Here is a 72,089-nt window from a genome sequence, read left to right on the forward strand (position 1 = left end):
ATGGTATCCCATGTATGCTCTAAAGAGAGTAATTTATAAAAAATCAAATTACTATTTTTATATCATTTAAAGAAAATGTTGAATAGTATTTAAATAATTAATCATTGCATAAATAATACACATTAAATTGAATTTCGATCAAATAATTGACTTGGAATAAAGCATCTAAAGTAACTATTAAACGAGTTATAAATAACATCAAAGTAGTCCTTGATTGAAATAGAATAAAGGATGTCTTTCTCATTAAATAGTTCATGAATATGTAAAACGTTTATGTTCATATTGAATATAAAGGATCTACATTTCATTATTTTTAGTAGTTGGCAAATTATGTAAATGATGGATTATTTCTTAGTTTCTATAACGACAATGAAATTTTTTTGTATTTTTGTCAAATTTGGTACTTTTTTTTTCTTCATGAATTACAAAAAAAAAAACATTTATGGAAGACGTGTTTCATTCTAGGATATAATCTGCTTTAACTCCTGATATTGAAGGGTGTATGAGGAAATGCCTTTTCTCCAGGTATGATATTCATAGTACTTTTATCAACGTAGTATTCTCTAATATCGGCATATTTTTCCCTTTGAATTCTCTTACATTGAGAGTTTTATTGTTCCTTAAATGCCAGGGTGGTTCTTTTCCATCAACTGCGTGTTTACCTATCGATTTCGGAAGAAGAACTCCCTTATTTGCTGGAGTGGGTCTATGTGTAGGTGCCTTATCCGGTACTAGGAAAATTACCCAAAGCCCTCTGCGTTTCTAAAAAAAATATTTTTCTTTAATTAAGTATTTGGAATATAAATCAATCATTGGGAGTTCCTTTATCAAATTAAAAAATCGTTTGGTTCAACATGGGAATCCGATGAAAAACCCAAATTTTGGGCAATTTTAAATAAAACTATGTATTATTTAGAAGATTTGAGACACAGGTATATTCAGCCTAGTTTTTTTCAATCTGTTCATTTTTTTAAGAATTCAAAATATTTTGAACTTGTCTCCTTTATGAATTTGTGAATGAAAATAAAGTTGTGTGTGTGTGTTTTTTTTGTTTTTGTTTTTACTTAGTACCTTTGACCTTTTAATGATAAAAGTACATGAAAAAAATATATTTTAAAATAGCTAAACTGTCTTTTTTAGACAAAACTTTGTTGATTTCATGCAATTTCAAAAGTTTCATAAGTTTAGTTATGAGTAACTTCGTATGTTCAAAACTAACTAAAATTTAGGCTTTATGTTAACAATATTCCACCTCGGTCAATTTTCCTTCGAGCAATTTTCTTTAATTATGCTGGAATAATACCATGGTAAGAAATGTATAAATTATATGGTTCACAATCTCTTAAATTAGACGTCATTATCCTATATTATGGATTATAATAAAATCAGCCTGAAATTATTTTAGTTTAGCAGATAAATGGTTAAAGTACCATAAAAAGGTAAGTGAAGATAATAGAATATTGACAAAAATATTGTTATTTTCATGTTAGTGGGATAACGCCTTGACAAGAAAAACTATCAAAAAAAAAAAAAAAAGATTTATAAACAGTTGATATAATCCTAACAAAATCTATTATTTGTTTGAGGAAAGGGTTATAAAGAACACTTAAAATTAAGACTCAAAGATAGTTTCAAAACATTAAAACTCGTGAATAAATAGAACGTGGAAATAAACGTGCATTTCATATATGTATGTTAGTAAGAATAGCTAAATGTTTGTAATTTCAAAGAAATAATTAATTGAATACTACGTATTAACTGAACTTATGTTCAAGATATTATAAGCTTAAGCATAGATTTTTAAAAGATTACATTGAAGCAGGGAGACAGAAACTCCGTAGGGCTTCATTTATGCATCTCATTCCAGTGATCCTTTCATTTCCGGTTCGTATCAAGTTTAATACTAACAATAACTGTTATTGGTTTTTATTAATGACTATTCATCTGTATTATTGTTTGGTACACATACTATAATTTTCTATTTACACATCTAAATCTATCCACGAGATATTTTTGAAATTTTTATTCACTATGCTACTTTTTTCCTTCCTTCGAGTCCTATTTGAGTCAGAAATTGAATTCAATAGTGCTATAGATACAGATTAATAATATGAAATAACTTAAAAACTAATGTTTCTAGATTCTTAACCCATTTTTATAATGTTTTGAGTTGAAATTATTATTATTTTATTTTGTGAGAAAGTTAATGCTTATTATTTACAAACTCAAAGTTCCAACAATTATAAATCAAAAAATAGTAAAAATATCAAATTTGATCATCTTAATTTGAATTAAAAAGCTCTTTCAATAGTTCCCAATATCTTGATGAATTTGGTTTTACTTGAGAATATACAAAATTTGTTTCAAATTATAATTTAAATATGTAAAGTATAATTGTGGGCCTTAAGCGACGAGTATTATTCAAGTCTGAATCTTTTAATTACAAAGTCAAGTCTCAAGCCTTTTCACCTTGAGTCCAAGATGAGTTGCAATTCAGAGATTTAAAATATTTATTTGTAGTATTGGTTATTAATTACTTCCCATTATAGAGGGAGCATTGGAAACACATTTCCTAGATCCGGTACTTAAATGTTGAATTAAGGGTTTTGCATTTTGTCTGTACCTTTGCATTAAAATGTTACTGTAATATTTTAAATATCCTTAATATTCAACTACTATTTGAGATTATGAATTCCCAGGTATAATATATCATTTTTTAAAGGATTCAATTTATTACAGAGGCTTATCCCATTCACGCCTAGTATGATCGTATGATCACAGTACACGTTTTTATGTTTAAATTCATATTAATTCGAATTAACAAGATAATTCTTTAATAAACTTGTATAGATCATGTACTTTAGATATATCTTCATTCTTTTTATTTACAACACTTGACAAAAAAATGACAAATTTATTTTCATATCATTATTGAGGTAGACCCTCAAACAAAAAAACGCGCCATGGATTCTTGTGGTAGGTTCTATTTGCAAATTTAAAAAACATTTTTGCCAAACAAAACAAAAAAAACAACTATATTTTTGATACTCTTGTACTTCTCAATGTCTCACTACCCAACAATGGGATGCCAAGTCTCTAACTCAGCTGGTTTCGTCACAGTTGAGAAACATTGGTTAAATACAGTGTAAATGCTCAGTCAGTGTTACGATGGGCAAGTGTCATGTATGAAGTAGACGGAGGGATGCAGAAAATCGTGCTGGAAGAATTGCTGAGAGAAAGGTGCCATACGTACACTGCTTTAATCATCAGTTGCATAAGGTTGTGGTGCATCCCATGTCTTCTGATATCGCAGTTTCATTGTTTTCCCCTCGCTCCCAAGTGTTTCAAGAAACCTACAGTGGCTGCAGTGTACACAGAAGATAAGTTAAAGAGGTTATTTGAGTAACGGGGGACAAGCTGCCTTGCCACAGTGACGGTGATCCTGAAATCAATTCACAACATTGTCCACTTGTTTTGCGGGATTGAAAGCACCCAGAATTGTGCAGCAGAGATGCAAACGGAGGACACAGAGCTTTTGAAGGCCATTACTCAGCCCAACTTCCTGTTCATTGCCAACATGACGCATCAAATGTTGATCTTGCTTGATCCTCCCAACACTGCACTCCAAGCCAAATCCACAGACCTCTATACTGGTGTCAGACTAATCCAAAGTGCCTTGAAGTATGTTGTGAAGCTGAGATGCGATTTACAGTTTGACACAATTTGGGAGAAATTCTCTCAAGACAGACAGACCACAGAAACTCCAGCAGCACCCTCACAGAAACGAGCAACGACTTTAAGCCACTTGAGTGACCAAATGTGGTGGACACCACATTTGGTCACTGTTAAGAGGAAGCAGAAAAGAAGAATGGGTGTAAAAGACTCTGGATACTATAGTAAGAGAGATTAAAGCAAGATTCAGCGTAAGAAACAACCAACTGGTGAAGGGCTTTTGCACCTTAAACCCAGGGAGTGAAGATATCCTTAACACAAACAAACTGAGACCAATGTTTGACTTAATAGGCATAGAGATGAAGGAAGCTGAGTTTGCTGTAGCACAGCAGTTTTTGCAGTACGAAATGGCAAAATAAAATGAACTACAAAGGATATTTTGATATGATACTGGGAGTCTCTAGCAGCCATGCTTACTGTGCTAAAAACATTCAAGCTGAGTTTACCTTCGGAGCATCAACTGTAATATGTGAAAATTATTTTTCAACCCTCAAAAATGTGCTCAGGGAACACAGAAGAAGCATGTTCCACAAAAGAAAAGACGGTCTCATCCGGATGGCTATGAAGAAGGACATCCACAAGAAGTTAACTATAGAGTGGAAAGAGACACTGCTTAGAAGATTCAGCACAACTTCTTGGAGGCTGCAGCTCTTCTGAGGATAAGAAATATTTTTTTATAATCACATTTCAGATTTTATTGTATCAAGTAGTATGTTTATTTTAAGATGATTATGTATCCTTCATTGCTAAAGTTGTTGGGTAATGTTAGTCATTTTATTCTACTGAGGGGAAAATATCGTTTGTATTAAATAAATTAATGAACAATTTGTTATGAACATAATCTTTTGACTGTCCAACATAGATCCTGTGCCCCCTGGTGCATCAAGTATACCCTGTCTTAGAACGTGGGACAGTTTGAGAAAATGTCTGCTGATAGCCTGATGTCTAAATACTGGTAGTTGCTACAATTTGAATGACATTGTAAATTTATTTTTTCGTATATGTCAATAACAGCACATTTGATTGATATATTTTTAATGTATTATGTTCATAAGAATCCATATTTATTTGTATTATATTTCTTTACTGTTATGTAAACTACGTAAGAATTATACTGATTACTTTTTAGAAAAATTTGAAAGTCTGAAAATATCGTTTCCTTATTCAGCTAAAATCTGTATTATTTTTAAGTGGTAATGTACATACTATTGTTTGTTATATCAAATATCCTGCCCCAGTTTATAAAAAATAAACGTTATTTTTGAATTCCAGTCAAATGTTTTTTTAGTGTAGACTTATGTTCTTTTTTACACCTTAGACATCACACATATCAAAAACTTATCTCATATTTAAAGCTATCTAAGATATCAATAAGCTAATGTTGCAGTTGAAATGTTTTCCACATCACAAGACATGATATGATGCAATCTTTTAATCTCAGTAACTGTTTGTTGTCCCATCATGTCATTAGAACTACACTGAAGTGCTTGTGTGTAAAAAAGCTCAATCTAAGCTGAAGCTGGGTAGCAGGTTTTATTACACCTTATAGTACTGGTACTGGATTTTAAATTGAAAATTAGTCTTTGGAAAGATAACCTTATCGTAACTGTCTATTTTTGGCCAGCATCCTACGGGTAAAGTGAAGAAATGATCCAAACAACAAAATTAATTTATCGAAATTGACTTGACATCGGGAATAAAAGAGTATAACAAGTCAATGGGAGGAAAAAATAAAATGGATCAAAATATTAATTGCAATAGAATTGGAATTAGAGGAAAGAAATGGTGGTGGAGATTATTCCCTTGGATGATAGACACCTCCATTCAATAAAAAAATAAATAATAATAATAAGATCAATGTGAGGCTATAATAAAATTTATGTGTCTTATTACTTTATTGAATAATATATTCTAAGACTGGTTAAGTATGACACGAGTCTCAATCCTCACAACTCCTTCTTATTATTGAGTTAATTATGAAACGAATAATATATTGTGTTTATAAGAATAACATTTCTCTGATGTATGATAACTTTATTAATTAACAAATAAATTAATTTACATCGTTTCCCAATTGGGTCCCTTAGAATATTATCCTTTTGTAAATCAATTGTTATAATTTATGGAGTATCATTAAAAGATCATATTGAGAAAAATAAGCATGTACAAAAGATTTGTATTGTAACGGATAGTTTGGTTTAATCTACAATCATGAAACGGATCAAGTGGCATTATATATATAAAAAAATAATATCGCAACAAATATATTTATAAGTTTTGATTTATTAGTAAGAAAGTGTCTAAAACCCTAGTCTCTATTTCATTTTTTGTTACGATAAAAATAGTTTTATATCTACTTAAGGCCTTGGAACTAAATATTAAAATAATTTATACAAAATTAAAAAGACGTCACATAGTTTGAAAGGTTTCTTGGTCGACTTACCCATTTTTGACAAGAGGAAATTTGGATATTGGGTGAAACGGCATCTAGAATAACAGTCACGCAAGACAATTTGTTTTTAACTTCTCATCATTATGAATCGCTAACTGAAGATATATTTTTGTTTTTACGTCATGCATGATACTTAAATAGGGTACGACCAAACTAAAGAAATTATATTATCTACTAGGTGTTCTGAAATTTTGTATCGTTTTGTTTCAAATAGTTGTCTAAAAAAATGGCGCATGATGAGTAAAAAATTCCCAGCGCAGTCTATGTACCCCTATATTTTATATAAAATAATATTCAGAGAGTTGTATTAATTTGCCACCAGACGGCTTCATTCTATGTCGTTTTAATAACAAACTATAATAACATAGTCGTGGAGAAGAGAGGCTGTAGCCTGCATTTTGATTTAATGTTTGAAATTTATTTCCAACTTAAATAATTTTTTTTGTGTATAACTGTGGGTTTTTAATTTTTTTTTCAAAAAAAATTTTTTTTTTATGAATAGCTGTGAATTTTTGGAATTTTTCTCCAAGAAATTAAATATAAATTATAAGTAATATAAGAGTATAAACTAAAACTTTGAACTGAAGAAGAAAATTATCAAACCTGAAAAAAAATTACATTAAGGTTGTAAATTTTGAAAATGTATCACAGCTTAGACACATCAATGTCAAAGATAGGTATCTATTACAGTACTAATAGGTGGTCATTCCACGAAAGCGAGCAATCACAACTCCTATAAACTTACTGAAGTGTGTCAACTAGTCCCTCTCTCTACTCCTGTTCAACTGCTAAGTTTGTAAGTACTCCTGTGACCATTTTCTTTGTGTAATGGTCCTTACATGAATACGTAATTGAAAACTTGTTTAAAGGAATGACAACTCGACTCATCCTTACACCTTTTTACGACTGCTCATTTAGTTAAAATTATTTCCTTTTTTTAACTCAAAATTTTATCATAGTTCTGTAATATTTCTTGCGTACAGTACACCATTGCATCTTCTTCTTCTTGGCGTACTCTGACATGTTCATCGTTGGTTTGACCTGAAAGGCCTCCATGATATCTTCAGGCTTCACTTTGGTGGGTTTTCCACTATTGGGGTTGTCCCCATTACCCAAACGATTTCTGACCTGACAGACTGTGGCCTTGATTACTTTTAAGGCCTTCATGATGTCTGATGCGGACAATCCCGGTGCGGATTAAATTACCTCTGCTTGCCTCCATTGCGAAAACTACATAATTTTTGTTGACAACATGTACATCAATCAAAGCGTTAGAATCGAAGCTATTCAAAAATAATCGAAACTTTAAGATTTAATCAACAACACCTATTCAAAACGGTACTTTTAGAAAGTCTCATTATTGTTTCTACACCCATTATATATAAGCATGTATGTTCTTCTGAAAAAATTCTATAAACATGATATTTAAAAAAAACTTTTCATATTATCATCCCTTGAAAATTTATTCTCAGGAAGTTCGATATAAAAGTCAAAAGTCCCTTGTCGTTTGCTTAGCTTAGCCACCTCTTTATCTGCAATTTAGTATTTATACTTCATTTTATTGATGGATTTCCAATTTTCTTTGAATCTTTTTATGTAATGAGCTTCAGGAGAAGATTTGTCTCCCAAACATTCTTGAAAAACAATCCCACTATGATATTGTGCCTACATGCCAATGGAAAGAGTTTTTTCCAAATAATTTTTTTAAGCAAGACAAAAGTTCCAGTATTCCTAACAGTGTTTTTACTTGTAGTAACAAAATACAGGACTTAACAAGATTTTAATCAAATAGTGCGTTGCACTTTTTGGTCCTTTGTTTAGATTATCAATCTTATTAATAGTATGTCAATACTATTGTTCTTAAATTAATTCTCCATTCTAAGGGTGGCGCTATTTTAAATTTTTGAATAGTTAGAGTGTTAGATACAAAAATATTGTTTTTGTCTATAAATGTAATTTGCAAATTTTGAACAGTTTTGAAAAAAGATAAGATATCCTAAATTTTTGGAACATTACACTTCCTTACACTCGGCCTTAAATGACCTTGCAGGTCATTTTTAAATAAAATTAGCTCCTATTAAATAGTAATTGCGATATTTTTTGATTTGACGCTTTTTTTTTATTTTTTATCAAACTTGGCTATGTAGACATTTTTCCTAAAAGTAAGAGGTCATAAAAAGGTCATCAAAGTTAAGGTAATCAAAATTGGCACTTTTTCGTTAATCTAAGTGAAAAATGTATTTGCAAATTCTTGTAGATATCAGTAGCCACTCATTGACTATAATTCACTGATGAACAGACAAAACTGTGGCTAAAGTGGCTACATTTTATTTATAACTTTTTTTTTTTGATAGAACTTAACTAATTTTACTAAGAAGCTGTTATGTGTAGTATACAAATGATATTAAGACAAAATACCATGTTTTTTTTCCAAAAATCTGTAAAATTTTAAAACTATAAAAGTTAAAAAAGTTGAGCTACCTCTAAATATTCATAGAAATTGTTGAAACCTTGTTAATCCTATTTTTTGTCAAAAGGAACGTATTTCAGTCTTCAATTTTTTATCTTTTCACAAATAAAAGCGATTTAATTAGCACAGTAATAAAGAGTTTTCCAATAATAAGAAAAGTATTTTAGTTATGAATACTCAAGTAGTTAATCATCATACTTCCTTTATCCTATTATACATACATATATAAGTAGTAGGGTTCTCTCTAGGAATCCTAGGATCCGTTTTCCAGGGATTTGATGGGAGTTTTAAGCCTATGGAAAATGTAGTTGTAAATTATTTCAGCTTATTAGCTAAATTTAGTTATAAAGTTCATTAAATTAAACGATCGTTACATAATAACTGTACAATTAATTGGTTTAAAGTTATAGGGATTCGGCTTTGGAAATTAAATGAAATTTCTGATCTGATAATCAATCCAGCTTTAGGTTTTGTAGCTATTTTTTATGATGCATAGTACAAATTTTTTTTTGATAATCTTTGCTCTTAGAGCTATAGTTTGAAATTTACCAAACCTATAAATGCATAGAATATATAATTTGATGATATTGAGCTATCAAATCAAATTTTGAAAACCAATGTTTTGTTGTAAAAAAAAAAATATGTTCGACACTCACCATTTTTTTGGCTTTAAATATTTAAGCATTATATTTGCTGATTTCGATTTAAAAAAATTATTATGAGATACTATCATTATCTTAATGTAGAAAAATAAATCATGCTTTAGTCAAACCACTGGTTTTTTATAAGAAATCAATAATAACAATGATCAAATATGAGTATGAATTGGTTTTAAAATTACAAGATTTGCTAAACATCATAAGTATTACATTACTACAAACCATTATTTTTAAAGTGCTACTATATTCATTAATTCAACATGGCCTCTTTATATGAAAAAGTCTGAAGTGGTAATCCCATTTTTTTTTCTATTTAAAAAAAATCCTGTCAGTGACTAAAAGACTTGCGGCTTGACTTGAACTTATGTTCAAAAGCTAGCAATTTGACTCGGTCTCGTATAAGGAAAAGGGGACTTGACTCAAGGTTGTCTCTCAAGACTTGTAAAAAATTTCTTACCAATAGTTCTAAATTGAGTAGATAAAGATTACATGGAAAATGTTGTTGAAAATATGTGTAGCTAAAGCTCAGTGCCTTATATTTAAAAATATGACATAACAGGAGTAAATATCTACTAATATTATTAAAGCAAATATTTTCGTCTGTTTGTCGACGCATACTAACTCCGAGCAATGCTGGGTACTCATATTAGTAACCTTACACGCTTGTAAAAACATGATAACTATATAGGTGCTGTAAGTGTACTACGTATAGCTTGCATATTGGCAATTCCAGCGTTATGAACGTGATATTCAGAGAGAAATTTGGAAACTAAGGTTACCATTAACAAGCTATTGGTTTGCATTAGAAAATTAAATATACATATTTTAGTTACACCTGTTCGTATAAACATAAGCCTGCAATATGAAATGTTTTCAACGTTTTGTTTTTAAGAGAAGTGACAAAATATCCAGCGTTACAAATGTTACGGAAATGGACAAGCTTTTTGGACTCACTGAACACACGTGAATTTATCTTTCAAAGACTAATAATACCCAAAAATCATTCTAAGAAAAACTTTTTTTCCTGTTAGAGAAAGAATCACAAAACATTGGCGTTACGGATTTTGGATTTTTGGCTAAAAGATTTCACACATTTGATATAGACAAAAAACAGTATGATAAATAGGTATTTACCCACATATGTTTCACTTCATTGGCCCATTTAAAGGGTCAAACCAGTCTGGAGAGCCGACTCCTGTTTAGTTATATTGCTTTGTTAAGGAATATTGCTTGTCACAGACAGAGAGAACGCAGTCCTATGTTGGAAACTGCAAACTTTAGGATGTACAATTCGTGAAGAAAGTTACAGAGAAAGCTGCTGGTAAGTGATTGTGCACATATATAATGTATGTTATCTTTTCATTCTTTCCTACAGAACCACACAATTCTATCACACACAACACTCAACCAAATACATAATCCACACGCATTATCACACTCTCATTCAGGGATTTATTATTTGTTGATTTTTATTTTTTTGTTTACAAGTTAAAAAGCTAGAGCTTAAAGCACATTAAATTCATATTGAAAACATTTAAGAAATTTATGATGAGAAAATCAAAATTAATGGAATCAACAAATGCTTATTTTTCAAGTAGGAAGTGAATTTCGGTTTCTGTGTTGTCTTTTTGTGATTCTGGTAGCTGAAGAGAGAAAAGTGTGCAAGTATGATGGCTGAGCAGTAGAATACATCCTGTGTTTGATCCGTTCTCATGACACAACCTCGACATGATGCACTCCCATTGCTATGAAGGGCGGGCACCTCTTCAAAAGAAGAAGAAATATAAGTACATTTATTTATTTTTTTCATGCTTGATCTTATATAATTTTAGCTGTGTCGAGAATAAACGTCCGTAATCCTCCGAAAAATAAGAACAGGATGACAATTACTGCTAATATGTCATCTTTATAAAAGTTAGCTTTGCTTTGAAAATGCATGTTTTATGACAACTTTTCCTAAAAAATGTTATGGACGTTTTATGAGTTTTCCCATAAACAGGCATCATAACAGCACGTTTCACCAGCCAATGGAAAGACGCAAAGTACATAACTGATTTACATATTGACAAAACAGTAGAAGACATCAGTAGAAGATTTCTTTTTGTCATACTGGCATGAATAAAGTCATAGAACTTTGTTCAATGAAAATAGATGTTTACAGAATTGAGTCTCATATTTGTAGTGAGAAAAACATGTATTTGCATGAATATATTGATCAAATGTTATTTTTTCATAGTGAGGTTGACATTTTCATAGAATTGCCCATATTTATTATATATTTATATTTAATAAATATGGGTAACTATATAACAGGGATATTTTGGTGTTAGGGAAAAATTAAGAAAAAGACAATGTTTTTATATAAAATTTGAATTCATTTTTGTATAGTGTTGGATCAGTCCGATCTTTTATACTCTTCTACAGTCCTTAGAACTGATACATCGGTCCTTTAGTCCTCCGATCCAAGCTATTTTTTTATTTTCTTCTAGGATTGAAGAATATAAGAACGAATAAAATAAATAATGATGGCTAGAACGTATAAAAATATGCTCTAGTCACACATCTCCTACTTGAAAGAGGTTAGAAATTATGATGTTACTTCAACAACTCAAATGACTATATATTAGTTATTATGTAATTTCAGCTTTTGTAGTTTCTACAAAATACCGATCAGGACTTGTCCTAGGACTATCAAATTGTATTAATTTTTGATTGATGGGACTACAGTTTCTTTAGTCTTTGTTAGATCGAGCCAATACAATTTGTACCTATATTCGTCACCTAATTTTTAAAACTTTTTTTTTTTTTTCCCATTTTTGGGAATGGGCAAATCGATTTCAAATTTAATTTTCCTACAGTTCCGATTAGTACTGTTATCAAAATTATATTTTAAAACAATTGATGATATCTTGCATTAAAACATCTTTTTAATTTAAAAATATTTATTCTAGAAGGGAGGAAGTATATAAGAATACCGGAAAAATTGCATCAAGAAATTATTTTATACCATGAAACAATTTGAAAATTAGCTTGATTTCTTTTTAAATATTAAAGTCTCAATCAAATTATATTTACGAAAATGACACAAAAGTATATTGAAGTTTACTAATGTTGGCCAGCCAATGACAGTAACATGCCGTCAGTTATGATCAATGTAACCATTAATCAATCATGATTAAATGAACGACATTCAATCATTTTATGAGCTATCCAATAAGAAAATCAAAATGCTGCCAGAGGACTTAAGAACTTTCATTAATGACAAAAGGACTCATTCTGAGCAGGAATACATATATATAAAGATCGTACAAACTCGATCAATTCTTCACTTTGGACCACATTTAGTTTAAAATTCTACAGAAGCTTTAGATAGTTAATGTTTGGACTTTCAAAGTCAAAAAGAATATCTGAGCAGTTTTAAGATTAATTTCAGATGGCTCATTCTAAATAACAATTACTCTAATTTCATACAATTCTTCTCATTCTAGGAAGATTAAATGAATAATGTTTGAATCAAAACTTTTCATAGTCTGTGTTTCTGATGCCTAAATTTAAGAAAACTATCCATATATATATATTAAAAATGAACTTGTCGGAATTAAAAGTTTAAAAATAAACTAAACATGGGAAGTTGAATAGAAAATTCCTAATATTTTGACAAGTATTAAAAATCCTTCATTTAATAACCCGTGATATAAATGTGATGCAAGTATAAATAAATTGCAAGAAAGTAGAAATATTAGAACTATTAAGAATTGTAAATAAAATATAAAACTTTCTTGGGCCAATAAAAACTGGGAAATTTTTGGTAAGATATCTATTTTGGTTTGGAACAATATAAGATTGGAAATATAGTAAAATCCGTCAAAATATATACCAAAAGTATCGGAATATGTTACTTTTTAGTCTCTAAACCTTACATTATTAAATCGATAAAATATATTTTTGACATACAAGGGGTTACTACTTATCGCAGTTTTTGGGAACAAGAAAAATCTGCCTTATATGAAATCTGCGATGTACAGGGACTTTTCTAGTACTACAAAAGTTATTGTTTATCTCACTATATAGTTTTTAGTAATTTATTACAATAACATAAAAAACTGCGATAGGAGGGGAATATACCGCACTCTACGGGGTTTCAGAATAATTCCAAACTCCGTGTTACGCAAAATCTGCAGTATTTGAAACCCCCTTCTTCACATAACGGGTCCCTTTGTATAAATAATACATATATATATAAGTTTAAATAAATTGTATATTTGAATTCGATCAGAATTAAATTAATCGGATCGCTGGTCGTTATATCGCTCTATCACAGTGAATTTCTGATGACAATTTTTGATCAGATTGAGAAATCGTGCTGAATATTGATAAGGAAGTTTTTAAACAAAATATTCATGTAGAGTGAAAAACCAATTTACTACTTAAACTGATTGAATGATAATAATAGGTAATATCAATGAGCTCTAACATAGTTTTTTTAATTTAAATCTTGTCATGGAAAATCCCTAAATATCTGAGAGACGTAGGATCTTGAATCATAACATCTGCATTTCTGGATCTGTTGTCTTTCTTCCTCTCTTTATTTAGCAATGAGTTATGATACTATACTATCTCGAGGAGCAAAATCTCCAACGACATAAATGTTGTTAACATATTTAGAATATTTAGAGTGACGAAGTTTTAGTTGATGGCACTGTAGTAGTGGATTATGAGTCAGCCGTTATTGGGGGCAGAGTTATGTCATGAATTCAATCTTTTTCGCTATCAATACTTATCGCTTATTAGTTATCAATAACAACAAAAATGTTTAAATATCGCATAGATGGTGAATGACCTGCTTATCCAATTTTGTCAGATGATAGATGTAACATTTTAGTTGAATAATTTACGTTTCAAAGAAGCGCAAAAAGTACCGCTTCGAGAATGAAAACGATTATTCGAGAATAGAATAATACATAATTAATGATATTTATTTTTATATTTAAAAAAATATGCAGAAAACAAAAAAAAAAATTATAAAAATTAATTAATAGAAGTTGTAGCTCTTACATAAAACTACAGTTTAAAATAAATAAAAATATTTTTACTTAGTCCTAGACAAAAATTTATGATTTGTTTGAATTAAAAAAGATGTTATTATTATGACAATAGAAATAAAGGATAAAATAACGCATAGATCGTTAATACAATTTTAGATGAAATATTTTGGTTTAGTAATTTATGTTTAAAAATAAGATATTTAAAAAAAAAGATTTGAATTATATACTTATTATTTATTTTAACCATGAAAAATACCCCCCTTATTTTAGGAAAAAGCCAAAAGTAGCACAACTATAAGCATTTTGGATCCTAATTTGAATTATTTAATTGAATCACGGATGAATAAAGGGCTTCTTTTATAAAATCTGGGTGATACAAAAATAAATAAGTGAATAGATAATAATAGTAAACATAAATGATAATTACAACCACGACCTCTTCATTCAAAATTATAATACGTTATAACTCATAAGTACTTCAGATCATATGTACATAAGGTTATTGTATTATTATTAAAGTATTTAGTATCAATGAGTTCTACTGGAGTGAACCAATGTTCAATCACTTAACATAATGTAGGGGGATGGGGATTTTTTATGCTTAAAAATCAAATGACAAAACTTAGTTGACTTTGTACAATATTACTCCATTTATATTTCAACAGTATCAGAAAATCTATGTCAAGTCACTTTCTACAATTAAAATATCTTCCACCAAGACAACATTTATTAACTTAAATAGAAATTTCTTTGATTAAAAAAACTTGCGTAGAGTATATTTTTTCAGTCTGGAATTGCTACAAACATTACCTTTAACATTTTTTCCACAAGCCAATTATATAAAAATTACCAAAAGTAAAATTTTAAATCGTACATTTTAACCTTTAAAATTAGCAGTCATTTTTGGGAAAGGATGTGCAATATATGTATATAACGTAAATCTTTATAGAAAATTAAGAAATTTGAGATTAAGATTTTGTAAAAAAAGAACCATATACCGTGTCAGGAAAATGCTTATTACGGCATTCAAAAGCAGCACAAGCAGGCATTTTTACACCAAAAATTATACTAATTAATAATCAATTACTTTCTATTATTTTACACTAGGATTTTATAGATATGTTTAATGAATCAGCAGACGTTTCAGCCGTAGAACGTCCAGAAAATCCTATTGTAAGGCACTGTAGTTATCCAGTGGTAAACTGTAGTATATGGATTGTGTTGATTTTATAGGCACCCGCATTTTCTACATAAATAAGGCTGTGCAGGGTAATAACTAACAGAACAAAGGGTATGTTCTTCTAAACACTTAAGGCGTGTCAAGCAAGTTGACGCTATGACGTAGTTGGATCATACTAATCTGTGGTAGGAGGCAAGGTTTTGTCTAATTTATATTGTAATTTGATACTAAAATGATTAAATGTCTATTTTTATTTGATATAACTTAATATTAAAAATCACCTGGAGAAAAAAGTTTAAGATATGCTAATTTTTTTTTTTAGCCAATCATAAGAAATTTAATATATTTAAGCCTCAAAGATTGCCTTTAATTGTTCTATCTGAATAAAAAATACACTTTCTGGCTTAATTAACCTTCCTCTGGATAAAGCTGGTATCCATGGTGTTAAATCTGAAGTACAAGAAGGAAGATCTTGTGTCTTGCATCCACATTCAGGGCATTTAGCTTCAAACTTTTAGGTCAGGTATCATTTTAAATAACCAAGTCCCTGAATACCAAAGTCCAAGGCAGAAAAGGAACTATCTTTTATTACTTTCTATTCTGAAATAGGATGAAAGGGTGTAGATCTTAAGCATTAAACATTCACTCTCTACTTTTAAAGATATAATTTCATTTATGATGCGCCTTTTAAGGGGATAAAATAAATACTTTTATTATTTTCTTATCCACCCCTTCATATGTAGGTGAGAAGAAGAAGAAGGGAGTTATAATATTCTTGTATCTACATCACTTCCCCACAGTGACGATCGGAGTGAGGAACGAAACTTTCTTGACACTATTCCTTGTTGAGGGTGCCGGGTGAGGAGTTTCATTCAGAGTTTCTAGGGTGTATGCTCCTTTGACCCGATCGATGGAGATGGTATCTTGTTTATCGGTTTATAGTGACAGTTTTTCTAGTTCGGCATAGAACCAGGAAGGGACTTTGGTCTAGTAGCTGCAAGGACTTTCGTATGACATCGACTCGCACGAAGACGTGAGAGCATTCTATTAGGTCTTTATTGGCAAAGATTTTGGGTGATTTTGGTCATAGTTTCTTGAAGAGTGTGTGCGAAACGGAAGGAAAAATCAGATTGGTTTGTTATACATTTGTTGAAAGTTCACCAGGCAAGATAATTGTAGAGCTTAACACAAGTTCCACTGAGGAAAACCCTGTCTTCCTTTACGGATGCGCGTATTCCAAACAGTATGAGAGGTAAAGACATTTCCAACTTGGAATGACATCAGAGTAGGCGTAGAGGGCTGACTTGAGCTGGCAGTGAATTTTTTATACCATGCCATTGTCACAGGGGTGGTAGCTTGTCGTCACATGGTTTGCAATGCCCAACATATTCATAAACTTTCCCTAAAGGGACGATTCCAATTGTGCGCTTCGGTAGCTGATAATGGTACACCAAATTGTAAAATCCAACCACTGATGAATACACTTGCGACTGTTTCGTCCGTTATGTCTTTAATGAGTACGACTGCTGGCCAACGGGTAAAACGATCAACACACGTTAGAATATCTATAACAAGGAAAATCGTGGGAATGTGGCTGAAATGAGCACTCGTTGGTTGGAAAGATTGCGGTGGCGAGACCGTGAGCTGGTTGATTTTCGAGCGTTGACACTTAATGCAGATACTAACCTATTGGTAGACATCTTTATGTTGGGCCAAATAAACCTTGACGACATTTTTTTTTTGTGTTGCACGAATGTCAGGATGAGAAAGATGAGAAATTCAGGATATGGTCAAATACATTCCGACGAAACTCTGGAGGTATATAGGGTTTGGAAGTTGTGGAAAACATTGCAGTAAAAATGGAGATTTCTATACCCAGAATGATTAATTGTTTCATTTTTAATGAAGGATTTGCTTTATTTCCTCATGTTGAGTTGACATTGCTTGAACTTTGGATATAGCAGCGTAGTCAATCGGAGGAGTGTTTGAGAGAGATAGGATGTTTTTGATAACACATCTGCAGGGAAGTTGTCTTTATTCTTCACGTGGTGCAGGTCAATGGTGTATTAGGAAATAAATTCTTAGTGGTGCAGTTGTGTGGGAGAATGCATTGATCTGTTTCTTACGTAAACAGAAGTAAGTGGCTTGTGATCAGTTAAAATATATTAATCACGGTCTTCAGTGAAGTATGGAAAATGTTTAACAGCTTTGTAGATTGCAAGAACTTCTCTGTTGTAGGCACTCTTTCTTTGTTCTGCAGGAGAAATATGTCTTGAAAAGAAGGATCATTACTTCAATGATGTTCCATCATTTTGTTGGAGGACTGCACCATTCCATCAGCTGATGCATCTGTTGCAATGGAGGTTTGTCCATTGTGTAAAGAGAAACTGATGTTTGAAGCTTCATCCAAAGTTGTCTTGGTCACTTCAAATGCGGAGTTGGATTCTTCATTTGATAAGAGTAGAACCAGTTGTCCTCGTTTTGCAGGTTTAAGCATACCATAGAGAGGAACGAGAAAAGTGGAGCAATTTGGAATGAAACAGTTTTAGTAGTTTAGCTTTCCGAGAAATTGTTTCAACTGGCGTTGTGTGGCTATCTTAGGAAATTTATGATGGCTTCGCATTTATTTTTCAGTGAAGTTATCCCAGAGGCCGTAACAGTATGTTCAAGAAAGCTGACAGAAGAAGCATCGAATGCAGACTTTCGATGTTCACCTGTATGTCATAGTCTTTTAGTCACTCAAAAAGCGAGTAGAGTGTATGCTTTTCCCTTTATAAAATGAAATAAATAATCATTGTGGAATATTAAAATAAATGTATTTATCATTAGTTAACCATTTAAATAATAATCAATACACAAAGTAATTATAAGAACTATTAATAATAAAAATAGACTTTGATACAATTATATATAAAAACCAATGTTATTAGAAATACAAGGTTATACCATAACATGTGTACAACTGATGTTTGACTTCCATCACGCTTTTTAATAACGACGTCAGAGAATATAAGTGGTTGCGTGTTTTCTCATAATCTGTTTTTCTTGCCCAGCAGTCGGTACGATACATTAAATTGAAAATTCTAGCAATAATGACGTTATAAACTATGAGTGATTGCATGTTTCGATAAAAAAATATGCCTATCTTGCCCCGCAATCGGTACAATACATCAAATTGAAAATTGTAGCTAGCTTACATGATGGTCTAACCAGTGAGTACATTAGTACTAGAGTTTAGATTATATTTTACGCGCCCTAATATTTAAGAAGTTGTGTCACAATTTTCTAGTAAGACTTCGTCTATTGATTATTTTATTTGTGTGAGAATAATACTTAATTTATTGTTAGTTAATAAAATTTCGGCAGAAAAATTTAAAATAAATAGAATATTACTTTCTACGAGAATCATTTTGACTCAAAGCTGGTAAGAAAAACTCAATTCTTAACATTCTATGCTTGAATATAATAGGCCATATTCACTATGAACATTAACATAAATCTACGGTGTAGAAAAATTAGTATTTGATCTCTTGTCGATTTTTGTAAGTTTGCCCACTTATAAGGATTTTCGATGAGATGGAGGTCTGGAGACTAGGTAGGCAACTCGATGACCTTAATGTGAATTTTTCATCCCCCCTTTGCAGAGAAACACTCCCAAAACATAATGTTTCCACCATGCTTGACGGTGGGGATTTTTCTTTCTCTCAACACTTTTGTTCTGTTCATATAATCAAATATCTTCACTGTTAAAATCAACCTGCAATTAAAATTATAAACCGTCTTTTTCTTTGTTAGTGGGCAAATTTACAAAACTGGCAAGCCATCAAATACGTTTTTTCTCCACCGTAGGTCGTTTTTCAATTATTATCATAATTTATAATTGCTTATTAATTAAAATTCTTAACTGCGACGGATTAACATTAATGCCATAGTATTTAACATTCAGCTGGGTACAGATTATGATTATCTATCTATGCCGTGTTTCTTATAGTATTTACTTGAAAACATTCTGTAATATTTGATAAATATGAATTGTAATCAAGTACATGACATCTGTTGATCTTTTGAGTCTACCTCTATCCATGGCTCCAAAAATGAATTTCAGATATAATATCCCAGTTTCATCGACATAAATAAGATTATTTTCTGATGAATAGATCAATTCAACGTAATATTTTTGCCGTAAACATTTCATAATGCTAAAGGCTCTAAATTCGCTGATGTAATACATTACCTTTCATATTTCGGTAATTTCATCTAAGTTTGTGATATCACAGAATTATTTACAAAAATGTTTTTGAATCATCTTCAATTTTTTGTAAAGAAGAGTTGAATGTGATTTTTTCTTTATTATTATATACAATTACTTTCTAATAACCAAAATAAAAAAAACAATACATAATCGAAATCAATTTAAAACGATAAAAAAATATTAAAGAATGATATAATAAGTAAAACATGACTTGTATGAAATAATTAGTTTTGATTAAGTCTTCATACTCGTCCTCCCTTAATACATTATGAAAAAGAGCGAGAGAGAAAGAAAGGGCAGAATATGAAAATTTATTATTAATTAACTTAAGGACCTTATGTTCATTTTAAGACCTGATTCATTTTTTTTTTCACTCCCTAAAAAAACCACAACTTCAAAAGTAATTACCTCCGCCAAGTTGGCAATACCATCCAAATCTCCTTTCAATGGGGTCATAACTTATTTTTCTGAGTAATATATACTTAACGGGTTTTTATAGGTAGAAGATAAGTCCTAGGCCGATCCTTTAACTGAGTAAATTGCTGTAGAAATGTTTCATTGGATAAACATTTAAATAACTATTCTCCGAATGAAATTACAAAATATATTTGTTTTCTTTTATCATTAAAAATTGATACCTTAATTGATAATTTATCGAAGTATAATTATATGAATATGGATATAATATATCTGCCATATCTAGGGGGGCATTCTCAATAAACCTTTTTTTTTCAACAGATTTTGGGTTACATGATTTGTGAAAATGACATCTGCTAACACGAGCATTTATAGTAGGAACATATGTTTTTTTTATTTTTTATTATATTTAAAAAAAATATTTTTCCTGTGTATGGGCTCTTATCCACTTATCCTTCGGTTCTTCATTCTTTGGGAATATATGTAAACGATGCTTGAGTTCTGTGGTTGTAGAATCCGAATGATGTTCAGATCCTTTCATCTTACAATAGCAACAGCATGTCAACATTTTTATTATACGTTGAATTAGTAGCAAATAAGTACAAAATCACTAAATAGAAATAATTATTAACAGAACTCACATGCACAATACCTTCTTCAACGAGATACACAATAAAAATTAAAAGAAAAATAAAGTACCCTTTATTATGTAGTGGCTACAAAAATCAGTACAATCCATATAACACAGTTTATCCCTGAGTTATCTATAGGTATGTTAATAACATAAAGTGCGCTCCGAATATTTTGTATGCAAAGAGGGGGGAAGTTTTTTTGTTTTTTCTAATTTCAATATTAAAATAGTAATAGGTATAAAATTCTATCATTTTTGAATTACTTGATTTTGGAAATTTTGTAAAAATACTCAAATGTTTCAGTTATCCTTTAACGGAATTTTATGAATCAAATATTAACCATGAATGCAATATAAAGTTCCCAAAAATTATAGTCAGAAATAAGGTAACGTTTAAATTACACAAATACTATAATATTTAGGATAAAATGGTTAATAATATGCTTTTATATATATGTATAATTTTGTAGTTTGAAGTATGTGCTTCAACTTTTGTTAAATAACTTTTCAACTTTTTAGATGTTTTATAGGTATTTCGAGACTTATAAAAATAAATATACATTTCCACCATCGGATAACCGTGTTCATTTTCAAAATCGTACTTCTACCACTATTTTGGAAAATTTGACAAAATATCAATATGTTCTAATTATCTTATCTCAACAAAGTTTAATGTGGATTACATCAACCATTTGCCGCCACACTACAATATGAATTCATGGACATTACCTTAAATACATACATTTAACCGTCCATATCCAAACTCGTAAAATAAATATATTAAAATTGTATTTATAAATTACCTAATAAATTATTATCAAATCCTGATTTTTAAATGGTACATTATTATATTTTACTATATTATTGATATTACTTTATACATACTTAATTATAAAAAATTTTAATATATTATATATTTATTTTTGTATGAAATGACTGAATCATTGGATGAAAATTTCATTAATTAATAAAAATATGCAAATTGTTTAAATTTCCGTTGTTGTAAGTGAATCAAACACATGACTGCAGCCAGGAGATCTATCTTGAAGATAATCGTAATTACAATAAGAATGTAAAGGATTTTTATATAAGATTAATTTGTTTCAGTATAATTTTTATATATATACTTCCCAATGATGCTTGAGGTGAGGGATTGTCTTTTATTCAAGAATAGAGTTACCTTAGAAAGGTCTTACTAAATATTTTTTAATGCCTATAGCATTTATTATATATATATTCGTTCTTCCTTAGCATCCTTGCGGGAAGACGATAGTTGAAGATAATGATATTTACTTATATATGTATAATAAAGTTTTAGTTGATACAACTACATTCTAATGTTGTTGGTTCCAACATTGTATCTTCCGTTGAAGTGTTTATTGTGTGTCGCAGTATAAGGTCTGAAGATGGTAATTTCTTTAGATAACAGTATTCCTTGATTTTATAGGTTTGATTGTAGAAAATGGTAACTGATTTAGAGAGGGATAACTAACTTTTATATTTATTTTTATCATACAAATAAAAATAGGCTAAAACATGATATTTCTGAAGTTGAACGATGATATTATAAGATATGTAAAGGTTTTGTTGTCCATTAATTGCTTTGAAAGAAGACTATTATGTGGTTTTTATATACTCGTTTTTATTTTTTGTTTTATTTTTCATATTACTTATTTATTTTCTATCAATCACTGACGTATTTTTTTATTCATACGGGTCTAAACCCTTTAAATTCTTCGTAAGTACTTCCTTTTCATGATCAGGTATAAATATTTTTAAATATTTTTTTAGACTCGATATAGTTAAATATTGTCTGGCATTTAAGATATTATCTATCACCTAACAAAATTTCATAAAGCTGGCACTAACCATATTTACGTTATTTACCCCTCAGTCGTATATATTTTTACAATCATAACATTATTCCTAACTATAACATTTCTACTCTCACAAATATATATATACATGAAATTCTCGTAGTTGGACTAAGGAATATTCGATGTGCATGGCTTGTTGCTGATAAGCGGCAATGAAATCCACATCTGAAAAAATTCAATACTTTGATTATTGATCAAAGCGGACGTAGGTAGATTATACCCGATTATTATAGTTAATATACTGAATAGTATCTTTTTTTAATTTATAAGTCAATGTAAGTTCAAAAACTTCATCCAAGTTTAAGTTGTTTATTTCTATTTCTAAATTAACATATTTTTATCTTTCTTATCTCTTTTTTCTTCTTTTCCTTTCTTCTCATAACGTGAAAGAATAAAATGAACATAAGACATACTTGGTAGTCAATAGGAAGCAATAATATTAAATTATAGACGTGCAAAAGAGAAAAGCGAATATTTTATCAAAAAAAATAAAATTACTACTTTCTTATCGAATAAAAATTTCAAATACTGGCATCACTGGAATCAGAAGAAAAAGATACATTTAATAAAGTTAATTCTCTCCATCAAATCTAATTTTTTTAGAATTCTATAACATACCTAGTTATCTATGTTTTTCAACATAACAGGTTACCTGATAGTATTAGAACCACCGATCTATGGTCGGTAATTAGAACTCATTGATTAATCTTTGTCCCTCTCAGTGAGGTTGCGTTGAAGATTTATACACAATTAGTTCCGTGCACATATAGACAATGAGGGCTTTTCTTTTCTAATATTAATATATTTTCTTGTCTATACCAAGTCATTACCTGTCTTTTATCACGCAGTCTTTCCTCCGAAAGGAAACAGAAAAAGGCCCGAAATCATATGGTAGTTAGCCAAATAAGTCAATCATACCAACTTCTATTTGTTTCTTATTACTCCACATATAATTTATTTACCATTTTTAAAATTCCGTATGCAAAGGATTTATTAAAAAGCGAGAAGAAGAATAACGATGCCGTTAAAAGAATTTATCTAAGTTCAACGTTTATTTGGGAAACGTTTATAATCTCCTTAACTGAAGAAGATAACGATCGTGTGTCTAATAGTGTAAACATGAAACCTCTTGAATTGTACAATGGTGCTCTTCATTTTTGTTTTAGGGAGGATTAAATAGCCGGTGGTCAATCAAGCTATGGGTTTGGCTACGCATATTTTTATACAAAACTACAACAGAAGTGCAGCCCCGTTTGCAAGCGCTTAAAAAGTCAATGTCACAAAAACTGAAGGTCCCAATTGTCAAATAAAAATAGATATCTGGAAAAAATTTAAAGTTACTGCAGTCAATACCTCTAAGAGGGTTGATGAAAAAACTTTGGAGATTGGATAGGGAGATTTTCTGAAATTATTAATCCTCACACAGAATCTAACCCAGATGATAGTGAGGCTGAAAAAAGGTTCAGAAACAACAAGTCTGTATGGAAATCATCAATATGGGTAAGTTAAAACATGTTGAAATGAATCAGGATGACATTATTTCTAATCTGATGAATGCTGAGAAGTTTTTTAATATGTTTACTTAAAATATGTATGATAAGGCAATTGCATGAAATTTTGTACCAAAAGTTGTACGCGTTACTCCTTTTCAAGCTGATATTTAAACAAAAATTAGTGATACTGAAAGTGATTTTTTTTAATTAAGTAAGAAAAGAAGCCTATCTACAAAAAGACTACACAACTCCAAGAAATTTGTTGGTCCATCAGTTATTGATTTTTCAGCTTTATGGAGGTCCTTGAATCTCTATTAACAAAATAGTTACAAAACAACACTATTATTATCTATTTCCCCCCCCCCAAAAAAAAAAAAATTGACGTCTAAAGACCAATTGTATTATTAAGAATGATGTTTAGCAACGATTTTAGTATCCTTGTTGAAAATGTGTACTCAATTTCCTACACTAAACCCTTTTATTGAATATCTGAAACGAAGAAAAATCAGAAGAAACCTACACAAAGTTATTGAAGCTTTCAGTAGTAAACTTCTGACTTCGGCAGAAAAAGGTTTGCTTAGCGTAAATTAACTGGTACCCTGGAAGTTGGAAGTAAATTTTATAAAGATAGCCGTGAAAAATACCCTTTTTCCTGTTAAATGGAAATTATCAATCATTTCTTGTGGAAATTTCCTCTTTTAAATATATTATATAGAGACATTCTTTCGTTCTTATATAACTCTTTTGGGTGCAATCTCCAGAGTAATCTTTTAGCGTGCCAGACAGTCAAAAAGTTAATTCTGCCCTTACAAAAGCACAGCATATTTTAAACGTCCTAAGGTCAAGGCAAGAAAAAGACACTAGATGGGTTTTAAATATTGTAAAGCTGTACACTGATGTCTCTAATACATAGTATTTTTTCACATGGTTGACATTATTACATAGGGATAATGTATTTGTTTATTATTCCATTTGCATGTTTCATTTTATTTTTGTATCAGTCTTTTTATTTAAAATATAAAACTAAAAATATATGAATGCCGAGTAAAGGCCAAGAGAAAAAAAAAAGAAGTAATACATTTATTATTTGTAAATTCAAAGTTGCATTTGGGATGTAAGAAAGATAAATTAAAAAGTATTCCTTTTTAAATTATTAGCATACTGCAGCACCACCAAGCGGAGAATATATATTTTTAAGTTCGCTCATGTTCAATTAAGTACTTAGCCTGTTAATGTAAAAAAAAAAAATGGTGTCATGAAATTTTTGCTTAATCATTCGTGCATCTTGTCCCGTGTATGAAATTTTTCTCTCTATAGGAACATGACATGAAATTACTGTTTTCTTCTCTACTGTCCAGACCTTACCAATTATAATTATATACACCTTGCATAAAGGTTGCACTACTACTTAAGAGAAACTAAGACAAAATATCAATTATTTATTCATGATAATCTAAGGGTTTTTTATAGACCAAATAAGAAAAAGATGTATGTTAGTTTGAAATATTGGTTTCGAACTCTCATATTAAGAAAGAATGAGTTTACTCTTGCATGCGTAGCTCAAATATAAATTCCTAAAAGAAACCATCAAACACGAAGGTAATAATATATATAATGCCATATCCACCCAATTGCCGCTCCAAAGGGTAAAAACAACTTTGTGAAAAATTGTTTCTTTTATACAATGGTAACTTTTTGCATTAGGAAATAATGAAAATGAAATTTTCTCCTCAATAAGAGGTACTTCAAATTTATATGACACATTATAAAAATTTTAAAAAGTTAGCGATTATTAGTAGATTTATAAAGAAATTTCTTGAATGAAATTATTAAGGCGTGGTGACAGAATGAATTGCGTAGGTAAATTTCTACATAGAGTTTTAAGTTATTCATATAAAAATGGGGAAAAGGGCCACCTTTAGTTTTTATAACAAACCGGTATGTTTTATACGTTTTTAAGACTTCAGTCCAATATATAACTGAGACAAATAACCTTTTATTATTTACAAGCAGGACTTTTTGATTCAAAATCGGAAGAAAAATCGATCGTAATTGAATTTTATTTTATCACTAATCATCTCTCGTATAATAAGGTTATTGGGATGTGTTTAAATTATATAATCTTACTAATTAATTAACTACTGCATGAGGTGAACAAAAAATCAGTGAGTCAAATTTGTGCATAAATGTTCTTTAGTGGCTGGTGGAGCTTTTTAATAGCTCTGTTCGTGGGCATACATAAATACATATGCAACTGGACACACAGATAGAGAGATAAAAGTTTGTTTACAGCCAGATGGGTTGCTTCTTTTGAACTTTGGATCTATATTCTACGATTTATCGTTCACCACTTTCATGAAGTAACCACGTAAAAGTTTTGCATAAGCTACATATCTATTGGGATGGAAAGTAGAACAACCAATCTTCAACTGTGATACATTTATAAATTTACAACCTCTGAGTCATTTATGTTCAATATTTTCTTCTGAAACTCAAGTATTAGCTTAAATTACAAAACTCTTTTTATTTTATGAACATATGTGTGGTTAATTTATGAGTAAAATAATGTTAATTGGTTTAGTATTCAATGAGTGTATCTGGGGAAGTTTGCCATCTTTAATTTGAACACAACAGCTTTTAGTCAAACAATAACTTTACTAATTATTTGATATCCTTGATACTAGACAGGTTCATTTACATTGACGAATGGTTCTTCATAGTTATATTTAAATTTAATGCACACACTATTTACAAAGTTATAGAAGGAAAATCACTGTTCCTATTATATGTATGTAGGTAAATGTATACATATTTTGAACTGTCACAAATTATACTACAATTAAACATTATACAATCCAAAGAAGGGAAGCTATAGTTGTTATATAAATTAAGTAGATTCTATTTGACGAAAAAAACAATTAGGTATTCCTAGAAAAAATATTAAATGAAAACGTGCTTCACCAGAAGAAGAGATCAAAAGCATTTAACCATGCTCTAATTACGGATTAAAGCAGTGCTGTAGTTAAGTTTTCCAGAGCTAGAAGGGAAAGAGAACATAATCCATTGACATACAATAAATGTAGTTTTACTACAAAATCATTAATTAATTTTGTTACTTATGTCGTTAATGTGTATTTGTAAGATGATTTATCAATTTTAGGTTAATCCTATGAGAACAAATAAATTCATATTCCGGATAAACTGTAACATTAAGAGCTAAGTTTTTTAGATAAATAAAACCCCCAGTTGTTTAAGCTTTAAGTGAATAAAAATATAAAATATAGTTACAAAAACCGAAGTCTTATTTATTTTCAAATAAAATCTTTAAAATATGGTAGTTTATAAGCCTTAAACTTGTTTTAAACTTAATTATGTCACGGCGTATTGTCATAGCCGTAACTTCTAACTCGTTCACCATTGATTTAATTGAAGATATTGGATTGATTCCATTCATTCTGTGAGGATTTTGTACAGATCCTCCACTTTATTTGATTTCTCCTGACCCCCCCCTTGTCTTGTGACTATACATATAATGATTATAAATGAATTCCTAGTAGCATTAATCAAGAACAAATAATTAAAATTATTTATTAAATAAAACAATATATTAGACGTAGAAGTTCCAACATGAACAAATTCCAATTTGGGAAAAAATAGACAAGCATGAACATAAGAGAAGGGGCAAGTAGTTTGGTCGTATTTGCTAGATTTAATTTGTGAAAATATTAAATATACACACCAAGAAAACTTTAGTTCTTAAAAAAGCCATACAAAAATAGTAACATGATGAACCTATAATTTACTAAAAATATTATTAAAAAGACTGCCGAAAATTTATTTTATTTTTCTCTAAAAAAAAAGGTCATTAAGAAACCTGCCTTGGCAAGTATAATAGTATATTTGAGAAATATTAGACTTAAAAAACGGTGTCTAAAAATGTATTCATAAAAAACTTAATCACAACTATTCGAGCAAAACCTGAACGACCCTTTAAAAAAGTTTACTACTCTACCCCTATTTCTACAAGCACCATCTTTACATAAAATCAATAAGCTAAATAAGAATTAAATATGACTACAAGTACTATTACTAGACGCGTTTACATAGTTCTTATATTAGTTCTTAGTATATAACTATCTTAGTTTATATTTTATTTTTAAAACGGTTAATAAACAGTTTTAAAAAGTGAATTAGGCTTTACCAGACACCCGGAATAAAATTGTATCAAATATGATTTACCTAAATTACATTGAAATAAATATTCCATCCAATAATCAAGTAATCACAAAAGATACTTATTATGTTGTGGGCTAAATCATCATAACTCAAAAATTGCAAATTTTAATGTTATTGCCTATACTAAAAGTATAATATTTAATATTGATACTTCAAAATTAAGAAATTAAGACTCTCGAAATGATTTTTTTAAATCCATTTTATTGTAAAAATGGAAAACCAACATTATTTATAATGAAAAAATGGAGCTTTCAATCTTAATTATGTAAAATTAATATTTGAGTTACGACAATTAGGCTCTTAACCCTCGAATAACAATATTATTCATACATTGGTCTTAACTAGGTCTCGACATGCACGCTAATTACACTGTCTGATTATTAGTTGTTTGGAATCATCAGTAATCGGTTGTAATTTCCCTTTTATTACTCAAATTCTAAAGGGAAATTCACATAATGACTCCCGCAAGTAAAACTCTACTTTTGAACTTTACTTATTCTTCTAAAAAAAAAGGAGACAAAGTCGTAATGATTTGAAGAAATTTCACAAATACCTTTCTACTATAGGATGATTCAATTTTTTATTTATGTCCTTATTTATAAGCATTCACATAAAAAGTTGATTTTTTCTCATCTCCTTTTCCTAAATACAATAAATATATTATTTCAGAAATATAAAACACATATTTTTATAAAGAATAAACTAAACTATATACATGGAAACTTTTTGATCATTTTGGTGCTTTGGTGTAATGATTGTAATCCATTTTCTTTGGTACAACCAAAACAAAACATAATAAAAACCATTTATACAAGAAAATGGTAATTATGGTATATTAATTATTGTATTTTTACTCATTCAATTGAGATTTTTCTTAGCATTAAATATGTGTTATTTTCATGTAAAATGTACACTTTTTAAACCTGGGTTAAAGAAAATTTAGTATGTCAAATAAACTTTTATTTGGAAACTCAAAAAATAAATTTCAAATCTGTAACTTAATCTGTCTTTGAGTTATGAGCACTTTTTCATGGTGAATTTGATTAAAAATCCTTTTGAAGACCCCTGCGTTTTAAATTGTAGTTTGGAAGCATAAGCTGTTCTTTACGCCTAAAAAGTTTGACAATAAAAAATGGAGTGAATACGGTTGAAGTAATTTTCAATGATGATGAAATTTTCACCGATGGAGGATTTATTACTGAGGAAGAAATTATCAATCATAGAAAGAACATCTCTCAAAATATAAGAAGTCCTCCACCACTCTCTGTCTCGGAAAAATCGATTTTGGAGTTGCACAACATTGTTCCATCATCAATAAAGCTTACAGAATCTACAAATCAATAATTCTTACAACTAACACCGGAATACCATTCCAAATGTTTCCCCCGACCACTTCCTACTCATTTCATGGAAAGTTACAACGAATTTTTAAAGAGGGCTTTCTCAACCAAGGAGGAAGTTGTTCCACAAACCACAGTAAACGTGGAGCTAACTACTGACACCAGGGTAGGCTAGAAAGCCATTAACTTCAACCTTTCGTACAAAAAATAGATTTACTCTAAAAGGAGCTAATCTTAATGGTGGATAAGTTGAACTCCTCAGTTTTTAGAGATTTTATTAGGAAACATTCAGCCTGACAAGTTGAAAGATTTTCCACAAGACCTAGAGATTGTCTCTCCATAAGGCTTTATGACAATTTGTCTGAACTTTGGTTCAATTACCATGTGAAGGAGAAAAAGTTGTAAATTACTCCATCTTATCTACCTCAAAGAGGGTTATTTAATTATTCTTTCCAAACTCACGGGTCTTTAGTCTCATTGTTGGTGAATACCCTCAATAAAGAATCCAAAATATTTTCTCTTTAAATGAAAAACAATTTTTTTTTTTTTTGCAACTAACTTACCGTCTGAGAATATCTTTTTTTTTTCAAATAAAGGAACTGATTAATAGTTCTATCTTAATCCTAAGAGTAATCGAACAAGACTAGAAGTACAATTCATTACGTAAGTGTTCTAAAAAGCATATTAGTTAAGAGGACCAAAAACTAAAAAAAATGAATAAAGAAGTTTGTTCAGTCCTTTAATTAGGGGCACATTCCCTTATTCAGGATCTATCGACTTTACATCTCAATGTATATTGTAGCATTTTTGCTGTAAATGCAATAACAAAAAGAGATGGAGGGTAATTATGCATCTTAAGATGCTAAATTGTTTCATAGTCCATTAAAAAATTAAAATGGAAACATCTCAAACAAATATGTATTTTTTATTACTTGCAGACGACACAGCCACTGCAAACGATGATAAGACCAAGGGACAGGAATTTCCGACCCAATGGGAAGCATCAATTTGGCTTAAAGAAATAAGGGAAATAGCACAAGATTGGATGCAGCTGAGAAAAGTAGCAGTAATAGAGCTGAATCTTGAAGAAATGCAATAAATAGACCTTGGCTGTTTAGTGGCCTAGATAATTTAAAAAACTTCCTGAAGCAGAAATATCTAACGAATACAGTAATTTTATTTATGACAGGAGAAATCTCGGAAAGGATAATCCTCAACTTTAACAAATTGATTATTTACTGTTGAGAACACAAATCCAATTCCTATAACGTTTTAAAAAACCATTCATTAGTTGTTTAACTAACTACCTTAGTGCAATTGAGGGAAAATCATTTCCCTCAATTGTCTAACATAGAACATATATTTTTGAATAGTAGAGTGTTGAAGTGAAGGAATTATTTTAATAATTGTATGATTTATGAAAATCTTAACTTCACATATATTCTAAAAACTGAAATAAGGCTTAATACTTTTTATAGACATATGGTTTTTTGAGTATATAAGGTATAATAGTAATTCCACGTGTACGAGTCCGTAACTAATAATTAATTCGAAGGAATAGATGAGATCCAGGTTATAAAAATATTAATTGATTTATTATCACGAACGAAAAATGTGGTTCTTCTTTGAACGAAAGGAAAAAGGAAGTCTCGATAAAAATAACAAAAAGGAATAAATAGGGGTTGGTCACTGAACGCCACAAGAGTTCCCCCCTAAAATTACGGAGTAATAAGTACAATAATTACAATTAACACATATTATTATATTGAGCAAATTTAACCCTACGACCAGATCTTGTTGTGATCGTTGGAACCTTATTTTGATCTTTGGTATTGGATTCTGTTCTTCTGGGTATCGATGGTTTCGTTCTTTTATACTTTTTAGTAGATGAATTGTTGAATATGGATGGATCTGGAGCATATTTTGCTGGCTTAAGTCTTTCTATGGATACTACGTCTTGTTTTCCAGATAAATATTCAACTCTGAACGTATGACTATTTCTGGATATGACTTTCGCTGGACCGGTGTAAGGGGCTTCTAAGGGACCTTTGACACGATCTACACGAATCCATACATATTCGGTAGTTAGAATATCTTTTGGAACATATGATAACTTTGAGGAATGATTTGTACCACCTGAAAGAATTCCAAAATCCAAATATTAAAATACACTTTTAAATTTGTTATATATTCATGGTCCACAATATTAGGTAAACTTTTTTATCATCAACGAAATTACTAGGTATCATAATTTCCGAACCAGTCAAAGCAGTAAACGGTGGTATTGAATTTGCTGAAGGGATCATCCTGAGACCAAGAATCACAATAGGCAAAGCAAAATACCATTTAGTGTTTTTAGCTTTCAATGCAGACTTTATGACCCTATGCACTCTTTCTATCATTCCATTAGTTTGGGGATGGTACGACGTCGTACGTAGTCTATGAAAACCAACCATAAGTGATAGTTGATGGAACAATTCAGACTCAAACTGTTTACCACGATCAGTAATTACATATAATGGTACTCCAAATCGAGAAATCCATACGTATATAAAAGCATTTGCAATAGCAGAGGCAGTTATATCAGTCAATGGACAAATTTCAATCCATCGAGAAGCTCTGTCAATACATGTTAATATGTACCTATACGGTAAAAGCGAAGATTGTCCCGGAATTTCTACAGGTGGTAGAGGACCCACAATATCCAAATGAATAGTTTGAAATCTACCACCGGCATAAAATGGTTGAATATCAGTCTTTATATGACGACCCACTTTCGACTTTTGACAATTCACACAATCCGCCGCCCATGCTTTTATTTCCTTATCCATAGATGGCCAAAAATAACGCGACTTAATAATCAATGCTGTTGATTTTCCACTTGGATGTGATAAATTGTGAAACCAACCAAAAATATCCTTATGAAGCGAAGCTGGAACATAAGGACGAGGAGAGGGAGTTGATATTTCGCAAATTAATTCCATCCCATCTGAAATTTTTATTTTTTTAAATTGATGTTTAAACTCATCATAATATTTTACAAACTCTTCTTCTTCTGATAAAGCGATGGTTTGAGCATTTGAAATTCTAGGTAAATCAATAGATACAGGAATTTGTTCTACACTTACGATTGGATTTGAATTATAACAAGTAACAAAAAATACTACATCAGAAAAGTTGTGATTTTTTTAATGATGTATTAGGTAAACTTGTATTTCATTGCTTGGATTTACAATATATTACAAATCAAACATTTATGAAAATGGTCAATCCATTAATAGGAAAAATTATAAGTATTGGGGTTTGTAAAGCCCGAGTAATTATTCAAGTAAGGATTGGAAGGGAGGTAACTAACAGAGTGTTAAAATTGTTGTACACCATTTATTATTTGGTGATTAAAAACTTACATAAAGACATGACCTACCAAACATCAATCAAATAAAGGACCTTTGTTCTCTCTACCGGTACTATAGTGGTGCCCGGGTATCGACGCTTTTAAAGCGGTATTATAATAGGTTTACTCATATTGGAACCTCTATATTCAGCGCCATTGTATCAAAAATAGTCTTATCTCCAAAAAATTTAGCTAAATGTACTTTCATAAACAAGGAAAATAATGCATTTCAGGGCAGTCCCCTTCCACTTCTACAAAAAAAATATTATAAATGCCGCAGTAGATAATTGGGAATTTTCTTTTGCATCACTTTTAAATACATAGAAAAAATCGAAAAAGCGTAGAAATACTAATACTAATTTTTGTACCAAAACCTGTAGTAAAATATTTGTATCGTAACAAAAACTACTATAAAGCAATAGATTCCCAGTTTTTGATTTATCACCACAAAATATAGGGGATCTTTCAAAATCTTGGCAAAATGGTAATGAGACAAATTATAGAATGGTCGAAGTTTGTGATTAATATTACTGAACTTTGCAGGCCTAACTTTCTCCCCAAAAATCGGTATTTACCTCAAAAGTAAATATCGATCGAATTATAATTTTAACCGTCAATATGCATATTTTTCCTTCACGCCATGTAGAGTAGATAATTTTTTGTCCCAAGAAAGAAGAGGTATGTTCCTTTTATTTCTTCTTCCTCACTTGCTTTTCATAACAACGCTTGCACATTATATCTATGTTATATACTAGGTGAATATATAGAAGAAGGTGAATCAAGTTATGGATCAAACAATGCCTCCTTTTTCTTCCTTCTCCCCTTTTTCGTTTTCCTTTTAATTCATTACATATACTCAGCGATACACAACAAATAATATAAGAAATCATTCCTGAAGAAACAGCTGCTCCAAATATTATTCTTTATTTATATTTTTGATGGAAAATCATTAATATTTAGAAGTTATTATGATTAATCTATTTTCTTCTCGGTAAATGGATAAAAAATCTATGGGCATTACGACATCATCACCATCATGTTTAGTGGTCAGTTAAAGGATTTTTGCAAATCTCGACACTACAAGAATTGGAATCCTGACTATATTTCTCGATACAACAGTCTTCATGACAGACATCTTCGATCATATTTCCAACATCCCGCTCGGAAGACTCACCTCAATAAAAATAATCAGGTAGGATGAGAATCAGGGACTTAGTACTTTGATAGTGATGCAACATTTTTCTATTCTCGGATTCTATGTATTAAAGTATATTTTTTACACTTCATTATGCTAAATCAATTTTTGGGAAATCTTTGTTATGAAACATAACTAGTATATTTTACATGTTTTTTTGTTTGATGTAGAACATAAATTGACGAAAATTAATTCAGGATATATATAATAAGCAATAATCAATAATTGAATCTCAAATTTAGAGACAGTCTTTTACTTTAATTCAATGATTTTATGTTCTTATAGTTAGCAATTTCTTAACCATAATCATTTATATTTAGGCGTTTATTTAATCTATTGGAGTTCAATAGAAACGGGTAGTTTTTTTCAGAGTTATTTCTATGAACCCCAGTATGTACAAATTATAGGTACATAGATTATACCCATTAGTTTATATTCTGAGTTATAGACACGTAATGCGTACTTACGAAAAAGTATAACTTTTGTCGCGTCTCTCGTAAAGAACCCTCCAAGTAACTTCTAATGTCATGTATTTAAAAAGAAAAAAAACTCTTAGTAAAGTTTTTCTTTAGACCTTGTAAAACCAGAAAAAATAATCTTATAAAAGCTAATCTGACCACTGCACCATTTATTACGAACAAGTAAGTTTTTACAATTTCTACAAACATTGAGCTATTTTTATCGATTTTATATTTCAAACTTTGTCGTTTATTAAATTATTTATATGATTAAATTTTGAGGGGGTTCTCGACAATTTTTTATTACTATATAAAATATACAATATAAAAAATGATTTTTATCTGTGTATACAAATAAAATTGATTGATTTTATAAAAAAAAAAATGGAAGTTGTTTTTTTACTCCTCATAATCGTAGTAAATAGCTCATGCATTAAGAGTTTACTGTATTTTTGAACTACATGACGTCACTGTTCTCATCTTTTCTCGCGCCGTGTGCTATTTTGTCTTCCTGTTATAAAGTGTATATGGTGAATTGAATTAATAAATTGAATCCATCGATGTTGTGGGGTTATTTATACAGTAGTTCAAGGTAGCTGAGCCGCCCCCTAGTGGACAAATAAATAGACTTGTATTTAAAAAAAGGTATAAAAGAAAGTTTAATTATATTTAAAAAAAACTTTTTCTTAATTACTTTTACTTTTTTCTTAACAGGTAACTTTTTTTTATTTGATTATTTATAACCATAGAAAAGTAGCTGAATTTTAAGATTTTGGGAAAGTAGACTGTTGCTTTTTTCTTTTATTGTTTTTGTAAGATGTTATTTGAATGTTGATATACCAGTATTTATCAACAGGTGTTTCGCTAATCTCCTATACTTGAGTCTCAGAGAGCTGATCAAAAATGTAATTAATCCTTAATTGCCATTTCTAATACAATATTGAAGGACTATAGTATAACTTGCTATATTCCAACATTATTTTTCCTTGGAAGGTTAAAAAGTTATCAAATATATCCGTATAAATTTATCAAAATTGTAAAGTTATTTCTTGCATTGAATACACAAATTACCCATCAAAAACCTAATTAGATTATATTCTAATGAAATATTCTATTTCACTACATGTAATTAGTAAAAAAACCTCATTTTCCTCCTTCTTTGATATAGTTATTTACAAAAAAATTACTTTCGCTAATGTCGTTTTTACTATTAGAAAGGGATATCCTTGTTGTAAACTTTTATGCTAGAATAATGTATCTGTTATGTAAATTTGCGATTTTTTACAAGTTTCAACAACAATTCAATTACATTTTTGAAGTGCTTATAGGTATTCCATGGTATTGTTGTCTAAAAAAAAATAGAATCAATGTTATTAACTTCAAAACAAGGCCTCAAAAATATATGTAGATCATTTAGAAAAAGAGATGGAGGCAAAAAGTTTACAAGTTGCTGCTTTGATCTATGCCAGCAAAATCATTCCTAATAGACTTGCATTGAAGAAGTCCATTTCTCCTGCCACCGTAAAAAATTATGCAGTAGCTGTTGAGGTTAAGTATTTGAAGTCTCAATGTCATAGTGAACTTCATGCTGAATGGTGTTTGCGCCTAAATTATTTGATCATGAAATTTGTATTTATTTCTTCTCAGATGCATAGAAATTGGATACAGTTCTGGTCATAAATTGGTAAAATAATCGGGTCAAGGATAGCCTTAATTAAATTTGGCACATATCCAGGTCAAATATCAAGCATAAACTACGATAATAGGTGTTGCAACACAAAATGCCACCAAAGTTGTTTGGTAAATGATACAGATTATATGATATTTATATCAAAGGCTTGTCAACACAAAAGAAAATTAGGATATTTTTTCTTAAAATGAGGCTATACTACAGTTGTATCTTTTAAATAATTATCTTTTCTATTTATTATAAATTGTTCTGATAAATAAATTGATGTGTTGCAAATAGTACAAAGGCCATTAAAATGCATGGACAAATAAAAAAATAGATTTGATAGCTTCTATTAAAAAGATCGTTTGGAACCAAATAAAGCAACGTACATAAATTAAACAAAGCCTGTCTATTATACTTCAACTCATCCTACAGAACTGAAAATAATATTTTCTTACATAAGTCGAAGTTTTAATGATTTTGAATGGAAATAAGGAATTATTTAGCTAAGTTCGTTTATTTACCTTATTAGCAATGACTTCTTCTTCTTCTTTTTTTTTTTTTTGAGAAATGAAACATGATCATTTCAATTTCAGCTACGAAATAACTAAATACTCCAAAATTGGATATAAACGAAATTGGAACATAAATCTTTAAAGTTTCTTTAAATAGTTTCTAGGATCTTGCAAAACTGCAAGGTCAAAGTGTAGCACATAGTGCTTTAATATTGTTATTATAGTTCATTGATACAACTTTGGTTTATATTTTTAGCTAAGAGAAGTTATATAAATTAAAATTTTTAGGAACAAACTAATTTAAAAATTTGTAAATTAAAGTTTTGTCCTATTTTTAAGTTATAACAATTGTTTTGTTTTTTTATTATTGACTGATAATAAACTATATATTATATTTACAAATAAATCGTACCCTGACTTCCTGACTTGATATGCAAAAACCATTAAATGTGTAATCAACGTTATTTATGTTTACCAGTTATTTTATAATCTTATTTGACTTTAATTAAATGAGCACTTAATTACTTACTTATAAAAGAAAATTAATTATACATATAATACTAATTTTTAATGAAACTTGTCATCTATTCAATATTAACGATGTAATAATTAGACTATTTTGTGTATGTAATTTGTGGAACTATTTGTTCTTAATTTTTCCACAATAGGTAAAGGAAAAGAAGCGAATGTTTGATAGATAACTCTTTTTAATGAGGCCCATACAGCCAAGACCAGACCAACCTCTAATGTTATTTCTTATTTCTAAAATAGCAGACTTAACTGTTGCTATATCCTTGAAGTATATTTTTCAAATTACCTGACATAAAACTGCAACTGCTTTTCCTTTCTTTATGTTCTAAAATGACCTTGATCTTACAAATGCACAAATATTTACTTATGTGCTTTGTTATATATTAAATCTATGAATAAGCTCTTCTTTTCTACAAAAATATACAAGAAAGGGTTCTAGAACACTTGGTCGAAATATATCTAATAATATTGATTTAAATTACAGTTAACAATTATGTATAAGGAATTATATCATTTTTTTTTGTTTTTCTAACGTCAAGACGGTGTTATACAAATTTAAATAATTGTTCATTAAAGTGGTTATTATTTAATTAGGAAATGGTTTGATTTACATAAAATCAATCAACTATACAAAGCTTAAAACAACTATTACTAACTTTATTATGTACAATGAATGCTTAAAAAAAAAGAAAAAATGGGAATATCACATATCAAATAATATACTTGTACATATATATTTTACTACAATGATGATATAATCAATAGCTTTAATAATTTATGCAAAAGTTTGAGTTTGAACACTATTTCTACTTAAGTAACTTTTTGTGTAGGTGAGAGGAAAATAATTACTCTTTGCTAGAGATTATTACCCTTCATTCTTTTATTTACTCCTAGGAGATATATTTTTATAGTACTTTAATGGTAAAGTTACTTAATAAGCAATAGGATTTGCGTTATGTATAATGGCTATAATGAATAAAAATATTAACCCACAAAAGAACTCTCATTAATCTACATTTATGCTTAAAAATAGTTGCTTTTTTATACATCAAGCATATATTGAAGCAAAGGGCTTAAAAATTACACTATTAATCAAATCTAATTTCAAATTACACTACAATATGCAAATATCAACATATTATGTAGTACTTTTGGCGAATTACCCCTAGGCAAAATTATTACACAGACTAACTTACACAGATACAGTTATAAATGACAAATATCTTTTGCAGAAAATTAGTAATAGAACCTGAAGAATTAATTTAATAATCATGGTAAATTAGGTTTGTTTGTTTTTTTAAATTGATTTCAAACTTATTTTAAATAACAATTTTAACGCATGAAAAGTTGACCTAGAAAATATATTTGTAACTATAAAACTATGATTTATTTTGGAACTAAATAAACTTGATATTCCTTTGAAAAACATATTATTGACTTTCATTGTTTGACCTTTACCTAAATGACCATGAATTGTCTAAATCAGTCTTAAATAAATATATCGCCAAGGAGAATGTTAAAGGTCTCAAAAAGTAGACAAGAAGCGGAGAAAATTGTTTTAAGCGAGATGAAACATTTCTCAAGTCCCAGGAAGCCAAGATCAAGGAAGATCCAACAACAGCATGCGCTGCTTGGCTGAAGAGTTCAACGTTTAAAATATCACCATTAGGAGCGCAGTTCAATATAATCTAGGTCTTAAGAGCTTTGTTGGACTCCTAGACATCTCCTCGCCGACAGGATGAAGGCCTTAAGGCTTGAGAGATGCAAAAAAGCCCTTAATTACTTGAAGAGTCATCCGTCGACTGTGATATCTTCTTGTCTGAGAATCTTCACAGTCTACCAGGTTTTGAACCACAGAAGCGACAGATTTTTAGCAGCATCACCTGAGGAAGTCCAAGGCACCTTAAGGACAAAACATCTGAGCCGAACAATGAGTTTGGGAGTCGTGTCCTCTTATGGGAAGAAAATTGATCCTATCTTCTTCAGGCTAAGCGGTAAAATCGGGGCTGAGGCCTACTATAAGGTCCTGAGGTGGAAAAGCTTACCTTTGCGGAAGTCTAGCTGAGCCTGACAACAACTATGTGTGGATCCAAGACGGTGCCCCTTCCATATGGGCTTGAAGGCTAATAACTTTTGCAAGGAGCACTTTGCTGACTTCGTGGACAAGACCCTCTGGCCCTATTCCAGTCCTGATCTCAGTCCCCTCAACTTCAGTGTGTGGAGTGTCTTAAAGAGCAAGGTTCGGAAAACCTCACACAGAAATGAGCAAGAGCTGAAGAGCAGCATCAAGAAGTAAAGGGCCAACATGTCCATCGATTATATTGTGGCAACCTGCGCCGAATTCCAACCTCATGTGGAGACTGTGATAGAGGTTAGAGGCGGTCATATTGAATAATTCTTGCCAAGATTGATTCCTAAAAGTTTGTTCAATAACATTTTTCATTATACTTTTCTAACAATTATAAGTTAGTTAGGTTTTGGTTCTGCTTCTTGATTGCAGAAAATTTCCCTGCCGCCCTCATACAAGGATCAAGTAAACTTTTCAGTATATATTTTTAAGTAAAACAAAAACTTTTGATTTTTCTACTAAGGGAAACTGCGGGGCAGGTTAGTTAGTTTTTTCAATTTCTGTAGAGCGTAATAACATCATCAAAGACACATCTATGGTGATGAGGTCAAGTCTATGCATGGATAGTTCTCGTTATCTCCCACTGAAGGAAAAATCTATACAAACCTGACTTGTACCTATTTCAGGGACTTAATAAAATAGTTTTTGGAAGGATTCTAGATCTCAGATATGGTACAAGTTTGGATTAGTAGTGATTATAATTAAAAATAACAACATTTATTCCTTTAATAGTTAATATACTTAAATGTAAGCAAACAGATAAATTTTTTAAATAATCAAATAAAATAAATATTCATCTTATCGATACATAACTCATTGCACATAAAAGAGGGAAAAATTAAATTAGGCCAACGTTGATAAAATGTCCCTTGATACAACTATGGATACTGGCAAAATCTCCATCCTTCGAAGGTTAGGAGAGTTTGTTCTAGTTTCCATTATTACGCTTTCCCTGTAATTGATTTTTTAAGAAAATCTTTATCTTTTTAATAAAAGAACCAATCTAGTTGAAAATTTGAATACGAGATTTTTATTATAAAAAAACATCTGTTTTTAAGTTTCAAAAGACCCAAAACAGTGAGTCATGGAAACGATATTCCCCCTCACCCAAGAATAAAATAATTTAAGTAAATCATTGGGTATATATCATATACTAGATGTGTGGGGGAAATCGACACTCTACTCTTTTGAAATCAAGTGTTATATTCATTTTAACAAAAGGAGTAACATTTTAATCCATAAGATTTAACCCTATATAACTGGGAGAGTTGGCAAATTTTTAGAAAAAACGTAAATACTCGTGTTGATTCCTGGGAATATTCGATTAGGATTGACAAATAAGATACAGTATATTGTGATCAATTATACTGTCTCTGAGCCTTATGACGTCTATTCAACGGTTCTGCAAGGTAGTATACTTGGACCGAAGCTCTTTGACGTTTACATTAACGATTTTGTAAATAATTTTTCAGTAGATATATTTATATACCAGGATGATACGAAAAATTTTCTTCTAATGAAAACTCTGTTGACGATGTTGAGCCTAAATTTCTTATTTATGTTACTTGTAGAATGTCTGTGAATTTTAGTGAATGTGTCATGCCTCCTTTTGTTAAAAAAAAAGTTCATCCACCATAGTCTTAAGGTGGTACATGATTACTTAGTCTTTGGAATTTCTAGTGATCTGAGATTTGATAAACATCTACACTATATAATAAAGAAGGTCAATAGAAACTTGGGAATCATTCAAAGAAGTATCAAAACTTGTAATCTTTTGTTTCCTGGTGAAACTTTACAAACTTTAATGTACAGATCTGAGATCTGGAATCCTTCCAGAAACTATTTAATTAAGTCATTGAAAAAGGTACAATTTAGGTTTGTGTCGATTATTCATTCATTGGGAGATCCTAATCTTAGCTAAGAATCTTCTTTACTGTAATATTAAATATATTTCCTTTGCTAGGAACGACCGGGGCACTAACCTACCCACATTGAGTTCAAGTGATTAATTTCTCCCGAGCGCGTTGTCCATTGAGCTACGTCGTTTGATGACATTTAAACTTGCTATTTTAAAACATGTAGAACAAATATGTTCAGTTGATTGATGTCATGGCTAATGCATATATTTTTATAAAAGGCACACATATTTATTCAAACTAATATAATATCTATTTATTTAAGGGCTTTTTTACTATATAAAATATACGTATATATACGAGTATAAACATGAAGATGGTGTTCACTTTTTGATAAATTAGTGACTTTGCTAAAGGATATTCAACTGCTATTTATACTACAAATGGTTAATTTGAGTTGCATAAGGGATCATTCATAAATTAAGTGATTCTTTTTTCACATAATTTATAAACCCCCCTCCCCATTTTGATTTACATTGTTATTTTCTTTAGCTTCCCTTGAAACACGCATTTTTTAGTTTTTTAATGGTCCCTTTTTGATTGCTTTTATCTTGAGAACCATAAAAATTACCCTTGTAACCTTAACTTTCTGGTTTTATGGTCTAAAGATTTCTTTTTTGAGGAATATTTTTTTCAACAACATCTTCAAGCTTGAGTATTATTTTTTTTTTTTGTTAAGAAAAATTAGAACCCAAATGAAAAAAAACAGCATGATGTATAGCTTAAAAGCAAATATTTCTAGACTAAAAAAATATTTTATGTATTTTTATATATTTCTCTAAATCGGATAAAATGGCTTGTAATTACAAAAAAAAAAAAAAATGACAAGAAAGTCTAATAAATTCCTCATTTTTATCAAAATGGATAAAATCATAGTTTCTGGTGAAATGAAGGATCATAATATAAAAGAGCACATAAAAATTAATTATTTAAAAAGTTATATAAGATTTGTTGCATGAAAAATATTTTTCAATATTATTCAAGATTTATTCATAGTATATGAAACATTGCGCTCTGTATGTCACAATACTAGAAATTATGGATTATAAATGTAATTTTAATGTTAGTCGAGGTAAAAAAAATCTACAACAAAGCACGGCCATCCGAGTACATATATTTGTAGACTAAGGATATAATTTATCTCAAAGTTAAAGCTAAGCAGTTAAAACAACCTTATTGAAAGTAATAGAGGGGGAACCCCCTGATAAAAAAATATCTTTTTTATTTCCGAACGCTTTCTTGTGGTCATTGTAAATCGTAAATTGTGTATAAATCTACATTTCACAACCAACGTCCTAAAAATAACCATAAACTAGTAGACATGTAAAGAATAAACCTTTTATTTGTTAATACCTAATTTCTTACGTAGTAAAATCCGGATGTGCAATGCAGTTAATATTCAACCCAATATATTTAATTATTCGATGATTTTATTATTTGTAGATCACTGTGTCAGGGGAAGTCGTTAACGAAAAGGAATGGCGTCATCAGAATTTGGAATGGGAAAGACGTCGACGAGAGGGAGAAATGGAAAGTGAGAGACTGCATCGAAGAGAGGTTGATGAAAGGAGAGCAAGGATGGAACTTCGTCAAAAACAGAGGGAGGAAGATTACAAAAAGAAAAAGAATGAAAAAGAGATTTATTCCGTAAAATCTCCCTCAACAGCTGTTAAAGTATGTATCTTGCCACTTTTCATTAGATTTAGTTTGCAAAAAAAAAAAAATGTATCCGTATCTATCTTTATTTGTAGGTAGATCTTTACTTATGACCAAATGGCGTATGAGTTGAATATTTGTATACAATTTTTAATTAATATTTCTTATAATAAATAGCTAAATGTAACTTTATATTCTTATTCAATTTTTAAAATACTCAAAAGTATTCACTTGTTGTCATGAAACTGCAACTCAAATTAAATGAGAAAAAGTCATATAAAAGTGTTATAAATATTTTTTCTCCATCTGATAAGAGATAAACAGACTGTTTTTTTTAAAAAGCAATAAATATATTTTTTTACGTCTAAAACTATTGTCATCACCAATCTAAAGTCATAGTGATCATAGCTTCATTTTTAATAATATATTATTTACTAACCATCTATAAAACATATCTTTCAACGCACAAACACTAAAAAATGTAAGCTATGAATATATGGACTGTATAGAGGGTGGTCCAAAATTATTGTCTAATTACCTTTAATATAATTATTACATTACGTTACTCAAGTCTGAAATATTGCAACAACCTGCCCGTAAAATGTATTTTAGGCTTGCATAAAATACACTGATCAAAAAGCAAAAGCTAAAGAAGCAAAAACTTAATTATGTATAATCCAGAATAATTACCTGGATAGAAGAAACTAGACTAGGAAGTTCTATAATCTATGAATATATATATGTCAGTGATCCTCTCACACCTAACAGACTTATTCGGGATCTAAAGTTTCTAATTTTTTTTAAATTAGAGTCCTCGTCAATTTCTAAAAACAAATATTTTTTTGCTTATGATTTTTTTATTTTTAAATAAGGAAATAATTTAAAATTAGATTTTTAATTTTTCTAAAGAAAACAACCGTGTTTTTGGCTCTATTCAATGAGAGATTAAGGTCATAAGTAAGAAGTTTGTAAAAAAAAGAGTATTGTTCCATTAATTATATATTTTCAATTGCAAGCATTAAATTTTTGAGCCAAAATTGTGAAATACTAAAATCGTAGATTTCAAAACTCATATATTAATAAAATATGTAGGACGATATAAGGTTAAGACTATTTTTAAATTATAAACTTTTTTCAAACTTATAGACGAATAATAAAATATTTGTAAGTTCTTAACTTTGTAAAATAAAAGATGTAAAAACAAGAGGGAATTTAAAAAAAATAACAATTTCGAAAAACTATGTAGATTGATAGATTTCTAAAATTCAAAAATTATACTTGAATGATTTTTAAATTGAAAACTCAAGCTATTGACAAAATATATTATGTAGTTACTTTATAAATAAAATCAGATTACAACCATTTAAACGTTATTATATATGTAAATACATCCATTTTATAGTCATTTATAATAAAAATACACTTTTTATATTCCTTAATAGGAGGCATGGATTGATCAAGACAACTTACTCAAAAAAATATCCGTAGATAATCGACAAGATATTGAACATCTCTTAAACTTTTTAAATTTTGAAATGGAATACATTCTACGTCCCAGGTCAGAGTATAGATTTATTAGATTAACATCATCAGGGGTGTACGTAGGATTATATATTTTGAAAGGAGGCTTATATTTGGTTTAAAATTTTTTTAAAAATCCATAACTATTCACCAAATTAAAATTTTGTGTAAAAAAAATCAAAAATCCAAAGTTGTTCACACTAAATTCTTCTTCTTTTTTTGGAGAAAAATTTCTAAAATTAAAAAAAAATATTAAATTTTTTTTAATATTAATTCCATAGTGGGAAAGAATTCACTTTCTATCGACTATTTGAAAGCCTTTTTTCTATTTCTTTTTTTTAGTAAAGGTTGCGATATGTTACAAAAGTTATCATAGGCTAGAGGAGAAAATTATTTGAAATATATTTTCTGTTAAATTTCCTAAGAAAATATATTTTTATAAACTATATGGTTTCTTACTGATATCCACCTGTATAAGGTAGGGTGACAATTAATTGTATATATGAGAAAATGAATCTTTTTAGTTGGAACAAGGAATCATAAGATAATTAACCTTAATACCTGCATATATAACAAGACTCATGGATTATGTTACAAAAAACAATGAACAGATTTTGTCATCCAAATATTTACACATACTCTTTTTAGACATTACAAATTTAATAAAAATATTAGGAAATGGTAAATAGTTTGCTACAGTCATGAATAGTAATCAAAGGTTAAAATGAAGTGGACAAACTATTGCTTGAACATTATTTAAGAACAAATGAGTTTCTAAATTTGCATTTTTTGAACATATACGACATAGAATGTTTAAAAATGAATATCTTTAATGTTTTTGTTTGGAACAGATACAGGCTTAATTAAAAGCATTCATTTATAGCTGCTAATTAGGTGTGCAAATAATATCAATTAATGACGTAAAATGAAGATGTTTTGTATCTGGATTTGCGTATTCACATAAATCAAGGGTCGTTGTTATCTTTATAAGCACCGTTTTGTAATTTTTTGAAAATATCCCAGAGACATCATTTGAATGAGTTTTTTATATTGAATTCAACTATCTTTAGTCCTTACACGAAATGAGAGAGCTATTATTATAACAATATTAAATCGACTGTAGAAAAATATTTCTAGTAAAAATGATTGTACCAACATAAGAATATCAAAAATTACCTTCTTCTGATATTTTTGTGCTTGAAAAATAAAATGTTGATTTGGATTTATAAATGATATTTATATTAATTATAATCCTAAGCAGGGGCGTCTGCAGGGTGTGGGTGGGAGTAGCTGTAGCCCCCTTCCCTCCAAATCTATTTTTTGATTTTTTTTTACAAAAAAATTAATAATTAAACTTTTTTTGGAAAATATGTAATTATTTGTGAACTTTTGAAAAAAAAGTAATATTTGAAATTTAATTTATGAATTTTTTTTTGCACAAAATTTAATTTTTCAATTTTTACGAAGTACTCAATTTTCCATGATGATTAACTCTCTTATAGAACTAAGTATCTGATTTGTAATATGGAAAATTTCGACTTCTTTTATTTTATTTTATTTTTTTCATCGAATTTGAATAAATGTTCTTGTGTCAAAATAACTATTATATTGAAACTCAAAAATGAAGTAACTCAATTTAACTATGAGTTCTGAGCTCTTTTTCATGATGAATCCTCAAGAAGACCTTGGGTTTTGGATTGTAGCTCGTAAACCACTGAATTCATAAATTAAATTATTTGATAGCTATTGATTATGTAACAAAGCACTTTAAAAAAATATTTAGTAGTCTGTTAAAAAAACTACATTGTTAACATAAGCTATATTTTTATAGCTTAAATACCCCAATTACTATATCCTTTGAATATGATATAACTTTTATCAAAACAAGATAAAACCAATATATTACTGTAGAAAAAAAAGATTAGAGTGATTGATTTATGAGCTTGGGAGATATGAGAGGTTTAGTTAGTTCATGTAAATAAAATTATATAATAAATTTTAACCTTTAATAGTTTTTAAAGGTGTATTGCTGATAATGTCAAGTGATTTTAAACCAATTCACGTGAAATACTCATTTCTAAAAATAGTTATAGTGAATATTTATTTCTTACCCAAAACAATGGCTGCCTAATCCATTGGTTGTATTAATCAAACAAAAGAATATGATAACGATAATAATTTTCTAAAAATTTAAAAAAAGTCATTTATTTTATTATTATTATTTTTTTTTAATTTTTACAAAAAAATATCTTCAATATATTTTCAAGAAAACAGAAAGAAGATTAAAAAAATACTTGAATTGTTATGGATATAAAATATAAAAAAATTAAATAAAAAAGTTTGAACTCTACCTTATTTTTAAATAACAAAAACACCTTGCATTTTTAAATTACAAATAATGATTTTAATACTTTTGCAAATTGCAAAAAAAAGTATGTTTATTTGGTAATTTGGTTATTGACAACAATGGCACAATAAATTTACAAGATATCCTTTCAGAAACTTAAATTAAATTATATCTATTTATATAACATCCAAGCTATAAATTTGATTTTTTTTTTTTTTTTGCGAATTGAGTAGTTTAATTTGAAGATATTAAATCCTATATTTCTTTTACATCTTAATACAGATTAAATTTTAAACATTTCCTTTACCAATGATCTATCTGAAAAATTAGAGTATTTTTGGAAAGAAAAAACAAAAATTTTTTTATTGACAGATAAGGTTTTTTTTCTTCATTTTCATCTTAACTTTAACCTTTATGGTCCGAATTTATTATCTGTATATGCATAAGTTAAGTTTTGCTCAGTGCTATATTTGTTTTAATTTACATACATTAATATAAAAAGTTTTTAAGGTATATTCAATAGTATGACTACAAATTTTTAGGGGAGCCTGCAAATGAACATATTATGCTTAAGGCACCAAGTAAATACTTACTTATTCATGTGTACCATGAAATTACACTTGATATTTTAAGGCATTTTTATTGTTATGTAATAACATATGTAATGCTATTAAAACTTTATGGAAATATCTTTGAAGCTGTTACCTTGATTATGGCAATTGACTACAAACTGGCAGATGTCTTCATTACACTCCTTTTTTTGGTCATGTTGAGTGTTGAACAAGACTGAAGCGAAAAGAAGATAGTTCAAAGAGGCTCTTGATCTCTCGAGTACTTTATAGAAGTCTCTTAATCTTTTTAGGTTTTTCCATAATAAAAAAACCAGAAAACGTGTTTGCTATTTTTACCTTTTTGGAAGTGAATGAATACTTTTGAAAAAAGCAAAAAATGTTTTGGAGCCATATAAAAATATTTTATATAAAAAGCTTATATTTTATTTCAATAAATAGTAATTATTATTAAAAAAATTACCAAAAAGAAAATCAAAAACAATTGTTAAAGATTTATATTGCAAATATTGAAAGGGTAAGAATAATTTTGGGCTCAACTGTATAATATTTATATACATATACGGTTCATTTTTACAGTTTAGACCCAAACCATTTTTCAACTAAACTAACTTTAATATTCTACATTCAGCTGTCAAATTTTCATAACTTATGATCGAACAAAAAGTCAGTAAGCGTGTTATTAAATATGGAGTGACCAAGTTTAGCCGTTAAAATAATTTTATATTATACGAGTAAATATGGGTTGAGTCCAATGAAAATACAAGTAATCTATATGTTGTTCAAAAATATTTAGTTCTGAAATATATACATATATTTATATTTTTGATAATTTTTTGAGTGATTTGTCCTGGTGTCCATGCAAGTAAAAATTAATAAGCTCAACTTTCTTTATCTATTTAGATGTCGAAGTCTTGGTACAACCAAGTTACGTTCATCAAACAAACGATCCAATAGTGCTCGAAGATACAAATCCGAATATCCAAATGTACCTGGCCTGCGTTCTTCGAGTGGTGGGAGGAGTCCACTATCTCCAGAAGTCATGTGTAGAAAGTTAGTCTGATTTGGCTTTTGTTCTGTAAAATGTGATAGCTTAAAATCTTTCTGATTAATTTTGCTTTTATTTCAGAAGTGGGGGAATTCGTAACATTGAAATACCAGGCAAGGATTTTTCTTCCCCGCCACCGATCTTACCTCCTCAAAGTAAAAGAGCTCCTCCCCTGTACTTTAATAGAGGTCGAACAAAAGTTCGTTTAAAGGAATTTCATCGACCCCGTACGGCTCCTACGTCACAATCCTGTACACCACACTCTCCCACACATCCTAATTACAAGGTAATACATATATTTATATATCTTTAATCACAATGTATTTGTGTATGTGACATTTATCTGCTCATATTTCATGAAATTGAATACGAATGAGTTTTTTTTACATTTGCACTAGCCTCAGAAACACTATGAAGTATTTATTGGGGAACTAGGTATTTAAAGTTACATGAGAGATACATTTTTATAAATGTTGATGATTAAACTAAGGTTAGAATATTTTACAATATACAAACACATTAAGAAAGGTTTTATTTATTTAACAAGAACAAAACAGATCAGGAGAATGTGCATGCAAAACTAGAGCCGTCCACCCCATTTGTATTTCTGTTTTGCAATTCTAAGAAAGCTAACTTCCGTGATATCTAGCATTTTGGTGCATTCAAGGTTTAAATGCATTTCGTATATCATATGTGCACACATAAGGAAGTTTTTGTAGTCATATAATAATTATCTTCTTAATATTGATTTAATAGACTATAAACGTTCTACGTGAAATGCATTGGTTTTCATAGTAGCGTCCTCATCCTAAATAAAGTACTTGACTTAAGTACATGCATTTGCTACTTTTGTATTCTTATTTTAACTTTCTTATTTTATTTTATAGGAGGAAAATTACCTGCTTTCAACCGTTGTCTTAAGATATGTTGGCCATCCTGACCACTATGTAAGAAGTGAATCTCGTGCTCGCTACAGAAAACACCGGCAATCCAAACGACTACCACCACTTCCATCTCATCTTGATGAAATTACGATTGAGCAACAACCAAGAGGATCGTATGTATTGGAAGTATTTCATGGGTTTCTTGCAGTCGGAGGTGATCTTAAAGATTGAAATATGTCTATAATTTTTCTATTCGATTTTTTTAAATTATTGATTTAGAGGAATTCAAGTTCACATCTAGAAGATGTGAAGGATATCCCTTTAGTTTAACTATTTATGTGAACCGTCAATCTCATGTACGACTTTCAACGTGCTGCGAATCTAGAAGAACAATTGGATCACGTCTTGGACAGGGATACTTTCAGTTACTACATCTACAAGATGCAGAGCCTTGCATTAGGTAATATATCAAATATTAAAGTGAAAACTTGGATTTCCAATCGTGTTTAACCTTCTTTTAATAAAATATAATGATTTATATTAATAGGTGTCTGATAGAGAAGGATCCAGTCGCTAGAAAGCATTTGGCCACACTTAAAAAACATAGAGGAACCTACGATTTATACGGAAATCGAAAGCCACCAACCCAAAAGAAACTTAACAAAAAGAAAAAAGTAAAATTACCTGAAGAAACTCTAGGTGAATCAAATTTTACATAATAACTCCAAATTTATTCCTCCATGTCCAACTTTATTATTTATTTTTTTTAAATACAGACTCTGAAGGGGATTTTGATGCCCTATGTCTCAATGAAACACTCACCAAGCAATCCCGCATCAAAAGCAAATCCCGTTCTAATGTTAAAATAATAGATCCTCCAATCTCTGGAGATAACCTATCCTCCCCACCTTCGAGTGAGGCCCATTACTCAAGCTTTGAAGAAGAGGAATATATAGATCCTCAAATTTCATTAAATGGTAGTCAAGAACGAGGAATCAAGCATTCAGATGTAAGCTGAAATGGATTTTTACTCGAAATAAAACGTACAAATATACCAATGTATATTAGAAATCCTGTTTATAGCTAATCCCTTTAGATGCTCTTATTTCCTACTATAACAAAAATAATTCTTTTTTTAAGAATGATCTTGGGAAAAGTATTAGACAAAGAAAGAATATTTTGTTAAAACTCAAAGATTTGAAATTGAAGGAGAGCCCCGCCCCCCGCAAAAAATGACTCAAGGGAAAGAGCGGACAGGCAAAAAATCTACAACAACAGCTAAAATATAATGGGAAAAATAAGATCTTCATTTACAACTATTGCACTGACTGATAACTAGTTGTTGTTTTGAGCATTATTAATTATTTAAAATTGTTCTTTTTGATAAAATAGTTGTTTAGTTTTTTTTGTTTTATTATCTTTATTAAAGAATTCATATAAAGTTATAATTTTTAAAAATAAATATAAAACCAAATTTACTTTTTGAATACTAAAGTGAATTTTACACTACAAACTTAAAGCATGTTATTAGGAAATAATACATTTGAATAATGAATTATAATTAAATGTGGCCAATAATCAAGACATGTTCATGCATGCTTGTTCTTTTACTAGCCATAACATTGTTCCTCATTCCTACACTATCTGTTAGTCTCTTTTGAGAAAGTTTTGCGTCCATTTCAACACAAAACTGCTAATATTTTTTAATATTTTTTTTTCCCTTTTATTGATATCTTTTTGGAAAATAAGCCTGGATACTTTTCACTCAAAGTTGATCGATTATTACAATACACTGCACTACATGTGACTATTATGAAAAATATATTGCAATTAATAAGTATTGGCAAATTTTGATGAATAGTTAAATGAAGACCACAAGGTAGTACATAAATTACTTTCCAAAACCAATAAAATAGATCTTATGACAGGTGACAATTTTAAGTCAATCAACAGAGAGAAGAAGAAAATATGTTCTTCTCTATTGAGTGTCCACCACACTTTCCCTTGAGCTCTTTACTTGTACCTACTATTTACGTTTCTCCTCATTTCATTCTTGCTTAAGTTTAAATGTATATTTTGTATAATATATTTCATCATTGTTAATAGATAAATGAATCTATAGATCAAATCGCAATTTGCACATATGTTTATAAAATAAAATAAAGTATCATTATCGCTTTGTCACCTACTGAAGACAAATACATTTACTCATCACTTAAGAATCCATCTATGTATTTCCAATAATTATATAATTAATCATACAATAGCATGCTCTCTAAATAAAATGTTTGCATTGATGCTTCAATCTGCATGTATATATCTGTACTATGAAACTAATCCTACACCTAAACAACAACAGGACTGCTCTGGCGTATAAATACACGCTTACATACCAACTTATACATGCACATACAGCCTTCAGTCCCTTTGTAACCCCTTTAAACTTTTTTTTAAACATTAATCTACAATTGATCTACAATGGAATAATGTTTTTATAGGTCAAATCCAGCTCCAGGATCAATGATAAAAGTGCCAAAAATGTATCAATCACTGAAGGTGCAAAAGAAATATTTTATACTGATGACGTAAAGAACCAAGAATTGAAATATGAGCAAGATGATGAAGATGATGACACCATCAATGAAGCACCTTCAATAATCGATGAAATCTCAGTTTCTCATAAAAATCCAAAGTATAGTACTATTAAATCTGCAGGAAAAGACATTTGCTCTTTGGTAGAGGCAGGATACGAACTAAAGTATGCAGTTAAAGAAGGCTCTGATATTGCTCAAGAGATCATTCAATTTCAAGAAAATGAGTCTCAGACTTTAGTCAAAAAGGGTAAGGAAAACCCATTTAAAATATTAGCTCTTATGGGAAAATTATTTTTTGGTCAAAAAAAGAAGGAACCATCAATTTATTCTGATGAATTTTCAGAGGTTAGTGATGAAATATCAGATGAAGATAAAGAGGACATTGAAGAAGAAGAGGAAGAATATTCATCTGATCTTACTGAATATGATGACGAAGATGATAAACACAACGGTGATGATCAAGGCGCTCTAAATCCATCCAACGAGAGTGACCAAAATCCTACTGCAAATTCAAAAGAAGACTCTACCATGAACTCACATGGTCAAGAAAAAGAGTCACATGGTCCTAAAGACATAACCAATGCATTACATTTGAGCACTGGAACAAATAAACTAAATTCAGCTTTGAAAAAGCTTCAACTGTCAAACAGACTAAGGCCTTCACATCAGCAAACAAGGAACTTTTTAAACATGTTTTTCAAAAAGAAAAATGAAAGCGATGAAGATAGTTCTGAATCTATTCATTCGGATGAAGATGATAAAAATGACTCTTATTCTACAGACTATTGTTCAGAATCCTCGAAAAAATCTGAATTATCCGTACAGCTTTACAATGGGAGAAGATCAAAAGCAGCTACAATAATACAAAACTGTTTTAGATGTTACATTATTAGAAAAGAATTGTGCAATATAAGAACAAGAAAAAAAAAGGATAGCAAACTTAACTCAGACCAAAAAAATATTTATTACATAAAACAAGAAACGAATAACGAAAAAAGTAACATCAAGAATGACATGAAAATAAATATAAAACACGAGGAAAATCAGAAATTGGGGGAACCCCTCATTGAAAAAAACAAATACAAGGCAGCTTCTAAAATTCAAGCTCATTTTGTAGGATACAAATTGCGAATAGAACTAAGAGAAAAAAAAAACTTAATTGATAATAATGAAAAAACATTGGCATTATCGAGGATTCAGGATGAGTATAAAGATGATAAAGATCAAAAAGAGATACAACAGCGGGAGTTTAAAGAAAAATTTCGAGAAGAAACTATAGCGGCAACAAAGATTCAGGCTCAATTCAGAGGAAATAAAGCACGTAAGACATTGGTAGAAAACAAGGAAATTATTGCTACAAATAAGATACAAACACAGTTCCAAGGAAACAAAACTCAACAAAAGGTAAAAGATTTGAAAGTAGAAAGTGATAACGAAACTACTGCTGCAACTAAGATTCAAGCTCAATTCAGAGGTAATAAGGCGCGAAAGAATGTAAAAGGGCTAAAAGGAGAAAACAGAGATGAAAGTGTACCTTCAGTAAAAATCCAACAACAACTTCAAGGAAACAATACTCAAAAAACAGTGGAGGGTTTTAAAGAAGAAAATGAAGAAGAAACTCTTAAAAACCAAGGTCAAAAGGAGGTGAAAAATATTAAAGAAGAAAATAATGACGAAACTGTTGCTGCAACCAAAATTCAGGCCCAATTCCGAGGAAATAAAGCTCGAAAAAAGGTAAAAGATCTGAACGAAGACAAAAACGACGAAACTGTTGCCACAACAAAAATTCAAGCTCAGTTCAGAGGAAACCAAGCTCGAGAGGGGGTGAAAATTTTAAAAGTTGAAAAGGATGACGAAACTATTGCTGCAACTAAAATTCAAGCTCAATTCCGAGGATACCAAGCTCGAAAAGTTGTGAGAGATCTTAAAGAAGAAAATGTAGAGGAAGTTATAGATACCACAATGATTCAAACTCAATTCCAAGAAAACCAAGCAACAAAGAATGTAAATGAGCTTAAAATAGAAAATGATGACGAGACTGTTGCAGCAACAAAAATTCAAGCTCAGTTCAGAGGAAATAAAGCTCGAGAAGGGGTGAAAATTTTAAAAGTTGAAAAGGATGACGAAACTATTGCTGCAACTAAAATTCAATCTCAGTTTCGAGGAAATAAAGCTCGAAAAAAGGTAAAAGATCTGAAAGAAGACAAAAACGATGAGACTGTTGCTGCAACAAAAATTCAAGCTCAGTTCAGAGGAAACAAAGCTCGAGAGGGGGTGAAAATTTTAAAAGTTGAAAAGGATGTCGAAAATTTTGCAGCAATTAAAATTCAAGCTCAATTCCGAGGATACCAAGCTCGAAAAGTTGTGAGAGATCTTAAAGAAGAAAATGTAGAGGAAGTTATAGATACCACAATGATTCAAACTCAATTCCAAGAAAACCAAGCAACAAAGAATGTAAAAGAGCTTAAAATAGAAAATAATGACGAGACTGTTGCAGCAACAAAAATTCAAGCTCAGTTCAGAGGAAACAAAGCTCGAAAGGGGGTGAAAATTTTAAAAGTTGAAAAGGATGACGAAACTATTGCTGCAACTAAAATTCAATCTCAGTTTCGAGGAAATAAAGCTCGAAAAAAGGTAAAAGATCTGAAAGAAGACAAAAATGATGAGACTGTGGCCGCAACAAAAATTCAATCTCAGTTCAGAGGAAACAAAGCTCGAGATGGGGTGAAAATTTTAAAAGTTGAAAAGGATGTCGAAAATTTTGCAGCAATTAAAATTCAAGCTCAATTCCGAGGATACCAAGCTCGAAAAGTTGTGAGAGATCTTAAAGAAGAAAATGTAGAGGAAGTTATAGATACCACAATGATTCAAACTCAATTCCCAGAAAACAAAACAACAAAGAATGTAAAAGAGCTTAAAATAGAAAATGATGACGAGACTGTTGCAGCAACAAAAATTCAAGCTCAGTTCAGAGGAAACAAAGCTCGAAAGGGGTGAAAATTTTAAAAGTTGAAAAGGATGACGAAACTATTGCTGCAACTAAAATTCAAGCTCAATTCCGAGGATACCAAGCTCGAAAAGTTGTGAGAGATCTTAAAGAAGAAAATGTAGAGGAAGTTATAGATACCACAATGATTCAAACTCAATTCCCAGAAAACAAAACAACAAAGAATGTAAAAGAGCTTAAAATAGAAAATGATGACGAGACTGTTGCAGCAACAAAAATTCAAGCTCAGTTCAGAGGAAACAAAGCTCGAAAGGGGGTGAAAATTTTAAAAGTTGAAAAGGATGACGAAACTATTGCTGCAACTAAAATTCAATCTCAGTTTCGAGGAAATAAAGCTCGAAAAGTTGTGAGAGATCTGAAAGACGAAACTGTTGCCGCAACAAAAATTCAAGCTCAGTTCAGGGGAAACAAAGCGCGAAAAGAGGTTAAAAATCTTCAAGATGACGAAACTGTTGCTGCAACAAAAATCCAAGCACAATTCAGAGGAAATAAAGCTCGAAAAAAATTGATAGATATTATGGAAGAAAATATAGAGGAATCTGTTGCTGCAACAAAAATTCAAGCTCAGTTCAGAGGAAACAAAGCTCGAAAGGGGGTGAAAATTTTAAAAGTTGAAAAGGATGACGAAACTATTGCTGCAACTAAAATTCAATCTCAGTTTCGAGGAAATAAAGCTCGAAAAGTTGTGAGAGATCTGAAAGACGAAACTGTTGCCGCAACAAAAATTCAAGCTCAGTTCAGGGGAAACAAAGCGCGAAAAGAGGTTAAAAATCTTCAAGATGACGAAACTGTTGCTGCAACAAAAATCCAAGCACAATTCAGAGGAAATAAAGCTCGAAAAAAATTGATAGATATTATGGAAGAAAATATAGAGGAATCTGTTGCTGCAACAAAAATTCAAGCTCAGTTCAGAGGAAACAAAGCTCGAGAAGGGGTGAAAATTTTAAAAGTTGAAAAGGATGACGAAACTATTGCTGCAACTAAAATTCAATCTCAGTTTCGAGGAAATAAAGCTCGAAAAGTTGTGAGAGATCTGAAAGACGAAACTGTTGCCGCAACAAAAATTCAAGCTCAGTTCAGGGGAAACAAAGCGCGAAAAGAGGTTAAAAATCTTCAAGATGACGAAACTGTTGCTGCAACAAAAATCCAAGCACAATTCAGAGGAAATAAAGCTCGAAAAAAATTGATAGATATTATGGAAGAAAATATAGAGGAATCTGTTGCTGCAACAAAAATTCAAGCTCAGTTCAGAGGAAACAAAGCTCGAAAGGGGGTGAAAATTTTAAAAGTTGAAAAGGATGACGAAACTATTGCTGCAACTAAAATTCAATCTCAGTTTCGAGGAAATAAAGCTCGAAAAGTTGTGAGAGATCTGAAAGACGAAACTGTTGCCGCAACAAAAATTCAAGCTCAGTTCAGGGGAAACAAAGCGCGAAAAGAGGTTAAAAATCTTCAAGATGACGAAACTGTTGCTGCAACAAAAATCCAAGCACAATTCAGAGGAAATAAAGATCGAAAAAAATTGATAGATATTATGGAAGAAAATATAGAGGAATCTGTTGCTGCAACAAAAATTCAATCTCAGTTCAGAGGAAACCAAGCTCGAAAGGGGGTGAAAATTTTAAAAATTGAAAAGGATGTCGAAACTTTTGCAGCAACTAAAATTCAATCTCAGTTTCGAGGATACCAAGCTCGAAAAGTTGTGAGAGATCTTAAGGAAGAAAATGTAGAGGAAGTTATAGATACCACAATGATTCAAACTCAATTCCAAGAAAACAAAGCAACAAAGAATGTAAATGAGCTTAAAATAGGAAATGATGACGAGACTGTTGCAGCAACAAAAATTCAAGCTCAGTTCAGAGGAAACAAAGCTCGAAAGGGGGTGAAAATTTTAAAAGTTGAAAAGGACTACGAAACTATTGCTGCAACTAAAATGCAAGCTCAATTTCGAGGATACCAAGCTCGAAAAGTTGTGAGAGATCTAAAAAATGAAACTGTTGATGCAACAAAAATTCAAGCTCAGTTCAGGGGGAAACAAAGCGCGAAAAGAGGTTAAAAATCTTCAAGATGAAGAAAATGTTGCTGCAACAAAAATTCAAGCACAATTCCGAGGAAATATAGAACGAAATAAAATGAAAAAAGTAAAGGATGAAAAAACTGCTGCCGCCACAAAAATCCAAGCACAATTTAGAGGAAATAAAGCTCGAAAAAAAATTGATAGATATTATGGAAGAAAATATAGAGGAATCTGTTGCTGCAACAGAAATTCAAGCTCAGTTCAGAGGAAACAAAGCTCGAAATGGGGTGAAAATTTTAAAAGTTGAAAAGGATGACGAAACTATTGCTGCAACTAAAATTCAGGCCCAATTCCGAGGAAATAAAGCTCGAAAAAATATAAAAGATCTGAAAGAAGACAAAAATGATGAAACTGTTGCCGCAACAAAAATTCAAGCTCAGTTCAGAGGAAACAAAGCGCGAAAGGAGGTTAAAAATCTTAAAGATGAAAAAGATGAAGAAACTGTTGCTGCAACTAAAATTCAATCCCAATTCCGAGGAAATAAAGTGCGACAAAATGTGAAAGATCTGAAAGTACACAAAAACGACGAAACTGTTGCAGCAACAAAAATTCAATCTCAGTTCAGAGGAAACAAAGCTCGAAAGCGGGCGAAAATTTTAAAAGTTGAAATGGATGACGAAACTATTGCTGCAACTAAAATTCAATCTCAGTTTCGAGGAAATAAAGCTCGAAAAAAGGTAAAAGATCTTAAAGAAGAAGATGTATTGGAAGTTGTTGCTGCAACTAAGATACAAGCTCAGTTCAGAGGAAACCAAGCTCGAGAAGAGGTGAAAATTTTAAAAGTTGAAAAGGATGTCGAAACTTTTGCAGCAACTAAAATTCAAGCTCAATTCCGAGGATACCAAGCTCGAAAAGTTGTGAGAGATCTTAAGGAAGAAAATGTAGAGGAAGTAATATATACCACAATAATTCAAACTCAATTCCAAGAAAACGAAGCAAAAAAGAATGTAAAAGAGCTTAAAATAGAAAATGATGACGAGACTGTTGCAGCAACAAAAATTCAAGCTCAGTTCAGAGGAAACAAAGCTCGAAAGGGGGTGAAAATTTTAAAAGTTGAAAAGGATGACGAAACTATGGCTGCAACTAAAATTCAGGCCCAATTCCGAGGAAATAAAGCTCGAAAAAATGTGAAAGATCTGAAAGAAGACAAAAACGACGAAAAGATTTCTGCAACAAAAATTCAAGCTCAGTTCAGAGGAAACAAAGCTCGAAAGGGGGTGAAAATTTTAAAAGTTGCAAAGGATGACGAAACTATTGCTGCAACTAAAATTCAGGCCCAATTCCGAGGAAATAAAGCACGAAAAAATGTGAAAGATCTGAAAGAAGTCAAAAATGATGAAACTTTTGCCGCAACCAAAATTCAAGCTCAGTTTAGAGGAAACAAAGCGCGAAAGGAGGTTAAAAATCTTAAAGATGAAAAAGATGAAGAAACTGTTGCTACAACAAAAATTCAAGCACAATTCCAAGGGAATAAAGCTCGAAAAAATGTGAAAGATCTGAAAGAAGACAAAAACGACGAAACTGTTGCAGCAACAAAAATTCAATCTCAGTTCAGAGGAAACAAAGCTCGAAAGCGGGCGAAAATTTTAAAAGTTGAAAAGGATGACGAAACTATTGCTGCAACTAAAATTCAATCTCAGTTTCGAGGAAATAAAGCTCGAAAAAAGGTAAAAGATCTTAAAGAAGAAAATGTATTGGAAGTTGTTGCTGCAACTAAGATACAAGCTCAATTTAGAGGTAGTCAAACTCGAAAAAAGTTAAAAATTATGAGGGAAGAAAATAATGACCAAATTATATTGCCAAGAAAAATTCAGGTTCCTTACAAAGGATATATTTCAAAAAAAGGTGAAGATAAAAATTGGGAAGAATCAAATATTGCAGCAACGAAGATTCAAGCTCATTTTATGGGGGGGAAAGCAAGAAATGAATTTAGACATCTTTATAAAAGAGAAGCTAAATTGGTTAATGAGAGTAAAAACAATGAAGATTTAACTGATCTAACGAAAATACAAGCTCAATTTAAAGACAAACTTGCGATTAAGGATGTTAAACAACTTAAAGTAAATATAAATGATGAAACCATTGCAGCTACAAAAATCCAAGCTCAGTTTAGAGGCATACAAGCAAGAAAGGATGTTCAAAAAATTAAAGTGAGGAATAAGGAAGAAACTAATGGTGCCATAAAAGCTATTTCACAATTGAAAGGCGAAATGGAGAGTGTTGAGGTAAAATTATTAAAAGCAAGCAAGGATGATGAAATTTTGGCAGCCACGAAAATTCAAGCACAATTTAGAGGAAATCAAGTGAGGAAGGACATTGAAGGGATTAAAGCAAGTAAACAGAAAGACACTATTGCAGCAACGAAAATCCAAGAGCAGTTTAGGGGGGAAAAGGCCAGAAATGAAGTTAATGTTCTTAAAGCAAGCGAAAATAATAAAATTCATGCAGCATCTCAAATTAAAGTACAATTCACAGGGAGTAGAAAGGAAGTTCAAGAAATTAACATGAGGAAAGAAGAAGAAACTCTTACAGATAAGAAAATCCAGGAACTGTTTAAAGGCACAAATACTCAAAAGGAGGAAGAATTCATGAAAACTATTGCACAACAAGAAACAAATACAGCAACAAAGTGTCCATCTCAAATTTTTGAAATGAATGAACAGAAAGAGATTGCGATTATAAAAAGAAAATAAGCAAGATGAAATACTTGCTGCTATGATAATACAAAGTCTTATTAAAGGAAATTTAGTCAGGAAAGAAGCAAAAATTAAGATGCACAAGGAGAAAATTACATTTTCAACTAATCAAAACGAGGTTGGTCATTTAAAAAAAAAAGAGATGAATAAAAACAATGTAATACTCGAGTATCCTACAGAAAATAAAACTGTAGAAGCCATAGATTTAAATTTGAAAAATGAAAATAACTTGTCCAAGGATTCCGACTCCTCCGACTCTTCTGACTCTTCTGACTCCTCTGACTCTTCTGACTCCTCGGGCTCTTCTTTAACCCTGGATGCCGAGTCATCCAGTTCTTTAACATACTTTGATAGGGATTCATCATCCATTTCTTCTTCCTTAAATGAGTCCAACGATATTTTTCTTACAGAAAATTCTAATGGACTATTAACTTCCTGTGACGTGAATGCTATACTTAAGTCGCCATCTTTATCTAGTCAAATTAACCCTAATAAAACTCCAGTACATATTTCGGCTTACAGCACAACTGAGAGTACTCTGATTGGAGATGAACTGATTCAATATAAAAATCATGAAAGTTACATTGGATCTAGTGACTCTAAAATTGCGAAAGAAATCCTTCGTTTTGAAACAAAGGATAGTTTATCACTCTCTTCACCTCCACTAAGTTCTTCCCCTTTGGGTGTTCAATTAAGTGGTAGTATTACCGATAAAGTAGCATGTAATGAAATTAGCAGCAGTAGCACTGATAGTTCAAAGGATAACCAGTTTAATCCTTTAGAAACATATAGACTAGATGATTCCAGGCAAGGAAACTTCAATTCTACTCCTCTCGAAAAAGAACTCGATTCATCTACATCCATCGTTAATGAATTACTCCGAAATAATAATAATGAACATAAAGAATTTTCAATTGATAGCCTTTCAATAGCAAATAGTTTAATTAGTAAGTGTGAAGACATAAATTGTTCTCTTTCCTCTTCAAGTGACTCTTCCTCAAGTTCAATTGATGCAACCTCAGCCTTTTCTAGCATGTGCCAACAACAAACAAAATCCAATGAAGCTATTATACTGAAGGAAAATAAGCTATCTTCAAAGGAATCCACGAAAGGATCTATAATTGTAGAAAAAGTCGCAATTCTAAGTCTTCCTCATGTGGATCAAGTATATAAAAGGAAAGAGACAGAAGATTTAAAATTAAATTTGTGGGAAAGCGGATCTTCTTCATCAGAAGAAAGCACATCTGAAAGTGAAGATGAATTCACAAGCTCTTCAGAGTCAAGCGCTGTATGTACTTCAACTAATACAGAAGAAATCAGAGAAATAGAAAAATTAGATAAACACTGCTTATTGATGGAAGAATCTACTTCAGAGAATAATTCACAAACCAATTTTGAATCTTTGGGAAAATGTTTATTATATGAGCCACATTTGCAGCTCGATACTCAAAAAACATCCTTAGATTCACATAATGTAGAGGAAAAAGAAGTGCTAATTGATGAATTTATTGCAAGCACAATTATTTCAAATACTAAAAAATCGGAAGAAAATGATCAGTCATCTACTGAAGTAGATACGTCAAGTTCCAGTTTCTTAACATCATCCTCATTATCTGATTCGACATTAGTTAGTGATAATAAGACAAGTAAATATGAAGATTTAAGTAGTGAATATATAGCTAATATTCTAATTGCACATTCAGATTTACAAAAAGATAGGTACCACACCTCATTTGAAGTGCATAGTTCAAATTCAATGGCAACCCCATCAAAGATATTAGATTCATCTTCAAAAACCAATTTAAAAATAACTGAAAGTAAAGAATTTAAAAATGAAATCATTTCAAATGGGTTATTAACGGATTCAAAGTTACAAATGAGCGGTGATCTCGCTACTACTGAAGATGATACTTCAAGTTCGAGCACAGTAGGAGTAGTTTCCTTGTTTGAATCATCCTCAATAACCAATTCAAGATTGAGTAAAGTAGAAAAATCGAACAGTGAATCTATAGCGAACGTATTAATGTTAGATTTACAGTTGCAAAAAGGTAGTGATCTATCTACAACTCAGACGAATCATTCAAGTTCCACATCGTCTACCATATTTGATTTATCATCAATTACGGATTTAAAAACTGCTAAGGAAGAAAAAACATACAGCGAATCTATAGCTAATGAACTAATCACTAATTTGGAGTTACAAGGAAATAGAGATCAAAAGTTGTCTACAGTAGAAAATTCAAATTGTAGTACTGTAACGTCATCCACATCTACAAGAATATCCGATTCATCTCTAATAACAGATACATCATTAGCATTATCTGATTCATCACTAACAGACGATTTAAAAATATGTCAAAATATAAGTGTGACAAGTGAATCTATTACCAATGCACTTATTACGAATTCAGAGTTACAATTAGGAAATTATCGAGAATCCACCCAACAAAAAAGTTCTGCCGATTTAATTTCATCATTATCCTCTACAGAATCTAGTCCATTAAATACAGCAGAATCAAAATCTATGAAAAGCGATGAATTGAATAACGAATTAATAGCAAATCTGCTTATTGTTAATTCAGAGTTTCATTCAACTATTGAGCCAATTACTTCTGGAATGAGTAGTTCCAGGTCAAGCACACCTGCATCAACCACTTCTTTTTCAACTTCTGCATCAACCGCTTCTTTCTCAACTTCAAGTTCATCATTTATAACCGACTCAAAGTCAAATAAAAAAGAAGAATCCAGCAGTGAATCTATTGCAAATACATTAATAAAAGATTCAAAATTAAAGACAAGTTATGATAATTCCGTAATTGAAGGGGATTCTTCAAGTTCAAATAGTTTTTATGAATCTTCCACAAACACAACTTCTAATTCATCATCTATGAGAGTTTCTAAATCTAATTACAAGGATGAGTTGTCATGTCAATCAGTAGCTAATGCCCTCACCGCAGATTCAGTATTACAAAGATCATCTGAGGTTGATATTTCCACTTCAGAAACTGTAATTGGGTCATCTACCTCCCAACGTTCTGATTCAATAGAAGCATCCTATTTAAAAGAATTGAATGATAAATCTATTGAAAATGTACTCATTACAAATTCAAAATACCAAAAAACCAATGACAAAACATCACACGGCTTAAACACCTTAAGTTCATCTTCTGAAACAGAGTCTACTTTAACTGATTCATTGTCAACAACTGATTCGAAAACTAGTAAACGTAAAGAATCCAATAGTGATTCAATTGCAAATGTAATTATAATAAGTTCAAAATTACACACAGAGAAGAATGAGTCTACCACTGAAATAGAAAATTCTAATGTCGCAGCTACATCACCATCTCTGTCTTCATCATTAGCAAGAGATTTGAAGCGGTTCAAGAATGAAATAATGAATGACGAACTGATGGAAGATGAACTCATCACAAACCTTGAATCAAAAACATCTGATGATGATGGTGAACTTGATCCTTATTATTCAAACACTGTCCCTTCATCATCTTTATCGTCGTTAAGCTCTTCTAAGTCAGTTAAAAGTGAAGGATCAAACAGCGAAGCAATCGCAAATTTATTAATGACAGATTTAAAATTGCATAACAGTAATAATATGTCCCTAATAGAAACAATTACTTCAGATTCAAGCATAACTAAAGAATCGACATCGTCAATCATGTATAAATCAATATCAATAACCAATCCTTACACAAATGAAAAAGAAGAATTGAATAACGAATTAATTACAAATGAATGGATGACAAATTTACATTTACAAAACATCAAAACTAATATGTCAACACTTGAAGTTGATTCTTCCAGTTCAAGTACAGTTACCAGTTCTACATCACCTACAATGTCTGATGCATCATCAATTACCGATTCGAAAAATAGTGAAAGAGAAAAATCGAAAAGTGAATCCATTGCAAACGTAGTCCCCAACAATTCAAAGCTACAAAGAAGTAGTGATATATCCACCACTGAAGTTGATTCTTCGAGTTCTATCACTTTTACAGATACAAGTTCGATAACAATGTCAAATTCATCACTCTTAAGTGATTCGAAAACAATATACAAGGATGGTTTATCCAGTGAATCATTGGCTAATGATCTTATCATAAACTCAAAGTTACAAAGAAACAGTTGTCTAACATCTTATTCATCTACTCCTTCAAAGTTAAGTAAAATTGAAGGTCAAGAAAGTGAATCTATAGCAAATACACTTATCCAAAATTTCGGGTTAAGAGATGATCGTGAGCAAGTATTGGCTGAAGTTGACAGTTTAAGTTCAAGCACTGAATCCGAATTATTATCAGCTAAAGTGTTGCATTCATCATCCATTACTGGTATGAAAACTAATAGAACAGTATCAAGCAGCGAATCAATAGCTAATGAACTTATCACCAATTCAGGGTTACAGGCGAATATAAATCAAAAGCTAATTTCAGTAGACACTTCAAGTTGTGGTACTTTAACATTATCTTCATCGCCAACATTATGTGATTTCTCTCATATAACCAGTCCAATAATTAGTGAAAATAATGGAGAGATAAGCAAAACTATTCTAAATGTGCTTAATACAAATTCAGAATTTGATGGAAGTAGTAGTCAAAGTTCCATTTCATCAACTCAATCGTCAGCACTGCCTTCTTCATTATTAGATGATAATATGAGTAATGAGTCTGTGGTGAATATATTAATGACAGGCTCAGGTTTAACATCATCTGAGGATGAAAGTTCAAGTACTATCACATCTTCTCAATCATCTAAATTGACATCTTCATTAATAAAGAATCATTTTCAATCAAGAAGTAGTGAATCTGAAGAAGAAAAGAAAGTAATTGTTTCATCAAATACTCCAATTGATATTGATCCACACACTATAAATAATATAAAATTAAGATCAAATACTCTGATTGATTCCTTAGCAGTGACTGTCCCAAAATCAATTGATAATTTAGAGATTAAGTCCAGTACTAATACATTAATTACAGATTCAGATAGGAAAATAAGAAGTAATCAAGGAATTACAAAGCATGACATCGCTGATTCTTCATCTGAAATTGATCCTTTATCTTCCAGTTCAAAAAATTCAAATTCAAAACAAAATTTAATTTTCTATAGTAAGTCAAATAACGAAGAAAGTATTATAGCAGTAGGATATTCCAATTTGGACAAAAATGAAATAAATAATACTTCAATAAAAAATTATCTTACGGATAAACCATTGACAAAAACTCTAGCATCAAATGAGTCGATTATTGTACCTGATGATGGGAATTATAACAGTGCCTATTATAACGTTAAGTGCCACGAGGACATTGAAGAAGGTAGTGACACTGTAGATAGTGATTCTTCGAGTGAAGAAAGTGATGACGGATCTACTGACAATGAGTCAAGTAGTATGGATGAGTCATCATCTTATTCTGAAAGCGAAGAAGATATTACGGTTTCATCTATTGGCGAAACCAATGCATCAGGTACGATAAAATATATGTCAACAGGAAACTATTCTGAATTAGAAACTCAAGGAATTGTTAATATAAAGAAAGTGCATATAGAAAATGACGAAAAAAATCTTATAAAAACAAAAGAGACCAAAGAATCTCATGATATGAATATATTAGATCACAAAGGAGAAACCAATATTAAGTCAAATAAAGATGATAATTCAATTGATAGTAAATTAACAGATGATGTGTTAGTTTCATTACATAGTCAGGAAGGAAAATTGTCATACAATGAGATTAGTGTGGAAATCGATGCTACACACGGTATAAATATAACGAATCAACAACAAGATCATTTGAAAATTAATTATTCATTGTTGGATATAGCAAGCGTTGATTCTGATGAAAGCTCCTCATCCTCAAATTCATCTTACGATTCATCATCAGACGAGAGTGATGATGAATCTTTCAATACATCTTCATCGACGAATGGCTCAACAAAGAGTCTTGTCTCATGTGGAGACGAAGCAATAAGTAGTAATGAAATAATTAATGGGGATTATTTGAAGAAAAAAATAATCTATCAACAAGGTAACGATGAGATTGTTAGGATTCCAGACCAAGAATTGGTGGAGTATTCCGGAGAGATAAACAATAGTAAAGGAAGTATCACAGAAGCTAAAATTTTGAAAGATATTGTCTTTCAAGATACAAAGGAAGACGAGTTTATATACGTCAAAGTGTGCAGAATTGATGAGTGCCACGAATTGAATTCCCATTCAGAGTCATGTGCTGACAAAAAAAAGTATGTTACATCAACCTTAAGAGAAGAAACAGAAAGTATTCCAGTTATAATTACTAAAGACAGTCGTGACGATGAGGTAACGAAAGCGATGATAGAAGAGTCAAATATTCAAATAAGAAATACCGTCGAAAATGACAACACTGAAAACTCAGCCTCGAATAAATCAGTCAAATATCTTCAAATGAATACTGAATCCATTTTATCAGAGAGCTCTTCCGAATCTTCTTCTTCTTCTTCCCTTGATGATGATGAATCCTCATCTACTCTAACAGTCTCAGACAGTGTCGAAAATATATCCTATCAACCAAACTCAATTACAGAGAATTCTGAGCTCGAGGAGACTCTTTCAAACTACTCCTCCTCCACATCGGATTCATCATCTTCCTCTTCATCAGGTTCATATGAGTCAGAAGATGAAAGGGAAAAAAATAAATTGAGCAGGAGAAGACGAGCAGACATTGGATCTTCCTCAGCATATGATAGTGGACTTTGTTTTTCGGACCATAATACTCCTCGATCAAGTTTTAAAAACAGCCAGAGAAGGAACACCAAGAAGAGTGTACATGAAACAAATTGTGTATATGACATTAAATATGACGCTCCAGTATCAGAGAGATCTTTTCTTAATAACTTAACTCGTATAGTTCGTAGTAAGAGGAGCAGAAGAAAAATTGGAGTAGAGAACAAAACATACAAAGAATTCCTTCCTCCTAAGAGGGTGGAAGAAACTCCACGTAAGAGACACAAAATTGGATTCTTTTCATCCTCATCTAGCTCTCGAGTCACTTCTATCTCAAGTCTTACAACAACAGAGGACGACGAGTCAAAAATATCCAACACATCCAAAAAACGAACCAAACAGAAGAGAAATATCTTCTATTTATGAAAATATGCATTTATTAATATTATATTTAATCATTATAATTATTGTATAAAGTAAAAAAAAAAGTTTAGTGTTTATTATATATAATATTTAATTCTAAAAACTTAAAAAATTAACAAGTTTGGTCTTATTTTCTGAAATTTTTTTTAGTAGAGTTTAACTTAACGTTTGATTGTTTACTCTAAATATATCCAAATACATATAGTACTCAAAATATTTATCTAATATCTCATAACATGGAATTTTATAACAACATAACGAATTAATGGGTATTAAATATATATATGAATGTAGTTTATAGATAGCGCTTCATGAGTTTCTTGTATTGCCTGAAGAAGCCGAATTAATTGCGTGATCTTTATCATAAGACAGATGGTCAATCAATTGTTCCCGACTAGAAAACCGCTTTGAGCAGACTCGGCACCATTGACCATCTCGTACATCTAACTCACATTTTCGAAGTTTCTTTAGAGTTTCGGGGTCTAAATCCTCCTTCAATTCAGACTTGTTTTTTCTGCTCTCCTTACGTTTTCGCTTTAATTTTCTTTCGTTTTGAGACTTTTCAGTTATAGGTGCTGTTAGAGAACAAGAAGTTGAACTATTTAGGTTATTAGACCCATTCCAAAATATATCTGAGGGATAGAATGGGTGTGGAGGATATACATATTGTGGATAAAAGGGACTGGGAGTTGGGAATAGGCTTTGTTGAAAATGAATCCTTCCATGTGCTATGTAATCTGCATTGGAGTTAAATACATGCGAACAAATTTGACAGGGATGTCTTCTCCATAGCTCTTCCTCCTCCACTTGAATGGAATTGTTATCCTCTACGTTCAAAAAATATTTTTCCTTTATTCGTTCATCTTCTTCTGTTGAGAGACGTAATGGACTTCCCTCAGGGGATGAAACTGCAAATCCACTATCAGGTGTATTGGTCCTCATCTTTCTGCAATTCAAAGTGTACTAAATCTAAATGAATTTTTATCAAAGAAGGAGAATGTCTAATATGAGTCCAAAGAAATGAGAAACCTGAATGAGTCTTTGATGAATAAAATCTAATAAATCAACTTTCAAAAGAGGCATTGAGAGTTATAAATAAAAACAACAGAAAATGTCGCTTTTGCCAGGGAGAGGCTCTTTTTAGTACACTCTCCACCCCTAAAAAAACAAACGTGAGCAATTGACCAATACTTTTAATTTTTGTGCGTATTCATAGAGATACAGATAATAGTAGTAGATATATACTGATCTTTATCTACTTATTTGACATATTAAAGTACCCTTTGACTAAAATTATATTTAAACTACTACTGTTTTGATTCATTCTCCCTGCTAGCTTTTTTTCCTTTTTTGTTTACAAAAATAGATTCAGTTTAATTAGCTTTATTTAAAAAACAGATTTTATAGTCCCCCCTCCCCTCCCTTTTTCTTCATAAGTTAGTCGTAACTCGTAACATCATAACTCGTAACTGAAAATAAAATATTTATGGAAACACAGACTAGAAAAGACATTTTTTGTATTGAAAATGTGAAGGTATAATAATTAACTTGATCTCTTCATTCACTCTCTTATATCCGTTACATTATATAGTTTCTTGCAACTATATTAAAGGATTATATTCGACGTAAGCTGGAGAGCTCAGGTTCGTTTTATTTTCTAACTAGTTGTTTATTAACTACTCAACCTACAATAGTTATTGAATTAGTAATTGCTTCAACATCAACTTTTGTTGAATTATTTGAAGTTAAGGTAAAAATGAGAAGACAATCGAAGTTCAACTTTCACACTATTGAATTATTGTGTGTAAACTGTACATTCTTGGGATTATGTATATTAACTTTTGGGATTATGTATATTAACTTTTGGGGGCCAATACCACTAAAATAACATTTTCATTGCGTTTAGATGGTGTAGAATAGTTTAGGTGGAATAAATTATGGTTAAACAGCTGATAAATTGCACATTTATTTATGCCTATTTAGTTGTGTGACGATGTGTTTTGTCATTCCAGTGGTGCATTGGCGTTGATCTGTAATATTCGTGTGTAAACAAGGCGATAGAGAGTGGCACCGGATGTGGCTAAATGATACAACTCCCTGAATGATAACATTGTTTAATTAAAAAAACTGTAGAGATAAATAAATAGCGATGATGCAAAAAATTAGTTGATGCCGTAAAAAAAAGAAGAAATAGTTGTGCAAAACATTCGAATTTTATGTTAAAAATATAGAGGGCCCTTCAAATATTCTTATTTTTTAAAATGTTTATTGTAATATAATAATGTAATTCCATAATTATATCAATTTAAAGAGGTCAATAGGTTAATAAAGTATTTTTAAACAGATCATTCTATGAAGTTTATTAATATTTATTCCAATTTTTAAATTTAAATATAATTTCAAAATATTAATGATAGATTTGGGAGATGATTCTGCCTATAATTCAATTTAAGGATCAATAACTATTGATTGAATAAATATTGAGTTGGTCAGTCTTTTAGAATGCATACCAGCCAGTACTATTGAATTTGCAAAATACAATGTTAAATAAGATATTAAAGAGACAAAAATAGAGAACTATAATAACTATTAATTTTATTTCTTGGTGATCCCCCTGAGTGTAGAGTTAAGTTCATGTCGCCTGTTGCAAAAGTGATATTTGAATTCAAATTGAATCCAAGTGAAGAACGTGATATTTATGTTTTTGTTGTAAGACTATGTAACAAAAGTTGAGTCAATGCACCTCAGGCCTCCAATTCTCCTTGGAATGATCTAGTTCAATGAAGTTGTTTATCGAATATTTTTCAATTAGTGGACATATTTAAAAATCTGCCTCTTGCTAATTTTCCAAACATTTATGATATTTGTCGTAGGAACTTGTTCGACTCGCTTTCTTCGATGATCGATTAAGTTTAACTACAAAAAGAAAAAAAAGCTTAGCTCTCTCGAAGTTAAGCACAGGGGGACAAAAAACTTAACCAATGGTTTTATACGTACAAATATTGAAGACTTTGTCACAAAGAAGTAAAAATTTAAAAAAAAAGTCAGGAAATTTTGGAGTTGTCTAATAGTTTTTAGAAGTTGACCCATCACTTTGGAATGATCGAGGAAAACTACATTAGGCATTGTAAAAAGTTACTTCGCTCCACATATGCAATGATCTTGCTGAAAGAGGAGAATATATTGGGTTAATAACAAATAACGAGTCCCAACTTCAATGTCTTCGACAAGTTGTGGAAGACCATCGAAGGATCTACTCCAACACCAATAACCAAATACTTACCTAAAGTCAGTTGCATTTGTCTAAAAATTATAATAAGAAAATAGAAATTATTGATATATATGATATCATAAAAATTATACTGGTTTGAAAATAAGTTTACTTAAGAAATTTAATAATTCGAACTGAATAAATCTTGTGTGTAAGTATGTCAATATAAATAAAGTAAGTCTTGTTCATTTATTTGATATATCATCAAGAAAAAAAGAGTAAAAATGTATCCAAATTTTTTTTTTGTGTGTGTCATCTTCGACTTAGGTCACCTAAAGCATTAAAAGGAAGTGGTGCATCCAAGACTATTTTGTCATGATTTTTTATTATTTGAACGAGATGCATTTTTTTGTTATGAAGTAACAGCTGAGTAGGTAAATAATTAATAAATATTAAATACTAATTACTATTAGTAATTTTTCAAATTTAAAAGTAATATGCTAATTGAGTAATATTAATACTTCTTTTTCACTCGCACAGCTTATACAACTTGTAGCTACGGCATGGAATTATAGTGACTATTAGTTATTACTTATTACTCCCGAGAAGGAGGGATGCGAGAGAAAAGAGCAGGAGATTTACTTAAAACTCCCTGGATCCCAAAGACAGTGTGTTCAGAGGGATTTCATACAATGGATATTCCTAACAAGTATTCACATATAGGGATCTATATTCGCCAAATGGTTTCATTGGAATATCCGAGTCAAACGCCTTCATCTCTTCTCTACAAAGTCAGGTTCCGTTCAAGGGGTCTTCCTTCCTCACGCCCTGGATGGGATATTATCTCCTTGTAGAGAAGGATGCTTGAGATGACAGATGCTCTTCACATCAACACCAGCGATCTGTGTCACTTCTCACCATTTGACTCATCTTCAAGAATACATCATTTTCTACAGATCTCCTACGGGCTTATCATTGACTTCACAAGAAACAGGAAGCTCCATAAACAACACTCCAACTTAATTAAAGGGTGTGTGTGACTCACAAAACAGAGAGAGTTACTCAATATTTCCCTCCATCCTCCACTCCTTCATTGAAATCCGTGAGTCCATTCCTACTTAACTCAACACTGCTTCGTCTCTAAGAAATTTATTTCATTCATCAGTGTCCTTGATGTAGATCACGCAGAAATAACTTATCTTTATCACATTTACATTATTTACATTTATTTGTTGGATTCCGTCATGTAGGGTGTACATGGTCAATTATAGAAGCTGGACTCTTTTCTCACTCAAAAACAAGTTGAAGATGATTCTAGAATCTTAAAGATAATGTGACTCTTTATCCTCTATTGTTTGGACTGTAAAGCATATTATATTCTGCTATTACAAATAAATAGTTATTGTATCTTGTATGAAATCATCATAACCATACATTAAAAAACGAAAGACTTTCATTAAGAAAAAAATGCTCCTTTATTTCAAAGAATTGGGAGTCCTGAGTCCCCTTCTCCAAGTATGTCAATACAATCTACGAAGAAGACTGTCTGATTTATCCTATAATTCAATCTAATGCCAAATATAGTCAATCCATATGTATTGTTATTAGTAATTTGTTTTCTATTGACTGTCACTCCTTGGCAAATTGAATCTATGAAAAGATCGTGTTACTTTGTCACTCCCAGCATGAAAGAACAAGTCATTGTGATAAATTGGAACTTAATTACATGTAGGCAGTGATATGGATAA

General features: G+C 30.5%; 2 protein-coding genes across 2 annotated transcripts; both read left to right on the forward strand.

Annotated features, from left to right (window-relative positions):
• The first annotated feature begins 34,053 nt into the window (after positions 1–34,053).
• Positions 34,054–57,275, forward strand: LOC121115701 (uncharacterized). Its single transcript, XM_040709813.2, has 12 exons — positions 34,054–34,370; positions 43,037–43,267; positions 44,692–44,807; positions 48,590–48,739; positions 48,816–49,020; positions 49,622–49,832; positions 49,898–50,078; positions 50,166–50,317; positions 50,395–50,627; positions 52,117–52,459; positions 52,556–55,173; positions 55,230–57,275. Exons 1-12 carry the CDS (start codon positions 34,215–34,217, stop codon positions 57,273–57,275), a joined length of 6,642 nt encoding a protein of 2,213 aa, XP_040565747.2. The 5' UTR covers positions 34,054–34,214.
• A 2,712-nt stretch (positions 57,276–59,987) lies between these two features.
• Positions 59,988–67,136, forward strand: LOC121115700 (uncharacterized). The gene has a single exon (XM_040709812.2). It carries the CDS (start codon positions 60,012–60,014, stop codon positions 67,131–67,133), a length of 7,122 nt encoding a protein of 2,373 aa, XP_040565746.2. The 5' UTR covers positions 59,988–60,011; the 3' UTR covers positions 67,134–67,136.
• The last annotated feature ends 4,953 nt before the right edge of the window (positions 67,137–72,089 follow it).

Source organism: Lepeophtheirus salmonis, unplaced genomic scaffold (assembly GCF_016086655.4).
Source record: "Lepeophtheirus salmonis unplaced genomic scaffold, UVic_Lsal_1.4 unplaced_contig_4419_pilon, whole genome shotgun sequence".
Classification (NCBI taxonomy): Eukaryota; Metazoa; Arthropoda; class Copepoda; order Siphonostomatoida; family Caligidae; genus Lepeophtheirus; species Lepeophtheirus salmonis.

What these genes read in the sequence shown, in the direction of transcription:
- LOC121115701 (XM_040709813.2), top strand. Translation starts at nt 34,215, where the DNA reads ATGTTTAGTGGTCAGTTAAAGGATTTTTGCAAATCTCGACACTACAAG. An exon ending in GAATACATTCTACGTCCCAG is followed by an intron (nt 44,808 to 48,589) that starts GTCAGAGTATAG and finishes TTATCTATTTAG; the next exon opens with ATGTCGAAGTCTTGGTACAA. An exon ending in TCAGACTTTAGTCAAAAAGG is followed by an intron (nt 52,460 to 52,555) that starts GTAAGGAAAACC and finishes ATGAATTTTCAG; the next exon opens with AGGTTAGTGATGAAATATCA.
- LOC121115700 (XM_040709812.2), top strand. Translation starts at nt 60,012, where the DNA reads ATGATAATACAAAGTCTTATTAAAGGAAATTTAGTCAGGAAAGAAGCA.